This window comes from Equus caballus, chromosome 5 (genome assembly GCF_041296265.1).
Source record: "Equus caballus isolate H_3958 breed thoroughbred chromosome 5, TB-T2T, whole genome shotgun sequence".
Classification (NCBI taxonomy): Eukaryota; Metazoa; Chordata; class Mammalia; order Perissodactyla; family Equidae; genus Equus; species Equus caballus.
In genome coordinates, this window is record NC_091688.1 from 89,249,851 (window position 1) to 89,321,939 (window position 72,089).

Genomic DNA, 72,089 nt, shown 5'->3' on the forward strand with positions numbered 1-72,089 from the left:
CTGAAGGAAAAGGCAACAGAGGAATGTTAAGGAATGTGGAGGAATAGGACCATTGAGCAAATGGCCTTCCCATGTGAAGTCCATGAATAATCCTGACCTTTTCATGTCCAGAGATTTCTATCTGAAAACCCATTCTGGGCTTCCTTTCTAGTCAGGGCCCACAGTAAAAACAAGCCCTTGAATAAAGTGACACTTTCTTTTACTAGGTAATCCAATTTAGAGTAAGGGCAGCTTCTGATCCAATTTTAACAGAATTGTTCATACAATGCATCTTTTAGGTAATTGAATGATGTTTGTAAAGTAGTATGAAATGAGTCCCTTTTTCAAAGATTAAGCAATTTAATGAAGCAGATTTAACTAGATTGATGTTTGGTTCCCCATGACAACATCTTAGGAAAACACACTTGCTGAGATGTAATGTTATGTGTTACTACTTCCAAGAGGGTTTTTGTAAGATTCACTTCAGGGAATGTTTACTCTGGGAGAATGTATATATTACATTTCACTTTTCCAAGTCTTGAAATTTTTGTTGTTGTTTTGGTGAGGAAGATTGGCCCTAAGCTAATATCTGTTGCCAATCATCCTCTTTTTCCCCAGGAATTAACCCTGAGCTAACTTTGGTGCCCATCTTCCTCTATTTTGTATATGGGATGCCACCCTAGCATGGCTTGATGAGCAGTGTGTAGGTCTGCACCTCGGATCCAAACTGGTGAACCCCAGGCTGGTGAAGGGGAGCACTCGAGCCAAACCAGTCCCACTTGAATCTATTTTTTGAAAAAAAATTATTAACTACGTTCAGAAACTAGGAGATAGGGAAGTGTTCCACTCAAGTATTAATGCACATACAGAGAGTCAGCTCATGAAAAATGCCTATGTACACATTTCAACCAACTCTACAGATGCAAAGACATAGCTTTTAATGTGCATTTTGACAAAATTACATCTTGAAATACATAGATGTAAAACAATAAAATATCACTTTTTCTATTTCTCATTACCAAGGTTATGGGAGGGGAACAGGACATTGAAAGGATTGGGGAAGTTGTTAATTGTACATAAAAAGAATGGTGGGTGGAGCAGTTAAGGATCTGTGAAAGGTTTTGTTTTGTCTGTTAAATTTTAAAGAATAACTAAATTTATTTTTAAAACCATTGCTTTCTAAGGCTTTGCCACAGTAGGCTATCTTAGAAGTCAAAATATATATTGAATTTTCTGAGGAAAAATTGAGCTTTTCTCAGTACATTTGATGTGGCTTTTAATAGACAATAGAAAAATATTTAATTAGAGTTACTTGACGTATTCTTGTGTTTTAAAATGGGTTGTTACAGAAATTATACTCTAATATTTTTATGGAGATAAGCTGGAAGGAAGTTATTTTGGACTAGAGCCAACACAGAACACATGGACAAGGGTCTGCTTTTTTGATAAAGGTAAGAAATACACACTGCAAAGGTCAACATTTTTTCTTCCTTTTTTCCAAAGGTCAGATGGTGTTATATTTATATTGCTCCTTTAAAACTGTGATTAAACATTTTTATTTGTACTGTCTCTAGCTGTTAATCAACATCTGGGTAAAATGTCAGAATCACTTTTCATCTTTCATAAGTGCTTCTGTTACTACTCAGCAGCTGGGTAAGAGGGACTCAAAGGGGGCGGTGTAGACTCCCGCCTTCCATTGTGGGCGCCACGGCCAGAGAAGGGGGCGGGCGGGGCCTAGGGCCTAGACCCTCACGACGCATTTGACCTAAACAAGGTCAATCTCGCAGCATGTTCGGCAGATCCACTTAAAAATAGTCCCTCTAAATGGTTCACATAAAGCAAGAATACACTTAAGCCTTTGAAAAAGACAGGTGATTTTAATGGCTCAGACTTTAACTATGACTCAACAGCATATTTGTTGACTTTTTTTTTTTCAATGTCAGGAAACAAGACCAGGATATAAGACAGCAGTTTAGAGCCTGTAATCCTGGCAGGGAACAAAACCGCAGAGTCCTGTTTACGCTCTGGCCTCTGACTCACCAAGGGCCAGCGGACAACTGTCTTGCTTCTCTTTGCTTAATGTTTCTTCCAGGAAAATAATAGCCCTGGCATAAGAAACCATGTCTCTCAAGTGGGTTGCGAGAGTTCTTTAGTGAATGCTCAAAGGGTAGTCAAAAGGTAGAAACAAGCCTTTGTAAAAATGCAAGGTAATATGATAATAGGTTTTAATCGGGTAGGATGAATTACAGACTTCTGATTTCATTTTAGCAGTTTTCCCCACGCCCTTTGCTATCACTGACTGACAACCTCTGAGCTCTCCTCAGGGCTGATCCTGGAGGGGACACGGCACACGCTGTTCAGCCAGGGGAGGTGTTTCCCACCTCGCGGCCTCCAGAGCACTCTTCGCGGTACCAAAAGAAGTAATTCCTCTAAATTCTTCCTCAGTGGCCTAAAAAAGTGAAATCTTCACAGAGATAGGGTAGAACGTCTGAAAATTTAAGGTGAATAGTAGCAGATATCAGGTGGCAAAGTTGAAACTTGAAGTTGTAGTCAAATCAGGGGAGATGCTGAAGAAGCATTGACATTTCTGAAAATGCCTTAAAGCTTTCGATACTGTTTTCCACCAGGAATAGGACTGGGTAAGAGTTCAAGTCTTTGGAACAAAAGAGGTCTTAACAATCGTTTGCCCTTTAAGCTACAAAGGAATGCCTGAGGAGGGTCATGTTCTCAACCCTCTTGGAGAGGAACTTGGACATCAGTGCGGCCCTGAAGGTTAGAACGATAAAGCGCCTCTTGTGCACACGACCAAATGGCTTATCCTATGGTGATTTGAGGTGAACGTCTTAGAATCTAAGGAAATACTTTCCCTTTAAGAAACTACTTTACGAAAATGACAAGTGAGAACCTTTTCCTGCCATTTATCTTTTCAGCCTGAGTCATGATATATTTCTTCTCACAGGAGTTCAATTTTAGTCAAAATAGGATAAATTATACATCTTCAGGTGGTCCCCAAACACAATTCAACATCCCAAATTATTTGTCAGTTCACAAAATGCTTCCCACTCTTTCCTAGTATCAGAAGTAAGAAACATCAATAATCTCAAGAATTATGTTATCCACATAAGCATGCTAATTCTGTTCGGGTGTCAACTAATTCCTCTTGGTTGTAGTGGACATGTGCTAGTATAATTAACAAGTATAACTGCAATTCCATTATAGCAGTATTGTACTTAAAAACTACAAATATCCCAGGAGCTGTCTCTAACCAACTCTAGTAGTTACCCATTACCAGCTAAATTCATGCCAATTTATTTGTACACAGTCACTGTTGAATCAACACATCCACAACATCATGCGATTGGAAGCACCAACTTACCCTAGCTGTTTGGGCATCAACTAGAAGATTTAAAACTATTTCTAATGAACACAGCTTGTTCTATGTTACTTTCACATCCTAGCAGGCTTGCTGGAAACTGATATTGGATCTTTGGGGTAGAAAGAGTTGAAGAAAGCATGTCATTGTTATTTGTGACTTGAGGGGCAAGTTACAACACTAAGTCGAAACATCTAGAACTGTGCAGTCTGATCTGAACAAGGAAAGTTTTCTTTAAAGCCATAACAAATTGAAATGCATGATGCCAGGAAGAGCAGTATAGTGAAGAACAAGCTCGACAATGACTTTCCTTTCACAGCCAGATGGAGGACAATCTGCCACCATCATTACAAGACTGAGTGGACATTTACTTGTTTAAGAGAAGTAAATACATCCAGACACTTCCTTCGTTTCATGCGTCCTACCTCAGCGCCACAGATTTGACTCTTTTTCTGCCAGTCAGTTGACCATTATTTATAAAATGATCCTGTTGTTAAACCCCAGCAATTCTTTGCTTTAATCTTCTTTACTTGTTCAATCCAACATAATTAAGAAGAGTAATAGATTTGACTTTTGGTAGATGCCTCTAAAAGATTTGTCTTTTATACTAAACTTGCTACAGGATGAATAGAAAAGGATATGAGGATCTGCAAGGACCTTTTGATGTGACAATTAGAGGAAGAGGCTGTAAATGCACTGGCACAAAGGAAATGTGCTAGGATATATAGAGAGAATAACCAGGGCCCAGTAAGATTGCTTGATCCCTGGATCAAGCTTCACCTGAAGCAGAGATATGGCTATACTTGGGAGTTATGAAAATCAAAAAATAAATTTCCTTTTTCGTATGCTAATTAGAGTTTTTTGTCACTTCTTTGTCACTTTATAATTGATGTTTAATTTTATTTATCTTCACAGTGACCATGTAGTGTAAACATTATTATTTACATTTACAAAAGCAGGGAAACTTAATCTTAGTGAGGTGAAGCAAATTGCCTAAGGTCACAAGTTGGTAAATAGCACAGTTGAGTTTTGAAGTTGTCTGCCTAACCATAAATCTCAACTTCTTAAACATTGAGAAACAAAATGCTCTCCTAAAAGAAGGGGAAAATAATGTGATTTTAAGATCAGAACTGCTTACAGCTGAACTGTCACCTGCTTTTACTGGCTTCAAGTATGTGGGCAAATAATCCTGTAATACTGCAACAAGTATTATTCAATAATAAAGTCATGAAACTTAGCAATAGTATGTATAAAGACATGTCATATGATTCAGTTGTGCTTTATGTAATTTATACTTGTTGTAATTGTCATACCTTCCTCCCAATAGTAGAATGAATCCTAAACTGACATGTTCCTCTCCCTTCCCCCGGCTGGTTCTGGACTGGATATGACTCATTCTGTTGATCTTAGCTTCACCATAAGTCTTCCTAAGGAAAACCTGTTTTGATTAATATTTAAAGTACCATGGGGATTGTTTCCTGTTTTTCTTGAGCTGTCTACCCCCTTGCCATTATCTCACAGATGATTTGTTAGGCATGCAGGTTTGTATTGTTTCTGATACTACAAGGAAAACAAATAGAGCAGTGTTTTTCAAACTGTTATACCCAGGAAGCTGGGGAGAGGAGTGGTCGCTACATACCGAGTTTCTGAGTACTATTTCATATTTTTTTCAAAAAAATGATCAGTTTCTTTTTAGAACATTTGAAATTCTTTTCAAATTATGTTGCCTTTAAGCATACTATGATTTGGATTCTGTCTGTCCCTCAGATATTAGCATAATAAGAAGACCAGAAAACTAAGCAATACAATGTAATCTATACTTTGCTGTTTGACCTTGAGTAAACAGCTTAATTTATCTGATTCTTAGTTTTTATTCATCTGTAAATTGGAGATAATAGAGTACAGTATGATAAATTTTACATTATGGATGTGATGATGATGCTAAGGGAGAGCATTTAATCCCTATCTAGAAGAAGAAGAAAGATTTCTGAATTGATATGATAGCTAATATGAGTTTTATAAGTCAAGTATAAATATATCTGAAAGAGAGGTAGGGGGAAAGAGTAGGACTGCTCTTGTTGAGTGTACCAAGTGCAGAGAAACAATATATTTAGAAATCTTGTATGAGATAAAAATGTAGGGAAAATACATGCCTAAGCCTGTGGTGCATTAGTAAGTTGCAGGTACTTCAGGAAGTGAAAAGGCAGGAAGTGGATGATAAACCAGGATCAGCAGGAGACTAAAGATTTCTTAAAGCAGATTAAAGATCTCAGATCTCTATCTTCAAGGGAAGAAGGAGGCATAGAAATATTATAAACAGGTGAGAGAAATGATTAAATTTGCATTTCTAAACTATCACCAAGGTGGCAATGTGAAAATGGATTGGATGGACCTAGATTCTTCGCTACACCGCGACTTGATGAGGTGAGGGAGGTGATTTACAAAAATAATGGAGGCTCCTAACTTGGTCCTCAGGGCAAAATGATGATGCTAGTCATTCAGAAAGTTACATTCTGGAGAAGCATTAACAGCTGGTTGGTGAAGAGACTCCTTAAATTTTTATTCCTTTCATAGTCAGTCATTTTGTAGTCAGTAAATAATTTTTTATTTTGAAATTTCCCTATTCAAATAATGGATATTTTCTGGCCCTTGACTTCACCTTCACTGATATTATATGTTTAAATACACAATTATTGAAAATATGAACAAAGAAAGGATATAAAATTAGAAATAAGAAGAATAATAACAGCAAAAAGAAAAAAGTAGGAAAATCTCGTATTTTGGGAGAATTTTTTAAAAATTCTAAATGACTCATTAGTCAAAGAAGAAATCAAAATAGAAATTTTTAAAAAGAATTAAATGAAATAATTCTTCATGTAGAAACTTCTAGAACGCTAGAAAATACTTTCAATATTAATGAACTAAACTTATAACTTAAGTTAGAAAAAAACTACAAAATAAAAATAAGAACATGGAATAAGTAAAAGGATGCAGCAGAGATTAATAAAATGAGATACAACACACAATCAAGTAGAACAAAGTTAAAGGTTTATTCTGAACCAGTGGATAAAAATTAAAAATCTCTAGTTAGATGGGTAAGAAAAAAAGAGAAGAGGTCCACATACAAAAGTAGGAATAAAAATGAAATTATAATTGATCACTGGTGTTTGAAAATGAAACATAAACGTCTTTATTTTTCAAAACCTGAAAACTCATATGACATGGACAAATTTCTAGAAACATATAACTAAATAGGCAGTGCAATGTGGCAGTTTAGAGTTTGGATTTTGGAATCAGCTGCCTGGGTTCAAATCCTGCCTCCACAATTTTCCACGAGAGCACCTTGGGAAAGCGATGGACTCTAGAGCCTACTTTCCTCATGTGTTAAGTGGAGACAGTAATAGTTCCTAAGACCAATAATTTCAAAATAGATTAAGAAGAATTGGAATATTTAATAAGCCTTATATCCAACAAAGACAGGAAGTCAGTAATTTAAAAAACTCTCCAAAAAAAAAAAACTATCCATCCTAATACCTTTCTGATAAGGTCTACCAAATACAAAAGGAAGAAGTCAATCCAATTTTACCTTTTTTCTCTCTTTTTTTTCTTTTTTAGCTAGCAGAGAAACAGGAAAGATTCTCCAAATCAAATTATGAGGCTAGCATAAAGCTAATACCAAAATAAGACAAAGTTAGAATGAGAAAGGAAAATTATACCCATGAATATAGATGCAAAAATCCTAAATGAACAACAGCAAACAAATACACAGAGGCAGAGATTGGACTGGTGGTTACCAGAGGGGAAGGGGAGAGGGAGGAGGGCGAAAGGGGTGATTAGGCACGTGTGTGTGGTGATGGATTGTAATTTGTCTTTGGGTGGTGAACATGAAATTGAAATATAATGATGTACATCTGAAATTTATATAATGTTATAAACCACTGTTACTGAAATAAAAGAAAACAAAACGAAAAATAGCAAGATTAGGAAAAAGCTCTTATATACACAGCACAGAGATGAGGCAAACATTTCCAGAGCTGTGCTGTCCAATGCAGTAGCCACTAGTTAAATGCATCTATTGAGCATTTGAGATGTTGCTAATCTGAATTGAGATGTGGGTAAAAAACACACCAGATTTTGGAGACTTGGTACAAAAAAAAAATTTATTTCATTAGTAATTTTTAAAAAATTGATTACAATTTAAAAATATTGAGTATGTGTTATAATGATATATTAGGTTAAATAAAATATATTATTAAAATTTATAAAATCTTAAATGAAATATTAGCAATCTGATTCAGCAATATGTAAAAAGATAATTTGTTTTCACTTAAGATGTTCAGGATGAAAAATATTAGTTTAACACTACAGATCAATTAACTTGATCCACATATATATGTCAACATATATACTATAGTAAAACATATATATAATATATAGTTTTTTATATATGATAAACTAGAGCAAATGACTCATACAAAGGTTAAATATTTAAAAGCATTGTTTTCAGCATCAAGTACAAGTAAAGTCTTATATTCAACTTAATCTGAGGGGCTCTTTGTCTGGATAGTAAACTAAAACGTGAGTTTACCTAAGTTTACTAAGTAAGTACTTAGTAAGTACTTACTAAGTTTACTAAAACAAAGAAATAATAATTAGAAAGCAAAAAAAAATTTCATTATTTGTGATATTATTATCTACTTAGAAAAAAGTATGCAACAAATTTTATAGAAAATACAAGAAATACCACAAATTAATTATTAGATTAAATGAGAAGATTTAGCAATTGGTTACAAATCAATGCCCAAATACCAAAGTGTATTGCTAGGGCATATAATTTTTCAAAGCCAATAGATTGCAAAAGCAAAAACAAAAATAAGGTATCTAGATATATAAATATTATGACTCAGAAAATTCTGAGACATTATTCAAAGCCATTAAAGAAGGTTTACTTAAATGCTCATGGATTAAAAGTTTCAATATTACAATGACAATTCTCTCAAAATAATTTATAAATGTAATTCAAATTAAAATGCAAGCATGTTTATATAGTGGTTGACAGTTTAACTCTAAAATTTGAATGGAAATGCAAAATGTCCTGAGTAGCTAAGGCATTTTTGAGAAATAAAGAGCAAAGTAGAATAGATGTGTCCGGCCAACTATAAAGACATATTACGATGGTGATATTAGTATAAGGATAAAAAGATAACCCATGGAAAAAATAGGAATATGGAGATTCAGTTTATGATAGAGTTAATATTGCACACAAACGGGGAAAAGATAAACCATTAAATAAATTGTTTTAGGACAATTAATAATTCCTGTTGGAAAAAATGACACGGCCCCTATACCACACCATAATAAAATATCCATTTCACTCAGATTAAATAATTAAATATAAAAGATAAAAGTATAAAACCTTTAATAGAAAGCATTGAAGAGGCTGGTACAGCAGTTGCACGTTCAGCTTCTGCGGCCCGGGATTCGCCAGTTTGGATCCCAGGTGCCGACATGGTGCCTCAAGGCAAGCCATGCTGCGGTAGGCGTCCCACGTATAAAATAGAGGAAGATGGCACGGATGTTAGCTCAGGGCCAGTCTTCTTCAGCAAAAAGAGGAGGATTGGCAGTAGATGTTAGCTCAGGGCTAATATTCCTCAAAAAAAAAAAGAAAGCATAGAAGAATAAGTTATGATAACAGGATTTATTAAATATGTTTTTAAAAACAATTCATTAAGGAGAAGTTGGCAATTTTAACCATAGTAATATTTAAAACTCTTACTTATCAGAAGATATAACAAAACAAGATACAAAATGTAGAAGGTATTTACAACACATGATTAATACAGGTGATAACGTTTGCCTGTGCTTACAACAACCTAGATTATAATGTTGGCCTTTTCATGCTTATTGAAAATTATCGTTGACAGTTCCATGTAACTTTGATTTTTAAAAAAATGGAGCCAGTACTTAAAACACTAAGATGCTTCTGGACGGGGATGGTTATTAAAAAGGGCCATTGGCTAAAGTTAGGAAACCATAGCAAAAATCCAAACTAGAGAGAGACATTGTGAATCACAACAGTGAGAACTGTTCATGGACAAGGCATCAGTCAGAGTCTGGGCAGAAAAAACGGTTGGCTACTCAAAAAGGTTAATTGAAGAGTGTTTAATGAAGGACCATTATCAAAGGCGTGGGCTGCACAGGAAACCAACAAGCAAAAAGCCATTACCACCCCTAGTCCTGAAGGGGTGAGGGGAGGGAAGAATTACCTGAACCAGATAGAGTCTGATGGGATTTTGTGGTTTTTGTAGGAAAATAGAGCTATTCCAAAACTTGTGCATGGCAGGATGAGTCAGGAGGACTATCTTTCCTTCTACCCCTCACTGCCCTACTTATGTCTCCTGTTGGCTGAAATCAACTAAAAGAGGGCAAACTAATCCAGTTAATTTATTATAAAGATGCCAGCCCTGTTCCCTTCTTCCCCCAACAGGGAGAAGCAAGGAATGTCCAACAGAGGTAGTAAAGTCCAGAGATGGCTGGTATACCCCAGCACCCAAGAATAACAGTAATCGTAGTAAAAATTATCATAACCATGCCTTACTGAAGTGTTAACACTTGACAGCCTAGAAAAGCACCTGCACATATATAACATAGTTTATCTCTCAAAAATCCACTAAAAGAATTATTACCGTCTCCATTTCACAAATTGAAAACTAAGGCTCAAAAATGTTGGTACTTGGCCATGGCCACATAATTAAAAAATTAAGGAGCTTTCAATTCAAAAAGACTATGCAGGCTTCCTGAAATATAACCTGGTATGTATTTACATTGGGTTGGCAATTTTTATGTAATGGATTCCTTTGCTCACTTCCTCCTTTCCTCACCCAAAAACATGCACAGTGTTGAGTAACTTTAAAAAGATTGGGGTTTGTTGACTTTGTGATGACCTGTGAGAGGAAGTTTTTTAATCAGAGAGGTTTGAATGTGAATACTGGACCTACACAGAGAAGTTGAGTGACTTTTTCCAAGAAACTTGTCTTCATATGGTGTCTCACTTCACCAATGCTCTCTTTTTTCTCCCTCATTCTCTGTTTATAGAGAACTCGTTAAGAATGTATATTCTAGAGTCAAACATTTGGGGTTCAAATCACAACTCTGCATTTACTGTGTAGATAGCCTAAGAAAGTGGGTTATCTCTGTGTCTCAATTTTCTTCTCTGTAAAACAGAGTTCATTATAGAACCTTCTTTGGAGGAATATTGTGAGAATAAATTTAGATAAGTCAGGTAAATCCCTTAGAAAGATACCTGGCATACTTTAAGCCATTATTATGGTTTTATCAGCATTATCATTATCTGTATCATTACTACTCCAAGATTACCCCTATGGTTATATTCTAATCTCCCAACAGTAAAAAGTTACTTCTTGGGCACCAATTACTCTCCATCAGTTGTCCCACCCCCATTTTCTTTCATAGCAACACTAATAGAGTTTTCTATAAACTGTCTCCGCTTCCATGTCTTTATTCTCAACAATTTCAATTTCAAGCATGTTTTCCCAAAGTTACCCATGACCTTTATTTGAACTAAACCTGGTAATATGTTTCCTGTCTATGTCTTTTTGTAAACTCTCAGCAGACTCTGATACAACTGGGTTCTTCCTTCTTTTTTTGACCATATTACTCTAATCTCTTTTCATTCTTTAGCTCTATATTAAATGTAACTTTTGACCCTCCTATCAAAGTTTCCCCAGTCATTCTACAACATTACACTACTATTTCCCCATAAAACTTATAACATCAGAAACTATCTTAATTTGCTTTTTTCTTTTTAGCTTGAGCTCTTCTAGATTGTAAGCTCCACAAGAATAAAACCTCGTCTATTTCAGTCATTGCTGTATCTCCAATGCCTTGAACAGTGCCCAGCATATCATAGGCACATATTGGTTAAAAAAATCGATAGAGTGAATGATATAACACGTAAACAGACGTCTGATACACAGGAAATACTTAAGGAATGATCGTTTTTTATCTTTCTAGTTTATGTACATCTGAAGGAAAGTTATTGATGGTTTGTTTAGTTAAATGATCCTCTGCGTGGTATGATTAAATTCCCAAACATAACTCCAAAATAACCGTGGACCAGCATTCTCCCTACTCTAAACTGCCATCTTTTTATGTTTCTTTCTTTTCCCAGTCAGTCGGAAAATGCCGTCCTGTTTGAGTCACCAGCTTTTTCACACGAGAATTCTCTCACTAGAGTACTTGGTTCTTCCTTTCTTCTAGCCTTTCCCTCCTATAGTCGCTGTGCCTAAGAAACATCACTCCTTCACCCAGGTGGACCTGCTCCTAGCTTGGGTCTAGTCTGCCAGATGTTTCCCCACAGTCAATGACGCTTTTTTCAAAGGACCCATAGTCTCTCCCACCAGTCTCCTTTCTCTTAGCAATGTCCATTCCCTCACAGAGGTTCATACTTATTAAAACTGCAATAATGGACATGATTCAAATTCTCTTCCACGAAATTCCAAAGACCCATGTAAATTTAAGAGTATGGCCCGGCATATGTTCCAATGAACATTCTGTGACAGGTAAAAGAATTCTGAATCCATTCTGTAGCAGTTAGGTTTGTCTCCCACAGAACACCGAGGGGTGGTACTACTCAGCTCCGCCACACTCTGGGCTATGAGACTCTCAGCTCTGGGCCCCCAAAACATGCTACAGCAGGACTGTAACAATATCTTAAAAATTTGTCACGACAGTAACACACTCAATCATTTTTATGAGAAAGAAGTAAAACTGTTTTAAGAGATTGAATCGACCATTTGTTTGAATTAACTGATCAACAAGAAAGAACTGACTATCAGATGGCCAGATCTGGGCACTTATACAGAACACTATAATTTTCAAATCACTGTTACATACATTATTTCATTTAATTTAGTGTTATGATAAAGTTAGAACCACCAAAAGCTATTATCACTAGAAATGGCCTAAGTTGTCATCTACTCCAATTTCTTTATTCCTATAATAATGATGGTGATAATGACACCACATTACTGATTTGAGTTATCTCATCCTTTTGTAGGAAAATTAATATATTTTTAAAATTAACTTTAAAATTGACTTTGACTACCCAGTTTTCTTCCATCTCAGTAATATTGTAATCCATGTCAATCATTCTAGATACATGATATTCTAGCCTATTTGGGGGCAGATTTTTAAACTATATTCTCAGAATATTGTTTAAATTAAATATGGGAAGAAAAATGTAAATTAGAAAATTTAAAATACGAAGATGCAGTAACATATTGGCAGTTGTCATCCATGTATTATCTTCTATTTGAAGACATGGCAAATGCGCAGAACTTGTACCATATTCTGCAAACTCTGATACAAAGCTTGACATGTGCTAAAATGTCAAATCTACCAATGTCAGTTACTCGTACCTTCTTTGGAAGTGTATTCATTTCCTTTTTATGTCAATTTTCTTTCCAAATACTATTTTGGAAGCTTCATAAGGTATTCATGACCAAAAGAATTCTATTAATTTTTTTTCCAGTAATTTCTTATATGGCTTTATGGAATCTGTTCAGAAGAATACAAATAGTAAGAAATGTACAAAAAGTTTTGTCATTGTTTTTTATACCAACTGCCTATCCATAAGACAGAAAACTTTAGCTACAATTGGCAACTAATACCAGGGTAACCATGGAGTCATCCAGTAATACGAAATGCTATGGCCAATTAGTATTGTCACTCTAACTCCCACATCCCTACTGTGAATCTCCATATGCCAAAAAGACCTTTTCTGGGGAAATCTGAAAGGGAGCACAAGGTTGAATCTGTGTGTTTGATTGTTGCCTTGACTGAGGGGGTGGGGGTTTAGTCAGCGTATGTTTCATATTTTAAGCAACTTCTAGGAAATTATTATTGTTATTATTATTACTTTTTTGCAAGGAAAGATTCTTCCTGAGCTAACATCTGTTGCCAATCTTCCTCCTTTTTCTTTTCTCTCCAAAGCCCCAGTGCATATGGTTGTATATCCTGGTTGTAAGTGCTTCCAGTTCTTCTATGTGAGCCACCACCGCAGCATGGCAACTGACAGATGGGTGTTGTGTTTCCATGACTGGCAAACGCACCTAGGCTGCTGAAGCAGTGAGAGCCCTGAACTTTAACCACCAGACCCTCAAGGCTGGCCCAGGAAATTATTATTTTGTTGACTCTTAGATGCCAGGGTTGCAAAAGGCTGGAAGAAAGCATCTGCTACATTCAATTGTTCTCGCTCAGGTAATACATCACAACCCCACTGTATGGATGAAGTGGTTGGGCTTCTGAGGGCTCAAATGCTTTGAAAAAAATCACACAGTTAATAAAACTACAAACAAGCGCTTCTGTTACCGCATTTAGTATACTGTCATAATTGCCTGTTTAGTTCTTATTTATTGATCCCCTTCAAAATACTCTTAGCACAAAAGAAGTACAGATAAACAGATCACATGTATGTTTATTACTTTTGAATCACTGGCTCCTCGTACCCTGCTTGGCACATAGTAGAAGTTCAATAAACATTATTGGAAAAAAATAATAAAGAGTAGAATGTTAGTTCCCATACTTACCATGAAATATTCCTCATGTGTGGGCATGAAAAGGTATAATTTTAGTTCAAAATTGTGAATGACACATCCTATTTGCATTTACTAGAGTCATAATCAGATAATTTTTAGAACAGGAGGGGACCGTACCATATCGTATCCCAAAAAAAGAAAAAAAAACACTAAATTTGATTTTTTTAGTTCTTCAAAACACAATGGAGTATGAAAATTGAAACAAAAAATAGATATCAATACTTACTTCATCTCGTTCAATGGAGCCCAAATGAGGTTTTATTTCTCCAGGTTGTTGATACCCTTTACGAATAGAATCTAACAAAACATTTTATAACCTCTTCAGGAAATGTTTTATTTCCCTTTCTCTCGCCAGAGGAGTTTCTTTCTGAGCCAGAGCACTCAATAGAATTCACGTTGAAAATTAACTTCAAAAGTATCGCACTTTCCTACCATCATCATTATTAAAGGCCTCTAGGTGCTGAGTCCTCAACCTCTTTCAGGTAGGAAATGGTTCAGGTCTTTTTGACAGATTTAGAAACAGAGGACCAACAAATCCATCTATAACCTCAAAGACCTATCTGTCAGTTGCAGACTGACAGGTCTTTGTTTTGCTTTGTTTTGCTTTCCTTTATCCTGAGGGCACTAATGGCTGCTAATAATTGAGACATAAAGATAATCAAAGAAGAGACACAAACAGCATTATATATTAGCAGAATACCATCAGACTGCCCTAAGCATCGTTTTTTCTCATCTCCCACTAACATGCATGGGTTTACATAATATGTTCCTTTCAAATACAACTGTCAGAAAATATCAGACCAAACTGATATTCTTCAGTATTCAGGTGGTCACTCATTCTGCCAGAGAAGAATGGAAACAACATATTAAAAGAGGAACTTTCTTGTAGAAAAAACCTATTCTTTTAGCATACACTTATTTACCAGAGCTCTATTATTATATGAAATATCTCGGGTTTTGAATAATCATTTATCAGATCAACTTTGTAGTGATTTTATCTTTCACCAAGTGGAAATTCATTTGCATTCACAAACTCATTGTTCTGTCTGGTATGTTCATTCTAAAAAGCAGGGAAAGAGGGAGGAGGAGAAGGAAGGAAAGAAAGTAAGGGAGAAAGAGAGGTCACTTTCTGAAACATTTCATTCTGATGCACAGATGATCAGGTTATTTTTAGGCCTGTTTCTCTGCTGTATAATCCATAGTGAGCTTCCCATATTTTCTATTCTTATAATTTAAAAAGTCTCAATTTCAGTTGGAGCAAATGACCTGACACTTCTAGAGAAAATACTTGAGTAGCTTTTAGTTTTGAAGGCAATATAAAAAGTTTGCATAAATGTCTGTATAATTGATGAAAATTGCTCAGCAATTTAGCTTTCTCCTTGAAACATCTGAGGAAAATATAATTAAAAATAATAATAGAACCCTGATATTTGATTTTACACTGATTGCTAGTTTTTCCCCCTTTAATTTAAATAAACATGAAGCATCGTGGGTCATCTCATCTCCACGTCTCTACTCTGCTACTATAGATTCTAACACAGCTGATCTGAGGGTGCATTCTTATAATCAAAGGCAAAATAAAATTTAACTAAAGAGATTTCTCTTTTTCATTAAAGACTATTTTAATGGCCTCAATGGAGTAAGACCAATTTTTCTGTCCTACTTTGAGATTTCTTATTTGACGCTAACCTAGAGCAGACCAACTAAATGAGAACTTAATCTTTGGATTTCTTGGGTCCTCCTGTGAAGCATCTCTTTTGGACAGGCCATGATATCTCAGATCCAGTCTATTCTCAAACTCTCCCCTTTATTGTTTTCTTCCTCTTTAGTTACTGTCTTAGCTTGCTATTGCTTCTCTTCACTCAGTCATTGCTGCAAGGAAATCAATCATTATTCTACTATGATTCTCTCTCTTGTTGCTGGCCATTCACCAGTAGTTTTCCTGCCACTGCCACCATTGCCATGACCACCACAGGAGATCCTATAAAAGGAGAGGCTTCTCCTGTGACTACAATTCTTTTGGCCAACTCAATAAACGATGGGTCTTTTAGCAGTGCAGGCTTTAAAAAGCTGTATTAGTTTTCTATTGCTGTGTAATAAATTGTCAGAAACATAGTACATTAGAACAATACACATTTGTTATCTCAGAGTTTCTGTGAGTCAGAAGTATAGACATGGTTGGCTGGGTCATCTGGTCAAGTTCTCACAAGGCTGTAACTAAGATGTTGTCTTAGGGTGAGCTCTCATCTGAGGCTCAGTGTACTCTTACAAGCTCACATGATTATTAGTAGAATTAATTTCCTTGCACCTGTAGAACTCAATGGACGTTTCTTCTTCAATGAAGGTGGAAAATGTCTCTGACTTCAGGAAAGCCCAGTTCTTTTAAGAGTTCACATGATTAGGTAAGTCTCTTTCAGGATAATCTACTTTTTCATTAATTAAGATACAACTAATTTGGGACCTAATCATGGGAGTGATAATCCATCATATTGATGGTCTCATCCAGACTCAACAGGAGAGGGTTATAAAAGGCATGTACACTGGAGGGTGGGCATATTAGGGGGCAAATTAAAATTCTGCCTACCATAAAGGGCATCCTTCATTTTCACTTCATAGTCTTTATGTTAGGCAGTTTGGGACAAAAAGATGAATGACAATTAATCTCTACTCTTAGATAGTGTGTTCTAATTTGGAAGTCGCATGAAAAAAGATTAAATAAAGGCAGTGGGATAAGTATTATGATAAAAATAACCCGAATGTAACAATTCAACAAAGGAGGAATGCTAAGCTAGTTTGGAGGAGGAGAAAGAAATAAGGGTAAAGACCTAAAGAGGTGAAATTCTCTTTAAAATTTGAAGTTCTCAGAAATTGTAAAAGTTGGTTAGGTTAAAAAATAGGGGAAGGGGACCAGCCCGGTGGCATAGTGATTAAGTTTGCCTGCTCTCCTTAGGCAGCCTGGGGTTTGCAGGTTTGGATCACAGGCACGGACCTACTCACCGCTCATCAAGCCATGTTGTGGTGGCATCCTACACACAAAATAGAGAAAGATTGGCACAGATGCCTTGAGATTAAGAAATTGAAACCTAAGAATCAATCACAGCCAACTAGGCTTTCCCAAATAATGCAACTTCTTAAACTATAGCCAGTCAAATGATTTCCTTGCTTTGCTTCTGCCTCTTGACTGTAAAAGTCTTTTCCTTATTTCCTGTTTGTGGAGGGCTTCTAACCACTTCCTGTTTGGTGCTGCTTGATTTGACTCAATTTTTGCTCAAACTCTTAAAATTTTAAGCATACTTCAGTTTATCTTTTAACAGTATAAATATGTAGCATCTCACAAAATACTAGCAATTTCTCATTTTGGTAGAATGTAAGGTAGAAGGCAGGGAATGGAAACAGTTAAAACATACAGTGGCATTATGTTGAGAATAATGAATGCCATTGTATAGTATTACACATTATTCCATCATGAATGGGAAGCTAGTTAAGAGCTTTTGAGGGAAATTATTATTACATTTGTGTTATAAGAATGTTATATCATCTTGATGGCCATGTGAAAGAGGCTGGACGAAAGAAAACAGGAAGACATGTTAATAGGCTTTTGCAGCTTTTCAGGTCAAAGATAATAGGGAAATGAGGTAGTACAACCAGTATTAGAGACGGGAACGGGAGGAAGAATAGTGAAAGGTTGAGTAGGAAAACTTAGGTGAGACCTGGTGATTGCTAACAGTGAGAGAAAAGTCCAAGCAAACTCCTAGTTTCTCATCGTGGCCACTGGGTCCTTAGTAGTGTACTAAAAGTAATAAAAAGCATGGGAGAAAGATTTATTGGTCTGGGCTGGGGGAAGAAATGACTAGTGCAATTTAAGAAAGTTGATTTTGAGATTCTTGTGTGATAGCCAAATACAATATTCAAAAGACAGTTTTACATATAAACTGAAGCATATATATAAGACTGAAGCATAGAGAGTATTCAAAGATCTAGACTTTAGAGTCAGCAGCACATAAATTTTATGATAATCATATTAAGATAGATTAAGATTGGATAATCATATTAAAATGCCCAGGAAGAATATATGGAGTAATAAAAACTGTGAGCTAATCATTGACTCATGATTAAATGGAGGGAGAAGAAAGAAGTACCTTCAAAGCTATTAGAAAAACAAGAACCTAAGAACTAGAGGAAGTTGGACAGAGAAAGATCATAAGAGTCCAAGAAGGAATGTCGACAGTGCCATACAAGACTGGTGTAGAATAAGATAAAGACTTTGCCATTAGATATGATAATTAGAAGTTCACTCAGTAACTTCATTAAAGAAATTTAATGGAGTGATGAAGAGAGAAAACCTCTTGAAATTGTCTGAGTGATAACAGAAGGTGATGAAATGGAGACACAACTGGAGATTATTCTTCAAGAAGTCCACTTAAAAAGAAAAGAAATTGAAGGGAAAATCTAGATAAGGCAAAATTTTAGAAAATGTAAGCTTGGAATATTTTTAGGTTGCATGTAACAAATCAACAGAAAGAGAAATCAAAGTAAGAAAGAAAAATAATTCATGGAAAGAAATCATGAAAGAGAAAATGGGAATTAAGAATACTGATAAAGGGGATTGATCTTGAGAAGCAGAAGTGGCATCTCATACTGAGACTGATAGAAGCAGAGATGGTAAAAATATAAGGTTTCGTTAATGGAGTTTAGACCAGACTACTCCAACTTGTTTGTTTCACTAAAATAAAAGTGGGATCGGGCTTAAGGCTTTGTTTAGAAGACTTGATTTCGGTAAGTTTCTGAGAGGAATGAGAGAAGGGGTTTAAGAAAAACAGAAAAATCGTGGAAGGGCATTGAGGATCCAGTTGTAGATCACATTTAGTATCTTGTAATTCTGAACAGAACAAGACAACGAGGTGAGTTTTTAGATTAAGGAAGTAGATCAAGTGTAAAGGACCCTCTTAAGGTTATGAATTTAAAACTACTCCTGTCAGCATGTTTGCATGTTTTTATCCAGCTACATTTAGCCACATTGGTGCAGCAATTAAATAGGCAGAGACTTGGAATAAATCTGGGGCATTGGGTTCCATTGTCTTATTCCTATGTTTTCCCCTTAGTGCTTAAACAAAAGATTCAATTTGCCACCAACAAAGCTGCTAGTATTCAAGTGCATTCATCTTTAAAGGCTGGATGTGATATCATCCAACTGATTACTACCTCATTTCTACAACTTGTGCTATTGACTCTTTCCCCTAAGTGTGTCTGGAATCTATCAATATCTCTCCAATTCCAAAGCTGTCATATTGTTCATGGAACCACTCTCTCTCCCATAGTCGAATACAATATCTCCTAGTAACTCTCTTCATATTCACCCTTCTTTGTCTCACTTTAATTATGAAGTATTATAACATTCAGAAAACTATTGAGAATAATGGCGAGTATTTATATTGTCATATATATTACAGAGATTTTAAAGGAAAAAGAGATTAAACCATAGCTAAATTCTTTTCTACTTTTTTCGAATTTCATCACTATCCTCTCCTTTCAAGAGGTGAACACTATCCTGAATTTGCTGTTTATCATGTCCATATATGTTCTTTAAATAAATTTACCATATATTCATTAGAAATTAAAATAAATGAAAGCTGTTTTTCAGATTTTAAAATTATTTAAATGGTATCATACGTCACATGCCATACTAGGCTTTATTTTTAAAAATATGATTTAATTTACAATAAATTCAAACACATGAATTACTCAGGTATATTTAGGAAAATATGTAAAATATAGCTGACATTGAAAATGAATGAAGAAATATTTTATGTTCGTGAATTGGAAAACTCAATGTTGCTAAATGTCAATTCTCTCCAACTTGAGCTATAGATTCAACACAATCCTTTTCAAAATTGCAACATTATTTTTTCAAATACAAATTGACAAGATGAATCTAAAATATGTGCTAAAATGCAAATGATCCGAAACAGCCAAAACAATTTTTAAAAGAAAGACAAATGATAGGCCCATTATCATGTTTCAATATTTACTACGTATCTAGATACATTAGTCAAGACTCTGGTACTAGAAAATAGGATAGACAAAGAAATTAATTGAACAGAATAGAGTCCAAGAATAGATCCACATTTGTGTGGTCAATTATTAACTCAGAATATGTCATGGATCTAACAATAAAAACTGACGGCATAAAACTTCTAGAAGAAAATCTTTGCAATCTTGGGTAGGCCAATGTTTTTTAGGAGACAAGCACAAATAATAAAAGAAAAATTATAAAATGAATCTTCTCAAAATTAAAAACTGTTTTCTTTAAAAGATATTTTTAAAGAAATGAAAGGCAAGCCACAAAATGGAGGAAATATTTTTAATACCTATATCTTAGAAAGAATTTGTGTTGAGAATAAATAAATAATTCATAATGCAATAATTAGAAGACAAATAACTCAATAAAAATGGGTATATGTTAAACACTTTATAAGAGAAAATGTATGAAAGATCAAGAAGTATGTAAAAAGATGTTCAATATCATTAGTAATTAGGAAGATGAAATTAAAATGACGGTGAGATTACAAACTTGTTAGAATAGCTAAAATTAAAATAACTGACAATATCAAGCATTGGCAAAAAGGTGAAGGTACTAGAATTCTTATAGCTTTTTGGTGGAAGGAAAAATGGCACAACTTCCATAGACAACGATTTGGGATTTTCTAATTGCAACATACCTCTACTATACAACTCAGAAATTCTATTAGTAAGTATTTAGAACAACTTTATTACTAATAGCCAAACACTCAAAACAACTTAAGTGTCCATCAACGGGTGAATAGATAAACAAAATGTGGTATATCCACATGGAATACTACTTATCAGCAAAAAGGGAAGAACTAGTAAATCACTCAACATTATGAATGAATTTAAAAACCATTTTGCTGAATAAAAGAAGCCAGACACAGAGTACGTACTATATTATTCCAGTAATGTCAAATTCAAGACAATGAAATTAAAAGGAAAAGAAATCGAGATATAAGTATACAATTTTACTAAGTTAGCCAACAGAAGAATTTTAAAACAACAATAAAGCTTTAAAATTTGATTCAGGAAAAGAGGAAATAAGGACTAGTGTGAGTCAGTAAATCTTCATCTTGCATTGCACATGTGAAAATTAACAGATTAATAAATAAATATGTTTATTTTTTAAAGTTATAGAGAAAAACAGCCAAGGATTTAAAGACTGAAATAGTTATAAAAACGTTGCTCTGAAGAGCACACTTGGAATGAATGTTTTAAGGAAGCAGTATAGCATATTTATATTAGAACTTGCCTCTTTTTAATAGACTCTTCACTACTATTTAACTCTTTTCTCCATGGAAGTGTATTATATGATTTTTAAAGGCATTGCTCTCAACAAATGATTGGTGTTTTCTGGCCTAGTACATTCCTTCTCTTGCTTTCTTTCTTAAGAGTAAGCTCTGGACATTCGCCCACACCCATTGTGTCTTGTTTTTATTAAGGAGTATTAATCCTCGCTGTCCAGAGAACTGAACAACAACCCCCAAATAACCTTCACCATTTTTCCCAAGAGGGCTTATAAGGTATTTTTACGCAAATAGGATTCCATGTAGCCTTCTCTCTGTAACCTTGTGTTGACTCATAAGAGCTATATCCCTTTCCTCTCCCACGTTACAAAATTAGAGCCCCATTCAATATAGTAAGCCATGGAAATTCCCAGGTACCAAAGGCAAAAAAGCAGGGTGGGTGTTTTAGGTCTGAGGCAAAAGCAGTGGTTTAGTCTACACATGCAAGACTATAGCTGGAGAATAGAAATTTGATTTAAGCACTCATGCAATCATAGAATGTTAGAATTGGAAAGAAACTTGTTGAGCTCAATCTGATTAAACTGTGTTTCTCTGGTCCTAAGTACACGTCGTTTTCCAGTTTTACTTCAGCAAGTATTAGAAATTTGCTTTTAGATCTCAATATATATTCTCCTCTGAATTTCACAATAAGACACAAGTTCCAAATGTGCAGAAAAGAATGGGTTTAATTCTTTTATAGAGCTTCAGAAATAATTGTTTTACATACTATTTTTGACATGTATGAACCCCTGAGATTGTTCCAAAATCCCTAATAATATTGTCATTCATGGCAAATTGCAAACAGTCATTCCATCTGCAACTAAAAGTATGAGGGAAAAAATCTAAAGCTGTTAACCATAATAAAAATTTTAAACTCAAAAAACATTGATTAAACACAAAAGTCTTAAACAATTTATCCATTGAAAAGAAATTATTTCTGGGTTTATTACTATATTCTAATAGAAACAAAATAGATAAATTGGACAGATTGTAAATCCACATTAGAAAGAATAACTCTTATGTATAAATGTTAATATATGTGTATAAATTCCAACTGAATGATTAATTATTTCTAAGAATGAACAAGGAGACATTTAGTGTTCAGACTTGGTTATTGATATCCTTTAAAATGATGTTAATTAAAACTTAGAGGAAGATTCCTATGTGTTTGTTCTGAGTCCATGGTGGTACCTGAGAAGAGTACCATCAACTACTATTCAGACCTGCTTCTGAGAAAGATGAAAGGTTTTGGTGATGTCCCCTCTCTTTAATTAGAAATTCTAATTAATTAGTCACTTTTTAAACTTTGACCCCCAAGTCCTAGTCAAGTGCCTGACACAAAGGTCTAATGACACAATAAATGCCTGATGAATTACTGAATGAATAAAGAAAATCGAACACCTTTAATTTTTTAATTGGAAGTTCTTCACACCTAAATTATTCTCTGAAATAACTTAAGCACCATCAGTAGTCGTGTTAGCTGTTATAGAGCTTCGAACAACATGAAATAAAGAGAACTATAGGAAAAAAAATCTACTTGCCTGAAAAGTCAATGGAGCATAAATTTCCATCTTTAAAATCCAAGGATGGTGAATTAACCTATTAATCTACACAAATTAGCTTTTCATCCTTCCTGTGAAATGAATACAGTAATAATATTGATAACAAAAATACTGTTAAGCAGTTATAAACTATATTTTGTCTACATTCCCAAATAGCCAGATAATTTGAATGCAAGTAGATGACTATTTTACTTTGCATTTGCAATGATTAGGTTTTTATAAATAGCCACTGAAAGATTTAATATAGTGGGGGTTAGGAAAGGGGAAATTGTTAAATGTTCAGTTTATAAATCGCTAATCTCTTCTATGGACGAATCAGCACAATTTTATCAGAAGTTTTTAAAGAATTAAATTATGAGGGGCAAAGTTTTCGTTATCTCCTTTTCAATATTCAAAATGAAGAAATAATTTATAAATTTTATTGCAGAAACTTTGACCACATTTAAAAAAATCTTTCTGAAAGGTGAATCAGTTGACAGATAAGAACGTGAGCTTTTCTATAAGGAATATATTTTAAATTAGGGCTTAGATTTATCTACAGCATAGTTTTTATATAGAAATGCAAATCTGTAGATTTCATAAATCTTGTGGAATTAATAACACTGTGAGAATATTTTTCTCTCTGGGTGTATTTAAAAATGTCAATTTCATGTAAATGTCCATTTTGTTTTCATTTTCAATGGTAGAATAAAGACAGCATTTTACAAATCAACAAATCTCCAAAATAATCACTATTGAGAAGAAGTCTAGCGTAATATTAATAAAGTGAGATGTCTACATACTAGGTAAAATGACATTGGCTGTGGTTAAACATCACCTTTATTTTTGTAGTCACAGAGTGTAAAAATAGGAGGTAGAGATGTTCAAAAATTCACCCACTGAATATATAAATATCATTGAGAAAAACATGTTAGGTACATTTCACAAGAACTGTCTGAGCTTTAATCACATATGGATAGTAGAAACTCACAGTTCATTAAGTGAGATTCCATTTACTTTGAAAACATGTAATAAGAGGCTTGTGCCAGATGCACATTGATTCAGGTCCTAAAGGCTCATAACCAAAGACATTCTTCTGCAAGTTTGCCCAGCGGTATTTTTAGGTATATGCCGTATGCTAAATTCATTCTGTCCCTGGGCATTTTGCCTAAAGACAGGTATGGTTTTTCAGTTCCTCCTTCAATTATGTGAGCTATGCAATTTCTTTTCAGTAAATTACCCTTTTTGCTTGTTATCTTCAATTTTGTGTAAATTAGAATTTCTTTCTGATTGCTACCAAATAACCATAACAGATATCAAAATCAGTAGCAAGAGTAGCTTGTGGGCAACATAATCTTGGAAATGTAGAATATTTGGAATTCATTATTGGGTTGAGATGAACCAATAGATTGAAATTTTGGTTCATAGCCTTTTACTTCCTTTGTTGACCTGAAGCCATATACCTACCAAATGTTAAACTCCGGGTATCAATTTTTGTGTTAGAATTCTTTATTTGCTAATATTAGAGATAAATTGTCTTTATTAAATTGTAATTAATTGGAAAGAAATGTATAGAATTAAAGGAGGAAAAGTTGACCCACTAGACTGAAGAAGGGGCAGGAACTAGCATCCTGTCTTCACCAAATAATCATTCTTTTTTGATATGCACCTCTTGGCTGTGATTGGGAATGTTGGAGACTGAATATTTGCTAATAGTATGTAGGAGAGGAAAAAGTATTCCTTGACCCTCTCAGGGTCCCTGGCTGGGTCTGAAAATTAAACTGACAAAGACAGATTAACAGGAGAAAAGCATATGAATTTTTACATGTATATGAGAGACTTCACAAGAGAATGAAGACCAGAAGAAGTGACCAGAATAGGAAATTTTTATGCCTTTTAGACAAAGAAACAATAAATTTGTGAAGAATTGTCAAGACAAAGGTGTCTGGGCCAGGGGTAGTAAATGGTGTAGAAGTAAGATGATAAGGATTAGTTTAACAAAGTTTGTTTCTCTAGATTTCCTGGCCCCAAATTCCCTTTCTCTGGTGATAAGCAATGTTCTTCCTCCTCCTGGTACAGGGAGGGCCCTTTCATATGGGACTTTTATGGCCTGTTTCAGGGAAGAAGAGTGGGGGTTCAGGAGTGTGTGTCAGAGTGACTTTCCTGCTTCTGTTGTGTTCTAAATTCCTTCAGCTTAAGGAATTTTCCTTAAGCTGTTTCATATGCAGTATTTGGGGGCAGCATATCCTGATCCCCATCAAAGATACCAGGAAATGCCCATCAAAAACCAGGTACTATCAGATGAACTCAGTGGTACCACACCAATAGATGACTTAGACTCAAATAGCCCTAAAAGCACACATGTGAATGAGAAAGTTGTTCACTCTAAATATGTGTTACTATTTTCATATTGCCACCTGTCCCACAGCCCACAACCATGGCCCCATGAAGAGTTTCCTAAGACTGCATGACTGAGAGTGAAAAACGTCTAGCCTCATTTACAAAAGGCCCAATGAGCTGTGCCAACGCTAGTGGAAAGTAAACTGTTTAGATCTTATAATTTCACCAAGGAATGGCCTTTGAGGACTAGAGAAAGTGATATTCTTCCAGTGAACACAAAAATATGTGTTCATTTGTTCTCCACTTTGCCTTAAAAGTGAGATGACCATGCTCAATTAGATGTTAAGCATCTTGGTAGGAGCAAGAGAGGAGGATTAGACAAAAGGAGATTCGAGAATAGAAAACTGGATCCTTTAGAATAGATCCAGAGATGGAAAATGTCAGTGTTTGATCCTTTCCATCCCACTCTCCATTCCCATTAAAGAAGAAGGTCTTAGTAATCGGGTAACTAGTGAAAACCTTCTCTGCATATTATTATCCTTTTCACTCAACCACAAGGCCAACTGGTTATTTAATCGACGCATCACAAAGCAAACATGCACAGAAGGCAATGCATTAACTAAAAACAGGTATTTTCCTTCAACACTGACCTGGTTATTCTCATTGCCAAGCTTTTGATTTTCTAGGAATAGAAAGTGGTTTTAAGTATCTTATATGTCAACAAACTTTCAGAATATCTGGTGTTGGGTTGATTAATTGAAGGGGGCAGAAATTTGCCCTCACTGGAACAGTGCCTTAAAGTCATTTAGATTACTCTGAATTGGGATTTGTTTGTGTACTGAGTTGAATATTGTACTCCCAAAATCATGTCCACCCAGGACCTCAGAATGTGACCTAATTTCAAGTCGCATGTAACTAGTAATTACATGCGATTAGTTAAAACGAGATTTTAGGCCCTAAATCCAGTATGACTGGTATCTTTATGAGAAGAGGAAAATTTTGACACATAAACTATGACATTGTGGTTTATAACAAGGAATATATATTGGGTCTTCATCCGCTGTTACTGGCATGTAGCTCCCGAAGCCATTGTGATTTCCTATATAAGAGCCAGAAAAGCGTCTTTTGTTATAATACTTATGTTTGTTCCCAGTCCTGAAATGGTTCCAGAGAATGAAAGGTGAAATGTTTTGTTATTCATATAAAAAGCCCCTTTCAACCACATCTGAGTTTATGTTAATGAGGTGACTTTTGGAAAGCCCCTAAAGATGGGAGCTTGTTGCCAGGGCAACCAATAGTGTGAGAAGAGGGTAGGAAATTTCAGCCCCAAGCCTGGAGGTGGGGAGAGGAGCTGGAGGTTGACTTAATCCCATATGACCAATGATTTAATCAATCATCCCTGGGTAATGAACCCTCCATAAAAATCCCCAAAGGATAGGGGCTGGCCCCGTGGCCGAGTGGTTAAGTTCGTGCACTCCGCTGCAGGCAGCCCAGTGTTTTGTTGGTTCGAATCCTGGGCGCGGACATGGCACTGCTCATCAAACCACGCTGAGGCAGCGTCCCACATGCCACAACTAGATGGACCCACAACGAAGAATATACAACTATGTACCGGGGGGCTTTGGGATAAAAAGGAAAAAAATAAAATCTTTAAAAAAAAAATCCCCAAAGGATAGAGCTTGGGTTGGTGAACAAGTGGAGGCACTTCCTGCATACCTTGCCCTATCCATCTCTTCCATCTGGCTGTTATGGTTATATCCTTTTATGGTAAACTAGTAATCCAGTAAGTAAACTGTTTTCCTGAGTTCTGGGAGCCGCTCTAGAAAATTAATCGAACCCAAGGAGGGATTCATAGGAATCTCCGATTTATAGCCAGCTGGTCAGAAACACTGGACTTGCTTTTGGCATCTTAAGGGGAAGGGAGCGCAGTATTGTGGGACTGAGCCCTTAACCTGTGGGATATGACGCTATCTCTAAGTAGACAGTGTCAGAATTCAGTTAAATTGTAGGACAGCCAGCTGGTGTCCAGAGAGTCTGAGAATTAGTTGGTTTGGGAACAGAGAGAAAACGTAAAGATAGAGGCAGAGATTTTTGCATCTACAGCCAAAGAACACCAAGGATTGCTGGCAGCGCCAGAAGCTAAGAGAAAGGAATGAAACGTATTCTTCCCTAGACACTTCAGAGAGACCATGGCCCTGCCAACTCTTCAGATTTCTAGCCTCCCGAACTGTGAGAGAATGAATTTGTGTTGTTTTAAGATACCCAGTTTGTGGTACTTTGTAGGACAGCCCAAGGACACTAATGCAATTTCCCTTACATACCAGATCTCTGCTGCCATCCTCATCTGTGGATTAAACAAATCATAAAATTTTTTCTGGGCAAAGCGTTCACTTCATCTGGATAAAGAAGCACAAACATCGTTTAGTTCTTGGAGAAGTTGTTGTAGCGGCTGGGTTGTCTCTTACTGGAGGAAGATGGAAGGCATTTTTAGTTGTGGATGGGTTAGTGTGGTAAGGAAGACTAAAGAAGAGTGCATTGGGACGTGTTCTGTTTTGTGAAAATTGTAGAAATAAGCATAAAAAAAAGGGCCTTTGGTGTTTATTATATAATACTGGGTATAAAATGAGAAGAGAATTGGTTTATTTGCTTTCCAGAGATAATTTGATGATTGAGGATTTTAAATTATGTTGCCTTTTTCTGACAAGCACTGGATGCCCATGTTCTCAACCAAGTTCCATTGAAATTGCTAAGATTTGATGTAGAATGAAGGCTTAGCAGGGCAAATAAATGATAAAACAGATGACAAAGAAACTACAGGAGAGGAAGTTTTAGAAAAATAAAAACTAACCTTAGGGAAGTTGCTGGAAGAAATAGTCAAAGCAGAATAGAGACTGTTTTTCACACAGCACAATATAGGCATTTAATAAATGTGAATATGTTTTCATTATTACTTTTCTCTTGCTATCATTAATGTTACTAATTTATGAATCACTGCAAACTTAGAAAATAGATGGTAATTGTAATGCTTAATTAAACCAGGCGAAGTGCTGCTAGAGTAAATGAATAAGTAAAACTTCCGAGTTCATTTTATGAAAACCTCAGCAGTTTTATGTTATTAAAATCCAAAGCAGTAGAGGTTTTTCTTAATAGATAAATTTTCAATGTTTTCCTACATCAAATGTGGTGTTAGTCTCATAATTCACCTAACCATAACCTGGGGAACCAAAAATACGTATTTTGGCACACTGTTATACATTCATCCTAGGTTCTACAGAAATTAAAGCATATCAAAACTTGTGTGATTAAAATAGTTCAGAAGGAAAAAAAGAGAATTGCAATTTAAACAGTATTCAAGGTTTTCTGCATTTCATTATTAAACTGTATTTTTTTAGAAAACGTATTTCAAGGAAAACCAGATTACAGGTTTATTTATAATTTAAGATCTCATCCTCCCAAAGATATAATTATATTGTAGCAAATTACTTATTATAAAAATACTTCACATCTAATGAGTACTTCCTATGTGCAGGGCACCATTCTAAACTCTGTTCATACGTACAGGAGCTCACTTATGCTCACAGTTCAATGAAAGAATTACTGATTTTATCCTCATTTTGCCAGGGGAAATTGTGGCATAGGGAGGTTAAAATAACCTCTGCAAGGTCATAGGAAATTGAAGTAACATTCCTTAATATTAACTAGTTAAATCTATGTAGAAAATAAGATTTCCCACAAAATTCACAATCTAACAAGTATTTCTCCAACTATGTTCTACTTTCCCATTAGAAAGTACTAGGTAATGTAAGAGGAAAAACTCCATGAACACAAAACATCAAGAGATGTTGGTTTAAACAAAGTTAGTTGAGTGTGTATGTGTGTGTTGTATATGTATAGGGGTGTATGTGCTTATGTTTGTACACCCTATGAATATACATCTCTATATTTACATAGCTATATATAGTGTGTGTGCTTGTATGTGTGTGGTGTGTGTGTGTGTAGGTGTATAAAGACTTTAGTCTTTAATAGGCTAATAGATACTGGATTCTTCAAAATGAGGATACAGACAGTTATTTAGTCAAAATTTTGAATTCCCACTACATTGTAGGTACTGGGCTAGGAACTAACAATGCAAAAATAACAGAGGCATACATTGTATTGACTACTGCAGAAGTCATGTATGAGGGCCATGAAGAAATATAGGTGTAATTTAAACATATAAAAAGCAATCTCAGGAAAGGCTTGGAGGAAATGACATTTAAGGTTTGTGAAGTAAAATTAGCAGAAGAATGAGTTACTTAGCCAAAAAGAAGGGAAGATATTCCATGCAGAAATACATCATGTGTAAAGATGCTGAGGCAATTGAGAGAACGGGAGATTCAGATAATTATGAAAAGTCCAGAATACCTAGATTAGGAAGACTGAAAAGATACTGCTAGAAGGTGAGCCCAATAAACTTGACCGGTTCAGAGACTTAGTGAGATCTGATAAGGATTTTGGATTTTATTCTAAGTGTAATCAGCCAATAAAGAGTTTTTAGAAAATATATGCCAAAATCAATTACCCATTATGTAAAGATAAAGAGTACTTGCCACTTACCTCACAGTCTGCTTTAATACTACAGGTCATATTTATTCTGCCTCCAAAGCATATTTTGAATCTATTTGCTTCTCTCTAGCCTATTGCTACTACCCTGGTCTAAACCACCATCCGTCCTTTCTTAACTTTATTATATCAGTTGCTTGCCAACTGGTCTGCTACCACTTTTCCCCACCCTTCACTTTTAGCCTTAGCTCTAGACCCAAAGATAATTTCAACAAATATATCAGAGTATATCCTTCCCCTGCTTAAATGCCTCCAGTGACTGTCCTTTGCTAATAAAGTACCAATGCCTCCCCAGGGCCTTCAAGACCCTTCATGCTTTTGTTTCTATCTAATGCTCTGATCTTGCCTATCCTTTCTCTAGAGCCTTTGTACTTACTACTCCTTCTGTCTGTTTTCTCTTTGGATACCCTGTAGTATAAGCATTACAAGGGCATCCAGGCAAAGGGAGAAGCAGATCAGAATTCATTCTCCATCAGATAACAGAAGATTTGTAAAATTGTTGCTTTGTCTAGTTGTATCATCTATTATATATCTAGAACTCTGCCAAGAAGTACTTAGATAACTCAAAGTTCCAACTATTTCAGACAATTTGAATAGAAAACATAAAAACTGACACCTTATTTTTCTCAAGGGAAAAACAAAATTTGAAATTAGAGAATACATAAAATTTATAATTATCTCAAATTTCTATTTTCCTTTTCATATGTAAATATGTGTATTGGGGAAAACTGAGTGGTTTTTTTTGAGCGAGAATTAAGAACTTTAATTCCCTAGTGGATGAAATATTAATACTAAGACATACTTTCCACTGCCCCTGTTAATTATGATGTCTCACTCTTAGGACTTTAAAAAATGCTTCTTTAAAACAATAGATGGATTGCGAATGTCCTTGAATGTGTCTCTGTACAGTGGATGCTGTGATCTGGGTGTGGTTCCTGAGTTGATTACTCAGTCTAGTAAGTAGCATATTCTGTAAACAAAAAGCTAACACTGTCTGCACGGGCTGTATTTTTGACTGTTTATAAGCTACAGGAAACCAGCTTGGCCCTAATTTCATACACTATTCAATAGGGTGGAAGCCAAGGGAGTATGAGCTAATGTGACCTTTAAATTCACTCCTATGATATCAAGCATCAAATGAAAAGTTTTTGGAAGAGGTGAACTACCCTTTAATATCAGGAATATGCATCTTTTCTGGTATTAGTAAATATAGCTTAGCAATTTTGGAGTTGTTAGTCTTACCAACAGAAGTTGCCTCAAATTCATGGAATATGTTTATGCAAATCTTGTAAAGCTTAAAATTGTAAAGACTACTAAAAGTAATTACAACCTAGTCATCTAGATTGGTGCTCAAATTTAATATAATACGCTATGGTATGACTTTTCACAATATTATTTCTAATTATTCTTTGTTTTCACTTAGTTGCCAGATTCTTCTTAATACTTTTCTTAGAAACTTTTACATTATTAGATTCCACTATTGCATTCTAAATCTGTAAATTTGATACACCCATATATTAGTTACAATATACATGCCTATATTAATAGGCATGTAAAAATGTCTAAACCAGAGGATGAATTTTCTAAGGAAATATTGGTAATATTGATGGGTCAATGGCTATGGCAATAATGTTTTTGCCGCTTACTGGAAAAAATATAAATAAAGAAACAACAGCAAAAAATGCCCAAACCGTCAAATGGCAGCTGCAGACCTCTCAGGGAGAGCTGAACTTTCAAAGCAGAAAACACTAGAATATCACTTACATTCCAGGTAAACATATGTGAGTAACAACATGCAAAAAAGGCTGTATGTCTGAGAGGAAAAAGTGAGCCTTTCTTCTATCTATATAGAAAGAGATAATAACACATTTATTCCAATCCTAAAATGAACCCATGGCAACAATCAAATATTTTCCCTACATTGAAAAATATTATTTTTTTTTAACGTGGCTCCAGCAAATTATTAAACCCAGCAAAAATTGTTAAACAATTTCATCAAAATGCCCTCATTACACTGGCAAGCCAATTGCCCTTCTGGTGATGGCAAAAAAAAAAAAAGGTAAAATCAGAAAAATTCTAATTCAGGAATATAAGTATTAGTGAATGTAACAGAGAGATGATTTTTCTTTTAATACATTTATTCAAAAACATTTTGAAAGATATATCCCAAGATTGTGCCAGCTGGGTGTTCAGAGAGAAAAGATTGTCTTTAGACTGTAATAAAAAGATTCTGCCCAATTTTTATTCCTAGAGGTGGTCACTCAGCAGTCATGTTTACGTTTGACTCTGCTCCCTGACTTTAGCTGATTGAAGCACTGGTGAGTTCTCAGTCCAAGCTGGAATCAGCAAATTCTCTTCTCAGCAAACTTGAGACGGCAGTTGAGATATTCTCTATGTTGCTGGAACTATAACATGTGGACTCTTGAGCTCCAAGTTGGCCATATGTATTTTGTCATGAGGCTAGAATCATGCCCTGCTGGTCTAGCAAGACGGAAAATACTGAAGTAGTTGAATACAAAGAAACAGACAATGGAGAGGAAAACCTCCCTTGGCCTCTGTTAGATTTTTCAGATCCTTGTTCCTGTTTTCCCTGGTGACTTGCGTACCCAGCCCCTGGGTTCCATTAAACATTTCTAAATCTTAATATTAGAATCCTCACATTTCCTGAATCCAGGTTGTATTGTTTTCTGTTAGTTGCAATCAGAGTTAACTAACACAAGGACATTTTAGAGTAGTGTAAAGCCAGAATACTAAATCCATAATTACAATGCAGGTTCTAAGTGGTCAACAAAGCACATAGAGGGGATTTTACCCCAAACTAAGCCAGAAAGGATGAAAGGTGTAGGGGGCAGGGTAGAAGGTAGTGATAAAGAGAAAAAAAAAAAATGTTCCTGGAGTGAAGGTTGTCATGGATTTGATGCTTGGCCCATATGCTAAGAAATAGAAAAACAAAGCAGGCACAGGAAAACATATGCAAAGCCTGAGAGTGCCTATGGTTGATATAGACTTGATTTAGGATTCTTCCTGTCTTTCTAATGCCTGGGGAAAGACTTCCAGGTAACTATTCCTGTGAATCAGAGGGGCTCATTTTGTCTCAGGTAAAATGAGGAGGAGCACAGAGAAAACCACATGTACACACACACACAATCTTGTTTGCCAGGGCATCAAGCCAATTTCCAGAATGGTGGCTGCTAATTCAGTATCTTTATTTCTTTGAGATGCTACAGATACACAAAATTGTTAGGTCAGCATAGGTGTTATCAAAGGAAAATAAAATGCCTACCAACTTCATTAAGATAAACTTTGTCATTGGTGTTAAAGAAGTAAAATCTGTTTTTTTAAAATGCAATTAGCCAACCTCTGTAAGGAATGTGATTTCTGTAACAACTCTATACTTAGGAACTTACCTACTTCTACTGGTTGTGGATTTCCTTTGCCTTAGGCTTTCTAATTAGTAGGTCATTATGACCAAATGTCTTTCTGCAGGTTCTCTCCAGGATTCAAGGACTCAAGTTAGGTGCCATCAGGTCTGCTGTTAGTCAAAGGTAACCTGCCTGGATGTCACATCATCAAAATTTACCACTACTTCCCATTTTCATTCACAAAAATGTAACGCCACAGGAACATCAAAAGCAAAATGAGTCAGCTTTTATAATTTTGTCAAATTTCACCATGCTTTTGTCCCTCCTGATATGAATATACTGTTTGGAGGCCAGAAGTTTCGTTCCCAAAAGAAATGTGGAGAGTAAAACAAACAATCCAAAAACAAATAAAAAGACACCTAAAAAGGAAAATGAAAACAAAGAAAAGAGTGAGCCTACTAAAATGAATTGAGGGAGTCCACATCCTCCCCATGGTCCATGGAGGTACCAAGTTCTTTGACCCCAGGAATCCCAAAATACTGGAACGACCCCCAACATGCCTATGCTGTTTCCTCTTTATGTAAAAGTAACCTGATGTGGGGAAATATATGCAGATCCATTATTTGTAATATTACTGGCTCTTATATCATAAAATTTTAAACCTAAATAATTCTTAGAAATTATGTTTTAGTCTCCTTATTTTACCAAAAATGTACTGGCAGCCTAGAGAGGTTAAGAGATTCTTGCAATAGTCTATGTTTTCTGGTCTGCCAGAGGTCACAGCTTATGCTCCAACTATGTCATCTCTGGACTTCTGTAATAACCCCCTTAAAATTTGTATCCTTCAATGATCTCTCTCCACTAAAAAGCATGGGTAATTAGCATAAATTAAAACTCATCCTCTACCATCTGTAGAGCTTTTTACAAAGTTCTCCTCTGTCTTGTCCTACCCAGAAGAACACTAACCCTATCTCACATTTGCTTTAAAACTCCTTCTTTGGGAGTCTGCAGAAGAACACTAACCCTATCTCACATTTGCTTTAAAACTCCTTCTTTGGGAGTCTGCAGTATTCACAATCACCTCCAAAATAAAACAGAACTGCTTTTTAAGGCTGGAAGTAGATTGCTTTCTAAATAAGCACTCATCTGCACCTGTCTTCAACAGTACCTCAAGTCGTTAACCACCCCTCCATGACTTATTCCATCTCCAACATAACAACAGTCTTCTCAACCAATTAATTGAATATTTCCTTCAAATCTCTTCATCTAAGGCCCTGCTGAAATCCACCTTCTCTGTTCTTTCCCCTTTATATTTGATTTATTTATTCTGGGAAGACAACTCTTAAAAATCCTTTCTGGGCACCATTGCTCATTTGCCCCTTTCCCTGTTCAGCACATTGTATTTTTTAACAGTGACATTCACGTCATTGAATCACAGACGCCCCTTGACTTCGAATATTTTCCCCAGCAAGGCAGTGGATTAGACTACTCTAGCCATACATGATTGAAACTACTGGTAAAACAGCATAGCTTGTAAAGCATAGCTTTTCTCCATGCCAAGCAAAAAGGCTGGTACAATAATAGACATTATGACTTTAATGTTATTACCACCATTAACCAAACTCCAGTCAACTAAAGAATATATTAACCCACTGTGGCTGTCTTGTGTTTATATTTTTTTGGTTTTGCTGCTGTTTGGTTATGTTTGTTTACTCATTTAGGGTGTACGTGTGTGTATTTGTGTGTTTCAGGTGTAGATATACAGCGCACCTAAAAAAGAACTGCTGTCTGCTTTTACGTCACCTAAATTCTAAATCATCAGACACCCACGCCAAGCATTACTTCCTTAACTGCCTCAAGCTCCCTTGACAGTATGAAACCTGGCAGTTGTTCTTGCCACAAAATGAGTTAAAAAGCAATTAAGAATACCAATCCCGCTGCCAACCCTCTATCACACACAAACGTGTGTGTTTGTGTGTGCATGCCTGTGCGCATTTGTAATCTCATCAGCCTACAACTAGATCTAAAAATTCTGCCCATAGAATTAAAGGCTCCGAAAAAAGCAGACTTCATAGTCTTGCCTTGGGACAACCCATGGATCCGGATATAGCCCTCCTTGGGATTTGTAATGCTACAGTTCTACTTTGATTTTTTTAATTCTTTCCTTTGATAAGTCAGTTTTTTCCAAGTTACTTCCTGCTGTCACAAAGAGAACTATGACTGCAAAATGTCCTTCTCCTTTCCCTCCATAGATCATCTTTAAACTTTTATATTAATAAATGATCTCTTATACTCTTCTCTTTGAAACATTTTGAAATTTGATATATTTTAATCTCACTGAATTGTAGACAGTCCCAATTTCCTTCAGCATTCAGATTTTATTAGTTTTTCAAAAGATATTAAATTAACATACTGAACAGTAAAAGAGTCAATAAGATGGTTTTTATAATCTATGTGTACAAATTTAAGGGAAAGATTGTTGAAGAGCTGACAGTTTGAAGACAGTAATAGCTAATGGGCATATAGTGCAGGATAAATTACTTTCTTTATGGAAATTTGTAGCAAATAATCTTTGAAGACCATTTTCTTTCATCAGGGTAAACCATAAGAAAAGATTATTAAAACAAAAGGAACTTCTGTATAGTATTTAAACAAAGGGTCCAAACAAGATTTTTTTAAAGTAAATCTATAGTCAAAGTGTGATGCGTTAAAACATACTTTGTTAATCTGTGGTTTGAGAGAACCGCATGCACTTCACTTGCCCTTGAATTTCAGCACCTCGTTTTTAACTGTACTTAGTTTACATTTTACTTACAGAGATTAATCTTCTCTTTCACTAAGTGCATTAGAAATCATGAGCACTAACTATGTAAATGATGCTAGGAAATGTATCCCCCAAGTATGAAATAAAGCTCTAACTAGATAATGCTAATAAATATTAATACGTGGAGCTAGAAAAGGAATCTTAAATGATTAAGCTGCCCAAAATAACAATAATACATCTAAAGTTCTCAGGGCAACCATTCAGTATTTTAGGGCTCTACACATATTAACAAAAGCAGAGGCTGCAGAAAATCGCATGTCCTAAAGCTTTATGACTTAAATTGCCACAAGAAGAGGAATGGGCAGTGGCTACAACTGAACAGGTGAAGAATTGACTCAGTTGGTTAGAGCTGGTAATTAATTCTGATAGATATATAGTCTAACTTTTCATCATTCAATAATCAGGTTTTTTTGCTAAAGAAATGACCACACTCCAGTCTTTTTTTGTCCTTTTTTAAGTGTTTCGTAGGGTTTAGAGTCCCTGGAGAATTTGCTTCTACCCTAACCTCATTTTTGAGGTCTTCAGATAATTGGATAATGAATACTGGAGTCAAGGGAACGGACTGGTGTAGGGCAGAATGTAGAAGCCTTTGTCTCCCAAAGCAGAAGTGAAGTCCACCAGGAAACAGTCCGTGGGAGCCCTATATCCTTGAAGGTTCAAAGATGAAATGAGTGGCAAGTTTCCAAATACCCTGCTATAAGGCATCATGGTAGAACCAGCCTCATATTTATCTTTTATTGCTTCCAGGATTTGAAAAATATCATGCCCAAGCCATACAAATAGCTTCAATTCAAGAGGGCATTCTCTCTGCTGCCCTGCATTGGGGTTGTTTTCAATACTCTCTACTATTGCTATAAAGTGACCTGACTGATGACTGATGACCAGATCAGTGGGGTTTCCTAAGAAAGAATTTGTACCAGGCCATAAATGTTTTGTTTCCATATTGAAGAAGGTGAAGAGAATAGATGATGGTAACCTTGCTTGGATGGTAGATCAATGCTCAGGTTCTTCGTGATGCCACCCTTGCCAAAACCCTTCTCAGTTCTGTCAAGGAAACGATACAAAATTATACCGCTGAACATAGCAGTCCTATAATAACAAGCTCTGAGCACTGTTAAAAGATTATTCCTCATACCTGCAAGATTTGAGAGGGATGTCTGTCCTCCTGCCACGTTAACAGTTACCCTGTGGTCTGTCCTATAATAGGAAAACTGAGTTGGAGACATTAAAAGTCAGTATTCTGAATCACAGAACTCCTGTTGTTGAAGTTGCACTTCTTGCTTATGGGGATTACGTAAAACCAATAATAAGAAAATGACCTGGAAACAATTGAGTAGCCATTTCAAGATTGTTGCCCCGCTTGCAAAAATCAGAGGAACACAAAAAAGAGAAAAAGAAATTATTAGAAGAAGTACAAAGCAAAGAGTACCAAGCAAAGAATCTATAGATGTGATTTCAAGTAATTCAGTGAGTTTCCATACAGTGCACAGCTTTCAGCCTCAATAAAAAGCCAATTATTAATCCTGCAATTACCCAGCCTTATCGCCACTGCCCACACATGCTGACTATGGCTAGAGTTCTAGATGATATTCTTTTCATTAGTGTGGCCAAAGGGAAATTTAATTAGAGATACATCTCTTGAATGGACAAGGGAAAATATAAGGATTAACAAATTAATCCTAACACTTAATTACATTAAAGTGTTTACCATTCTGTATAGAAAATATTGACACTCTAGCTAACCTCATTTTTTAATCTGTTCTCTCTTATATAGCTGTGAGAACACTATTTTTGAAGAGGAAAAAAGGTGGGATTTCCTTCCTGCTGGCTTGTGTACTGAACAGGAAGAAATAATCAACCTAGTTTATTCTGGACCCTATCAGTTCCTGACCACATTCCGTAAATGCAGACATTTGGAAGAAAACAAACTGATATACAGGTAACAGAAACCAAACTATGCACTGATGGAGAGATAGGAAACTGTGACTAAATGAATCCAGGTAAGTCTAAAATAGAGTAATGCAAAGAAAACCTAGTGGAATATTTGAAGAGATAGTCATAATTGCATCGCAAACTTCTATTATCCAAGCCAACAAATAAATTCCGATTCCATAAATTGTAATCTCTGCCTGTCCCACTCCCTCTCAGTTTCTTTCTCTTGCCTTCTCCCTAAACTGCATGTGTGCACAGGTAAGATAATGTGTGTGCTTTCTGGGTGGATTTCTCAGCTGCCTAAAAATAAAGCCAGCTCTATGGTTTTAGAACGCCCACTCAAACCTTGGCGTGTGCGTGCTATAACTTTACTATTATTGTTTTGACATTTAAGAAGCAGATGCATGCTTCTCACTTTGGAAGGCAGACATCTGTTTTTCAGAATTCTTTTCAGAAGCTGGAATTTTCTAGTAGGAGCATATTAAATTAAAGAAGCTCTGCCATCTCGCCTCCGACTTGTGTCTCTCAATTCAAAATATTTTAAGAAACAGAAAAAGAGAAACTTATAAATAAGTATACAAGCATGAAGACTCTCTTGATGTTGATTAAATAAGTCTACACAGTGTTCACTCCAAAATAATCTATGCTAATGCAATTTACTGGGAAGAAGGAAGAAGGAAGTTGAGCTCAGAGCTGTGATGTATGGGGAGTTGCCTGAGGAGCCAGGTAGCCCAGAACTTCAGAAAAATTGCATAATTCCCATGAAAAATAAATTCTGTCTGTTTTTATTAAGAAAAATCTAACTTAAAATGCATATAATCATTTGTATCTGGTTCTGGCGTGTTGAATGTCATGGTTAAAGGGAAAAAATATCATGAAATGTGCCGAGGAGGAATTCTTTTGTGTGTTGCTTTGTTTGGGCTTTATTTTGGGAGGGAGCTCTGTTTTGATTTCACTCGGAAAAGTAGACCTCGCCAGCTCCATCAAAGTGTAGTTTGCAAAATATGAAATTGCAAAGCCCTCAGAACGTATCTAGTTCATCTGGAATTTGTAAATATATTAACTTGCTATTCTCCAGGGGAAAAATGGTATGTTTTAGATGAATTTTGGATGTAAATTCTAAACAGGTGGACAGATCAGCAGGAGGGCGGTATCAGGCTTCCCGCAGGGGGCCCACACCGTGTAGTTGCAGAAAATGAATCACAGGGATTGGTGGTAAAGGAAATCAGATTTGCCAAGCCGAATATTTATATATGAAAGGAGCTCAGTAAATTACAGATCAGGGATTCAAAGCCGTGCATCTACCACCACAATCATGCAGACTCACTGCAAGCCACTGACTGTCCTTCACAAAAACTATGCACATATTTTTAATTTAATTTTTCAAATCTTGGGCTACAACCTAAATGTTCACATGGTGAAAAGCATTGCTATATACACACCGCACGTGTGCCTGGGAGTCAAGTTGTTTTTTAATTACAAACATTTGTGAGTTTCCTGCTGATGACACCATTTATGACATCAGCAGGAATCGAGTTCAAATGGAGAGGTGGTGACCTTTCCATCCCTCCTAGCTAAATAACACACAAGAGAGCAAGGGAGACCCTGTGTCATTTTCTAGCAAGGTACAAATTGTCCTGAGAGTAAACAAAGGATGTTGTTTTTGGTGGCATACTCCCAGTGGAGACATAGATATTTTTGTGGAATTTCCATTTATTACTGGCATTCCAAGAAAGGGTAGGTTGTTTTTTTTTTCCTAGTTGGCAGTTTGCAGGAAGCTTGAGAGTTTTAATTTAAAAATGCATTTTAACATTTTCAAAACATTGGAAGTTCAATGTTTAAATGGCCTTGGTTACAAGGCTTCTTTAAGCATGGTGAGATCGTCTGTGTCTCTGGAACATAACTGTTCGGCTGCATTTACCCGGCCTCCTAGCAGACACATTGATTGTCCCGGTGTTCCGCTCTGCATGACCAGGAATATAATGATAACAATGTAATTAAGATTTACTGAGCATTTACTACTTACAAGACACTGGATTAAATGTTTTACATTCATTATCTCCCTTAATCCTCACTCTGACTCTGGGAGTTAGGTAGCATTATTAGCCCCTTCTCAAAATGAATGATGAAGCTGTAGTTTGAAGAGGTTAATTAATTCGAGATTCCTCATTCTAATCATTGGGACAGCCAGACTCCACGTTAGACTTCTCTGACAATAAAGCTCTATAAGAAGACCTCTCAGTGCCAAGTTTACTGCCTGGTCTCCTAATTGATCATTTTAATTTTCGCTAATTGTAGTAGTAGAGTATTAGCCTTCAAAAGTTACCTCAAAAAAAGTAGCAAGCCTGTGTTGCTTGACTTCATGTGAACTCGCTTTCATGGATCCTAGGAAAGAGGTCTGCCGACTTTTCTGTAAGCAGTTCCCCTCAGCAAGCCCAGGTAGACGATCAGGGCGAGCACTTCATACTCCTTCCTCAGCCCCTAGATGTTTAACTTCCAGATTCTTCTTACTGGAGCCTCTCTGGGCAGCCCAGTGAGACAAAGCCTAAGAGAACCATGCACATGTTCTACAGATGCCCTCCTCGGGTTGACAACCACTCATTCATCCTTGCTTCACCAAAGTCCAGGCTTGTAAGCTCTTCCCAACAGAACAGCACTTGATCAGATCAGCTACCAAGGCAGAGGGTCAGGCCACTTTTATCCTAGATGTTCGTAGGTGGGTGTTAGACCATAATTTGTCATGCCTTCTAATGGTAGAGGGTCACATATAAGCTCCCTGTGGACCTCACAGAAGACCTCCACCAATAGGTTTCTTGAAAGAGGACAAGAACTTCTCTCACCTCTAGGACGAAGGAGAGAGTGAGACTCAAAACACAGTGTTCACAAATATTGTGTCCTCATGAGCATTATCCCTCATTCACTCTCTTGAAGTCTCAACGTGGCTGAAAACAGTAAAAAATTCTTAAACCAGAATCTACAGATTTTTCGTTGTAAACATGCATATGATGATTTGGCAAACACCTTAGCATATTTTATATCAGTGACTGGTAGAACTATCTAATTTTTATACCCTGTTACATCTTAATCTAAATCATTATCTGTATTTATATGGTTAAACTTTGTTTTTTACTTAACTTTGTAGCAGTTTCCTCAGCCCAAGAATTGTTCTTTAAATTTACTCAGTATTACATTTGCTTGTACACTGTAATGAATGTCTCCTCTATTGTTCATATAACTTGTTTACAATTTTTTAAATAACATATGAACAATATTAATTGATAAATATTTAGCCAAATCTCTAATTAAAAACTAAGGATAGGTCCTAGGAAGTGTAATGATTGAGTCTACATGCATGAATTTTAGAGTTTTGAGTACGTATTGTCAAATTTGCCTTCTAGTAAGCGAAATATAATACATATTTTTTTTCTACCAATAGGAACATTGGGAATTATCATTTTTAAATATATTTGATATTTTACTAGATTAACATTTTAAAAGTGAGGGACTACCATGTTTATATTTAAGACTTTTATCTTCCTTTTTTATAATTTAAGATTTACAGTATTCAAATTTAACACATAACTTCAAAAGAAATAGACAGGTTTAATGGCATTAAAAATATCATTTGTTTGTATATCATTCTGATATTGGATCATTTTGAATAAATAAAGTAAAATAGTAAATACTTATTGTTAAGATAAAATATATTTACTTATTTCTTACTAAAACAAGAATAGAAACTGGAAATCTTCATGCAAAAGATAAAATATCTCCTATGTTTTCAAGAAGCTTCCTTTGCTTTAGATTATCATTGTCCATTTTATTTCTTTTCTGTATTTTTTTCTTGAAGTATGCAGAACTCATTCTGCTAGAGTTATTAATGTGTCAGCATTTCCATCCTTTTTGAGAGGTTTATAAATCAGCCATAAAAAATGTGATGCTGGCGTAAACTTGGCATATATTCTTAGCACAGAAGCATTTTTTTCCTATTTTTTAAATGAAATATTTTTGCTGTTATGAACCTACAAAGGGGCAAAATCTACATGTTTTCTGACTCTATATGTGCTACACCCCTTTCCTAAAAAATCCATTCAACAAAAAGGAAAGGAAAATTCAGAGACAGTTCAAGATAGCTTCAGGGAAGTCATTACAAGTTTGCTCTGTCAAAGAGTCCTGTGTTAATAGTTTCATGTATATACATCAATGCACACATAATAATAACTTTAGAACTTATCTGGCTTCCACTTAGGCAGCAATCTAAAGAAAGTATAGGAAAATATATTCAAGAGCAAATAGGCAGCATACAAACTGAGATATTTATTTAAAGGCTATAACTATTGAAATTTTTTCTCTTTATCACCTACATTCTGTATCCAAAGCTCACTGAATACAGCTAATACAGAAGATAACAAAGCGGAAGTGGCAACCCAGTACTGAAAAGGAACAGTATGCATAACTCCCTCGCGGATCTGCTCAACACCCTCGGAGAAGTCTCTACACAGCACCTTGTTCCTTGCCGGGCTGAGTGGGGGTACAAAAGGCATAAAAAGTTTCATTGTTGTTGTTTCACACCTTTTCAACATCAGGAAAAGTCTGAGGCATGTTTTATTTGATCATCCTAAAATGTAAAAACATTACTTAAATAAATACTAAGAAAAATGTCCTTATATCCAATTATTTCATAATTATTCATAAAGCTTTCATTGAACTATTAACCACATACACATTAAAAAATAATTATGATGAATTAAAATATATATTTGTCATTCCCTTTCACTTTCTACTTGTAAGACAGACATTGCCCAACTAGTAATAACTGAGAGAAATTTTATAGTCTTGCCACATAGCTGATGATCAAGAGTTAGTAATAATGAAGTAAATTTGCAATATTTGTTTAAAGAAATTCATGTGTGTATCGTCTATGCTTACATTTAAAAGGGGAACCCGGGTGAGTTTAATTAGTAATCAGTCCCTAAGGGAACTCACTTTTTCTATGAAATATTTAGTGTCTTACAAGAAAATCACCACAGGCCTTCTTGAAACAGTTCATTGACCTCACAGAGATTATATTTCACTTCCAAAGACTGCCAGTTTAGTTTACCAAGAGTATGTTCCAAGAAATGCCTAGTTTTATCTTCCTTCTCTAGAAAGTGGTCTCCCTATTAAAAGTATAGGAAATGAAAAGGAAATTTTTGATGGGAGGTAATATCATCTAAACGGAGAAGGAAAGGACTTTCCTTGTATAATAAAATATTGCCCAGTTCTTTGTATCTCAAAGGACAGATAAGATATTTCATATCCTTATCCAGATGGTTTTTGACTTGTTCTCATTTCATAATGAATCAACCTTTTCCAAATCATAGAATTCTATTCCCTGACCAAAAATTATTCATCACCAAAATCCCATAGTCAATCCTATAATATATAGTACGCTGCACATAAATGCTTTTTTGAGGGCCATATGAAAATGATTCTGATTTAAGATTTAATTCATTGTCATTGTGATCTATAAAATTTCTGACAAATAAAAGAACCTCAATAGCACGTTCGTCCTATCAGATTTGTTTTCCTCAATCTCCTTATTTCTTCATAACTGAAACACTCAGGTCTACAATACAAAAAAAAATATTTAACTTGTGTTTCATTCAACTTTAGATCTGATATCAAGACTCTTCTCAGTCTGCAGAGACCGCTTCAACTTTCTGGGCTTCAAATGAGAACATTATATTCAGTGATTTCCAAAGTCAGTTACATCAACTACATTTACTTCATGTGACTGGAACTGCTATCTCTATAAGTTTATGAGAGATAAGAGAGCTAATGCTTATGCCTGTAATATACAAAATCTCATACAGATAATGTCTAATTTAAAGGAGAAAGAAGGCAATGTAGCAGGAATGGGGACGATGGACTTTTGGGCCACTTCTTCATGTAACTTACCTGTGCCTTCGGGGCCTGCTCAGGCCCAGTCACGCACATGTCACTTCCACTTGATGATGGAGCACTGCTGTGTACACCCAACTTTACGGCTGGTGGGTCAGATAGTGCCCAGTTCATGGTGGGCAGCTCAGGTCTCATGGTAACTTGGTTCCCCCACAGCTAAATGTATGGTTTCTAGTGAGGTCCAATAGCAGGCCAAGAGCTGTTTCTCAAAGGGGAAGTAGTTATCTGCAGAAGAGGGCAGGGCTTTGTTCCAGAATCCTAAGGTCTTGTGCTATGATTTACCTACTGGGGCCTCCAAACAGCATCCCATCTGCCACTGACGCTTCCAGCACCGTTGGATGTGCTGGGTCACATGGCCGAAGTGGTGCAGCAGCCCACACAGCAGCCTGCAGCTGTTACAGAGCCTTCTCCTTGTTCTGGGCCTCACTCAAAACTAGCAGCTTTTTGGGTCTCTTGGTAAATGGACTGGAGTAACAAACTCAGATGAGGAATATGTTTCTTCCTAAATCCAAAAGGCCCACTAAGCATTGTACACTTTGCTCTCTCTCTCTTTCTTTTTTTTGTACCTATGCTCATACCTTTAGGAAACAGGATTATCCCTTTCTTTAAGAAGAAGAAACTGGATTTTACAGGGTTTAAGTAACTTGCCCTGGGTCACACAGATAGGAAAAGGCAGAACAAAAGTTTGAACACAAAATATATTTCATTTGTTTGAAAGATTGTGTTCTTTCAATTACATCATACTGTCTTCTCTCGTACACTCTCCCTTCTCTGGCTCTATGGAAATACTAGGTACTATACTTGTAGCAAATGATAAGTGCATTCATTCATTCATTTCACATATTTTATTGATAATTTACCATGTGTTAAGCCTATGCCTAGTATTGGGAATATAAATATTAAAAGGCATCATCTTTTTTATCCACAAGTACTGAATCTAGTGTGGAGACAAATATTCAAACTAAAATTACATAGTAGTTATATGGATTGGCATAAAAAGATATAAGGTCCCAGATTCAATGGTGGAAGGAGAGAGGAAGGAGGGTGGTGTGTATGTGCGTGTATGTGTTGACTGGGCGCAAGAGTAGTATTAAAAGACAAAAGGAAGTGTGTACAAGAATTTTAAGAGGCTCAGTATTGCTAGAGTGCAGGTACATGGAGGAAAGGGACAAAATGAACCAGACAGATAGACAAGGCCAGATCATAAAGGGCTCTCTATACAATATGGATTAAAAGGCTTGAAATGTGCTGTACAAGAGTATGGGGAGAGAATGTTAGAATTTGTATACCAAAAGTAATATTCCTACAGCAATGTGGAGGTTGGTTTTGAAGACATGTGATCTAATAGAGGTAGGCTGTGCCCCCCATAGCAGTTAAAAAGACATGACTGCAAAATTCTCAGACTCTCTTCTAGGCAAGAGGTGGGGTCTAGGTATCCTCCTTTGAATCTGAGAAGAGAAGAGGAAATAAAAGTTGGTAGGCTAACGTAATCATCCAATCAAGATCATTGTGTGAGCCTTATCTAGGACAGTAGCCTTAGAAATGGAAAGGAGGTGTTACAAATGAGAAATGTTTAAGATATAAAACTCCCAAGAAGCATACAATTTGGTGATGACAGACTTGTAGATAAGCATCTGTGATGAAAGCCAGAGTGTGATAGAGTTACAATACCTGTGCCTTAGAGCACATAGCAGACACTGTTGGTGCATTACCCATATCCCCTGGGTGCTCACCTTTCCAGACTTGCAAATGGCATCCACTCTGCCTGAGGACTTTCTCATAGCCAGATTACAAAGCAGACTGAAAATATCTAAGCATTAATGCCGCTAAGAGCAGCCCTTGGCCAATGATACATGAGAGTTCTAGGATAAATGCTGCAGCATCCTCATGGCTTGGGTGTGATAATACTGAGGAATTTTCTATTCTATCTTCCAAAATTCCCAGAGGAGCTGAGTCCCAATAGCCTACAGTAGTGACCAACTCATTAATATACCCTCTTCTCCCTTCCCCAGCCCCTACAAGTGATTTCTGGGATCACCTTCCTATAAACTCCTTTCACTCAGGTCCTTGCCTCAGAATAATCTTTTGAGAACTTAAATAAACCTGTAACAGGTAAAGAGAATGAATTAGTAATTTTAAGACTTCCTACAAAGAAAAATTCAAGCACAGATGACTTTGTTGGTAAATTCTATCACACATTTACACAAGAATTAGTACCAACTTTTATAATCTCCTCCAAAAAAGAGAAGAGGAGGGAACCCTTCTCAGCTCATTCTATAAGGTCAGTATTATGATACCAAAATCAGACACAGACATCACCAGGGAAGAAAACTACAATATCCTCTGTGAATATTGATACAAAAATCCTCAACAAAATATTGCAAACCAAATCCAGGAACATCTAAAAAAGATTATAAACCAAGAACAAGTGGGATTTATCCCAGGAATGCAAGAATGACCTAACATTTGAAAAACAATCAATGTAATCCACCATGTTGACAGAATGAAGGACAAAAACCACGTGATCATCTCAGTAGATGCAGAAAAAGCATTTGACAAAATCTAACACATTTCAGGATAAACATCATTAACAAACTTGCAATAGAAAGGACCTGTGTCAACCTGTTAAAGGACATCTACCAAAAACCCACACTAACATACATAATCGTGAAAAACTGAGTGCTTTCCCCTTGATATCAGGAACAAGACAATGATATCCAATCTCTTCTATTTACATTGTAGAGCAGGTCCTAGTGGAGGCAAAAAAACCATCTGGGGAGTAACTTCTAATGGGTATGGGATTTCTATTTGGGGTGATGAAATGTTCTAAAATTAGATAGTGATGGTGATTGCAGGACACTGCGAATATACTAAACACAGAATTGCATGATTTAAAAGGGTGGATTTTATTATATGTGGATTATATCCTCAACGAATCTGTTATTAAAAAGAAAGAAATGCACTTGACAAAACTCAACATCTCATTTTTTTTATTTTGAAAAGCTCTCAGCAAATTAGTAACTTCTTCGATTTGATAAAAACATTCTTTAATTAAAATCAGCTAATACTGGGGCCAGCCCGGTGGCGCAGTGGTTAAGTTTGCACTTTCCACTTCGGTGGCCCCGGGTTCAGTTTCGGATCCCGGGTGCAGACCTATGTACCACTTATCAAGCCATGCTGTGGCAAGTGTCCCACATATGAAATAGAGGAAGATGGGCACAGATGTTAGCTCAGGCCTAATCTTCCTCAAAAAAATCAGCTAAAACCATAACTATATATTTCATATTGCAATATTGAATGTTTTTCCTCTGAGATTAGAGACAAAAAATGATGCCCACTGCCAGACTTCTATTCAACAAGGCACTGGAAATAATCTCTCTTTATTCACAGATAACATGGTATTAATTTACATATAAAATCATAAGAAATCTACAATAAAGCTGCCAGAAATAAAAAGCAAATTTAGCAAGGCAGTATTCCAGCAACAATTGTCTTTCTATATACTTGAAGCATAAATTTAGAAAATGAAATTTAAGAATTTCAATAGAATTTACAACAGCATTAAAATCATAAAATATTTAGGAATAAATTTAACAAGATATAGAAAAGATGTCTTTACATAAAATTACAAAATTCCATTTAGATAAATTAAAGACCTAAATAAATGGAAAGATATGTCATACTCACAATTTGGAAAATGCAACATGATTAAGATATTAATTCTTTCTGATTTAGTCCATACTTTTAATGCAATCCCAATCAATATCCATTTCTTTGTAGAAATTGACAAGCTGATTCTAAAATTCATATGGATATGCAAATGACCAAGAATAACCAAAATATATTAAAAAGAAAAACAGTTGGAGGACTAACACTGCCTAATTTCAGACTCACTATAATTCAACAACAATGCACCAGTGTGGTACGGGCTTAAGGATAGACAGATAGATCAAAGAACAGTATAGGGAGTCTGGAAACAGATCATTACAATTGATTTTCAGCAAAGGTGCCCAAATAAGTTATTAGAGAAAGAAAAATATTTTCAACAAGTGTTACTGGAACAAGTAGATAAATATATAGGAAAAAATATACCAAGATAAGCCCTCATAAACAAAATTAATTTGAGATGGATCATAAACTTAAAGGTAAATGCTAAAAGTATACAACTTCTTTTAAAAGAAAATGTAGGAGAATATCTTTGCAACTTGTGGGTCAGTAAAAATTTCTTAAGAACACAAAAGTAATAATCATGAAAGAACTCAATGATAAAATGTTGTCATCAAAATTTTAAAAAAATCTCAACCAAAAATGCCAGTAAGGAAAAATGAATAAGCAAGCTACACACTGGGAGACAATATTCACAACATGTATGTCTGCAAAGGACATTTATACAGAATATCTAAGAGCTCTTACAAGTCAATACTAAAATACCAGCAATAGCAAAGACAAACAACCCAATAGAATATACAAACAAAAAATTTGAGCAGATATTTCACAAAATAATATAAAAAGATGATTAATAGCCACATGAGAAAGTTATTGACATTAAGGAAAGGCAAACTAAAATCACAAATACCACTTTACACCTTTAGATTCTCAACAACAAATGCCAATGACAATATAGTGAAATTTGGACTTTCCCATGTTGTGGGAATGTAAAACGATACAGCTACGTTTACAAATTGGTAATTCCTCATGAAGTTAACTATACACCTCCCCTGTGGTCTGGTCATTATACTCCTAAAAGAAATGAAAATATAAGTCCTTTAAAAAAAAACGCATGAACTAGAATGTTTAGAGCAGCTGTATTCATTACGGTCAAAACCCACAAACAGGGGCCGGCCCCATGGCCAAGTGGTTAAGTTCTGGTGCTCTGCTTTGGCGGCCCAGAGTTTCATCAGTTCAGGACCTGGGCATGGACCTAGCACCGCTCATCAGGCCATGCTGAGGCGGTGTCCCACATACCACAACTAGAAGGACCCACAACTAAAATATACAACTATGTACTGGGGGGATTTGGGGAGAAAAGGTAGGAAAACAAAAAACCACAAACAACTCCAAGTTCCAAGAGATGGATAAAGAAATTGTGATATATTCTTGCAATGAACACTAGTTATCAATAAAATAAAATGAACTATTAATACATCCATTATCATATGTTAGGTCTATTGGGAAGCAAAGACGGAGGAGACAAGACTGCAAAATAGTATTGGCGGGTAACAGCTGCAGAAAGAGAGGAGAGAAAGCTTGGTTGGACAGAACCTCTTTGGCTGTTGTAGTCCAAAGGGTCTCTGCCAGCCCAATGAGGAGCTCCTGAGCAAAGACTGCGCATTAGAGGGGCTCTGCATGGGGCGAACATGTCTTATACGAAGACTTTTTTCAGTCATTGGCTGGAGGTAGTCTGAATAACAGCATGACCTCATCTACTTCTGCCTTGATTTGCCAGTGGATGTGGGCTGCCCTCCAGGAAAGTGTAACTTAGTCTGAAACCTGAGGCGGATCCTGAAGGAGCTAACAGGGAGAGGCTACGAGCTAACCACAATTCTTACAGCTGGGCCGCAAATTCTTTCTTGAAGAGGAATCAGAGCAGAACATTCTGTATTTTCTACAGTCAACAACATGGATGAATCTGAACTTCATTATTCGAGTAAATGAAATTAGACACAACACAGGATATAGTATATGATTCCTTTCATATGACATTCAAAACAGGCATAACTATGTATATAGAAATCAGAATAGTGTTTGTCTTTGGGAGAGTGAGAAATGACTGGAACAGGGCATAAGAGAACATTCTGGAATGAAAAAAAATTTCATATCTTAATTAGGGTGCTGGATATGCCAATATAGTTGTCAAAAGTCATCCACTTGTACACTTAGAGCTGTAAATTTTACTACAATTTTAAAAATTACTATATTTAGCCACTGTCCCTTCTTACTATAAATACGAAAGATATAAGCACCTGAAACTTAAAACAGCCATCGAAATTACCTATAATTCTGTACTCACTTACACTTGTCAACTGATAATTAACAATTAGGATAACTGGATTTGAGTGCAGACAGTTGAATCTTGTCTACCATTTAACTGAGCATGATGTCTGTGTGTGTGTGTGTTTGCGTACATGTGTTTTCTAGGTGAGTACTCATATAATTGTGTGTATATAGACATGCCTAGGTCTGCATTACTAATCAACCACATTTTAAATATGTACAAGTATGTTTACAGAGAAAATATGAAAAATCTTATTTTGAGGTCTTCACAGTGAGGTGGTCACACATATGTGCATGCATTCAAATTAACTCCAAGTTATTTTTTTAAATAATACAAGCTTAGGGTTCAGTGTAAAAGAGAGCTCTGCTGCATTCTTCCTCACTCCCCTGTTCTTGTCCCCAAAGTATCCCCATCCGTTTGTTCTTGTAAGTGCCTTAAAATTTGTTTATAATGTGCTTATATTGCTGTCGATTGATTCTGTATTTTAAATATTATCTAATGACTTGCTATTATGGTAGATACAGATTTAGTCCTCTTACACCAGTATTTCCACCTTGGATTTTTTTCTAGCTTTCATTTTAAGGTAATCTTTAGATTACATAGTTAATGTTTATACTATTTTAAATATATAAAAACAATACACTGCTAAGTCAAGTAGCTTATATTTCTCCTATTATTAAAAGTCGCCTTCTTTTTTCTTTGCATACTTATTTCTGTGCTCATCAATTCATTTATAATTTCCAGTAACCATTAAGTACAATTTTTCACATATTAAGATACCTTATAGAATTTGTCACTTCAATTTAGTTGCAGAACTCTCATTCCTGAATCTTTGTGTCTTCCTGCTCCAAAATGAATTGGTTATTCTTTTGGTGTACCATGTAGCTCTTGTCCTGGAATTTCTCTTCCCAGTCATCTTTTGCTTATCTTTTGTGTTGGATTCCCAGTTTCTTTGATCTCATGTCATGTCCTTTCTTGTTTAACATTCTCAATTTGGTAAATTCCTGATCAAGTGTTCAAAGGTGGTAATTATTTTGAGAAATTGCATATCTGATAATGTCTTTTTGTGTCTTCACATTGGATGGATAATTTTTCCCAGTATTGAATTCTATGATGAAACTAGTTTCCTTCAGAATTTTGAAATTGTTACTCTTTTTGACTTCTGACTGCCAACATTTCGAGTCTCTTGACCTTGTATGAAAATTTTGTATGAGAAACGTCTTATTTTTTTCTCTCTGAAAGATTTGAACTCTTCCTTCAATCCCTTTGATTATGGAAATTTAATGATGATTATGCATTTTAATCACCATTGTTTTAACACATTTATTGTAACACTTATTTGATAATTTTCTTCTATCTCTTTTCTCTTTCTGGAATTCATTAGTCTGATGTTTGACCTCCTAAATCAAATCTCTTATCATTTAAAAAATATAGTCTTCTCCTATTGTCTATCTCTTGGTCTTTTTGTAGTACTTTCTGCAAGATTTCCTTTAACTTTTATCTCTTATTTTTTCCCCTCAAAGTCTATTCCGTATATTTTAGTTCAGTGATATGATAGAAGTAGTCTAATAAGAACATCCATATGTTATGATCAACAACTCCACTAACTTACATCCATCTACTCCTATATACTTTCCTTCCCTCCTGTTACAATGAAAGAATCATCTGTGCTCCCATCTAAGACAAGACTGCTACTTCATTTATTTAGTAATGTTTTCATTCATTTATTTATGTATACCTTTGTTTAACAATATTTATTCTATATCTATTATATGCCTATTACCTAGCTCTAGTGTAGGTGGGAAACAGCTATGAGAGATGTGTCTGCCTTCATAGATTCTTCCTCAAGGGACTAAGACAATAAACAAAAAAAATTACACTAGAGAGTAAATCAGAACATTATAACTCCAGTCTTCTTCATCCTTTGAAGGATTTTGTCTCCTGCAACCAATCCCTTCATCTCTTGCATCATCAACCTCAATATTTACTGAATAATTTCTCCTGGCAAATAAACACTCTATAATATATCCCTACTGAAAAAAAGTTCATATACTTTTCCATGTCCCCTTTATTTACTGGCACATTTCTCTGCTCCCTTTTAGAGCGAAACTCCTAGAATTTGTTGTCACTATCATAGCTTTCCCACTTCTGCACTTCTTTTTCACTTTATCACACTCTGACACTGCCATTATCAAGGCCACCCTGTTGCCAAGACTAATGGACAATTCTTAATCCTACCATCACCCAAAATTTGCATTAGGAAGAGTTGATTACTGTTCCCTTTTGGAAATACTTCCTTCCCTCGGCTTTCAGAATACTGTCCTTGTTTCCTCCAGGCTCATCAGCAGTTCCTTCTCAATGTCACTTACGGGTTAAACCTCTAAATACGGGCATGACCACTTATATATAGTCTTAGTTTTCTTAGACTACTTCTCTTCACTAGGTGAACTCATTTAGTTCCGTGTCTAAGTGTCATTTGTGTGATGATGAGCTCCAAACCCACATAACCCATACAACCTAGTGAAGTGATACCTTCACTAGGTTAGCAATTAATAAGGGCTAATAGTAATTGAGTACTTTTTTATGAGCCAGAAACTGTTTTAAAAACAGCCAGAATGTGATGTAATACATTTGATTTCCCAACAAATAATTTTACAAATTATGAAGTTGAAGCAGAGAATACTTAATCCAGTTCTTAATACTATATGGCTAGCAAGTGATTTAACCAAATTTAAACCTGAACAGTCCGGCTCTACCTGCCTGTACTGTATTTCTTCTGGCTGCTTAACAGCTGGCATTTCAAACTAAATACAGGAAGACATTTAATTTAAATCAGATTTGTTTCTGGTAGGAACCAGTGCAATGTGTACATATGTTTATATGTAAATATACAACCCATATTTAAAAATTATAGAAATATGTGCTCAGGACAAAAATGAACTAGCAGTTGATTTCCAAGACTGTCAGTAAATGTACAGTGTCTGAAAATAACATTTTGCCTGTTTTCTGCTTTCATTCATCTGAAAATGGGGTCGCAATAAGTATTAATGTTAACAAATTGGGAGGAAAGAAAACCTAGAGCCTGTGTGGAGGTGGAAGAAATGTTTATAAATATGAAGATAAAAGCCTATTATATACGTAAATGAATTGATAATCAAACATAGCTTAACTATTTCCATTGGCTTATTGCTGAATGAAATTGAAGACGACAAAAATAGGCTAGAAGTATTTCTACCGGATAAATGAACATGTTTCTTGCCTCATGTGACATTTACTATTGATTTCATATAATGTAGAATGATATCATAACCGAAATAGTCATAGACTCTATCAATAACTGAAAGCAGCACAAATTGAGTACAAACAACATGAAAAGAGAGAGTCGCCAGTTCACTTAGTCAATAAAGATCACAGCTTTCCAGATCACGCTTGAATTGCTGTTATTAATCACACTACCCACTTACAGCAGGCAATATCGTCCAGCTGATGACTGATAATCGTCCTGGACACAATGTCAGGTCTTCCAGGGACCAGCAAGTCTTGGGCCACGTATTTGAGATCTCACAGCTTGTCGGAATACTCAATTCAATACCTTCTCAAATCAGTTACATCTTTTTATTGTTATTACCGAATATATTGGGAGAAAACAACCGAAGAGCAATTCTTTAGATTTCTTAGGTCATTTCTGAAATTCAGGTGAATTTATGGCACATTGATCATGAACATAAAAGTTATTAGAAGCAATTGTTCTATAATAAAAATTGAGTGCACATAATGTGGTTATAGCACAAACATTTGCCACTCATGCAGACATCATTCTGTAAACCCATCTAACTAACTCTATTTTCCTTTCTGATTGTATCAGAGTAGCTTGTGGCGTGACAGTGATTTGAGTGACAGGCGTCCACCCTGGCGCATGGTGATGCATACTTATGTTTTGTTTATGGGAATCATTCCTCCTTGAAAAATGTAAATTTTTAAATCGATTTTTATTGAAAAGAGGTATATAAGGAAGCAGTGTTGTCTTCATTCCTTAAAAAGTCAAAGTTATTATAGTCCCCAGCTTTCATAAAAATTTTACTAACTTTTTAAATTGACTTTTTGGTTTTGTAATGAAAAAAGGCATGAATTATTTAAAAGCTCCAGACAGATTTTCTTTAAAAATATATGTATATATTGGAACTATACAGTACAATGGAAAAGGCGATGTTCAAGTAAAAGCATGGCACTCTACATTTAAAAGAGGTTGCCATCCTCACATCTACCTCCACAAAAACAGCCCAAACCATTTTTAAATTTTAAAGTTCTGTTGGCGTCAGGTTTATTACATGTCATACACAACTGTAGTAAATATCTTTTATAGAATCTTTACCGAGATTGTTAGCATGTTAGATTTGGAAATTTTGAGAATACCTAGTTTGACCCTGGAAGCAATGTAGAAATTTCCTCAACAGCACTTCCATCAGAGGGTCTTCTTGCATTTGCTCAATCGTTTACCTTGATAGGAAATTTATAACTTCATAAGGCAATATTCTATCTTAGAAAAATCTCCTGTTGTAGAAGGATTTGCTCATATTAAGCCAACCTCTGTCTTGCAGGGACTTCACAGAAAGGCCCTCCGAAGCTACACAGCACAACAAAATACCTACAACAGAGACCCTTAACATTTGTGTAATTGTGTGAAATGTTATTTTGATGTTGAAGTGTAACCAATTATTTCAGTTGTTCATATAAATGTCATAATGAAAACTGCAAACAAACCTGAATCTTAATAGAATTTTGATAAAATAATTGCAATGTCTTTACATACTGAAATTACTTTCATCAGAACAAATCAATTCTCAATTTTGACAAGATTGTGAAAAAAAATCAAACGCAAGTGGGGAAAACATGCACTAGGATTTGGATTTCTGCACTCTCCTTTGGTCCCGTTTGACCATATCTTTGTTCCCTCACAATGTGGCAGATGTAAGGGGTCTTATATCAAACATCGTGAACAGCTTTCCACCACCAGAGCTGCCATGTAGGCGAAATGTAGTCCCTTGCCGATAAACTCATACTCTCTCTTCAATTACATCAATCTGGAGGCTGGCTTTATACATTATGTGTTTACTTGCCAAGCAGTAGATTGATTTGTGAGGAGGAGAGAAAATTAAAAAAAGGAGAAAGCGGTGCATAAGACTCCAATAGGCTTGCATCACCGCGTCGCTGGCTCACTGTGCTGTGCTAGAGATGATGCAAAGCTCTCTTGCTTTTTTTGTTATTTATTTATTTTTTTCAAATCCAATGGCCTCAAAGACAACATGGCCCTCATGACTATATTTTTGTCTTCAAATACCTGGCATTCTCTGAGTGGAGTTATTAATCATGGAAATCTTTCCATGGATCACTTAAAAGAGAATATAGGAATGTAGAATTTAGCCAGACTCTGTCATTTTAATGTTGATTAAACTGAGAAGGCATGGGTAAACCTCATTTCTTCTGGCTCAGAATCCCAACTGTTTGTACAGTATGGGCCAAACAACCAAGGGGTTCACTAAAAATTCTGCTGGATCATGTATTTTTTAGCTTTTCATAGATAAATCCATGTTATCTTAAGAAAAAAAGTAAGTTCTGACACATTCTCGTAGAAACAGTTTTCTCCACTTTGAGTAAGGAGGAAGAGGATGGTAAGGAAGGAATCGGTTAAGACCTACCTATTCCAATGTCAAGCCTGAATAATGAAAAAGTAGGTGTATTATGTATTTTTAAGAGAACTTACATTTTCTGGCTGGTATTGGGAAGCAAAAAGAAGCAAATTCTTGCCATTTCCACTTACGATCTTAAAACATGTAATTGAATTAAGCGAATCTTGCAAGGAGAGTATAAGCAAAAAAAAAAAAAAATGGCTTAGTAGACATAAGAAAAATGGAGGTCTTCCTCTCTTACAGGAAAATGATGCAGTACAAAACGTGGAAACAATTTATTTTGACAGAGTTGTAGAAAAGAAAAATAGTAGGACAGACAGGTAAAAACTCTAATGTACAGGGTGCCAAGAACATGAGATATGCACACAAAAGCTGGTAGTCCACAGCCCTCAATAGACAATGAGTAAATTTGCCATGGACATAGTAGGCAAAAAGGATGAGGGTATTTTTTTTTTTAAATTTCTCATCATGTCACTGTTTTGCTTATAAAACTTCAAGACTACAAGCTATATAATATTTAGCTCTGTTTTCTTATACGCCCCCAACACTATAAAATATTGAGATATATAAATCACAATCCTAGGCCAGAACCAGAAATGTATTACACTCATCTTTATCTATCAGAATGAAAACATGAGAAAAAGATGTCATTAATTTTACTGTTTATAAAAGCAGTTTATTTTCCAGTAACCACATCCTCATAAATGGGAAACATATCAGCTCCATGCCTAATTGTTACTTTGAAGTCATTCCACTTATCTAAAAGCAAGTTCTACCTCTCTGCTTTTGATCTGTGTACTTTCAAATGATTCAGAAAGTCTGACATATCGTCCTGGTTTGCCAGGGACCAAGGGGTTCCACTGGGCACAGACCATGTAGTGTTAAAACTGGGAAAGTCCTGGGCAAACTAGGACAGCTGGTCACACTAGTGGATGCAAAATTACCAAGGAATCTCTGAATATAATCCAAATATAGTAGTGGCAGAAAAGAATTAAAGACACTATTCTGTTACCTGGAAGCCCAGGAATTGGAGACCCCTTTACATCTCATCTCATGGAAGATACAGAATGGGGATTATTAGCTATTAAAAAACGGGAGCTACTTTAGTGACATTTTTGGGGCAGGGGGATGGTGTTCCTGGTAGTACCCCATTTAAAAAATAATCATTATCCTTTCATAACAACGGACTTTTTTGAAGGAAAAGAAATAATGCTTCTCTCTCTGCAGAGAGTTATTTAAGGGAAATCTGGAGCCAACCTACCCATTACGATGTAGTTTGTTCAGAAAACAAACACTTAAGAGATAAAGCATTAAAATAGAAGGAAAAATAAAAAGTGCACAGATTGAATTCTGAGAGAGAAGGCAGCTACAGAAACGTGTGTCATGCAGAGCGCTGAAGATATTTGCCGACTGTGAGAAGAAAGTCTTTTAACAGTCACAGAGAAAGGGAGAGAAGGTGAAAAATATACAAGGAAGAGTGAGAAGGAATATAGTAACTCCCATGAAATTTGAGAGCTAAGGTAAGCAAGAGTGCAGGACGAAAGGCTGTTTATAGGGAAGGAAGCAAAGAATTAGTAAAAGTTGAAGTAATTTGGCACTTAGTCACTGTAAATAGAAGTCTGTAGTTCTCAATCCCTGAAATATAGGAAATAGAGTACAGAAGAGATTTTTTTTAGATGGCAATGGGCCAAGAAAACAGATGTGTCCGTTAGGAGCTTGCAGGTTTTTGGGAGTAGATTCATTCTCTTCTCATAGGCCGTCGAATTCAGTCTTAGCCTTAAATATCACCTACATGCTGCTAATGACCACATTTATACCTACAGAACAGACCTTTCTCCGGAGCTCCACACCTGGCTAAGAATGAATATTGACCTTAATAACATCACCTAGTGCCCATCCCCGAGAGCCTGGCTTCCTCCCACCATTCTCCATCTCCTTTAACCCTTTAAGACTGCGTACAAGAGCACAAAGAAGGAAACCAAAGAATCTCAAGTGCAACGTGCTCAAAAGTAAAACTTGACTTCCATCCTCCCTTTTGCCAGCACTCTACTGCCTCTTCTCCACTGTTCTCTAGCTCTTTTAACGGTACTGCTATTCACACAGTTGATGCCAACAAACTTACAAATCTTTCTTTCTCTTTTTTGCCCCCTCAGATGCAACACTTAATTCATCATCGAGTTACTTTGGTTGTATCTACGAAATATATACGGAAAATAACCTCTTCCCACCATCCCCACTTCTATCCCCCCTCTCCTGTTTTACTCACATGCTTTTCTTCAAAGCTCTTCCATTAATCAGGATCTCAACAGGAAAGAGGGGGCATCTTGAAGCTAGTTGAAGAGACTATTTGCAAAGGTGTGGGAAGGGTTTAGGAAAAGTGACAAGGAATGGTCCAGCACCTCAGGCATAGTGACAATGGGGAGATTTTACCACTGCAGGCCTGAAGGATAAGAGGAGAGTGAAAGCTGCATGGTTGGGCCAGTTTATGGGAACTTTGACTTTCCGTAGTAAGAGAAAACCAGCTTGTGTAGACCCGTCAGGGAAAAATAAGTCCCCAACACCTCAATCCCCTGCTCCTCTCTAATCTCCTACTAGTATTGCCCACTGGCTAAGCTCACCTAGAAGTCAGAAGGCAAGGGAGGCTTTTGATTCAGTCTATGCCAGTCAGTCTCCCAAAGCACACATCAGATGGAAAGGGTGGACACAGAGTGAAGAAGAGTGGCACACCTTCTGACTTGATTTCCTCATTCTGTCTTGCCTCACTGGAGTTCACTCATCATCCTTCAGGTCAGCCCCTCAGAGAAACCTTCCTTGAGTGCCCTATTGTTAGGAGCCAACTCTTAGTCCACTATTCTTACTCTTCATCTCCTTATCTAATGTGATTCTCTTCCTTCATGGTCACATGTAACTATCCAAAATCATTGTATATGTGAAAGGATTGAAGGATGGATGGATGCACAGATGGACAGGTGGACAGATGAATAAATAATGGATATGTTAATGTTCTGTCTCTCTCAGCAAGAATGACTCTAAACTCCAGGGGGACAGGGACCTTGTATAGCCTATTCACTGCTGTATCCCCAGTATCTGAAACAGTGACTCACTCAATAAATACCTTTTGAATTAATTAATGAAAGAACATTTGGATTATTTTGGATAATGGGATTTATTATAAGGAGACGGGATATTTGGAGAAGTAAACTAAAAGAGAATATTTATGATTAATCTTAGAAGAAATGCAACTCAGACCTACAGAGAGCTGTGTCCCACTGCTTAGGATGCACAGCAATTCTGAGTCTAATAACAAATTTCAAAAAGTCTTATAATCTAGCCATCTTTTTATTTGTTCAAAATCAAGCATCTTTTGCTCTGCCATTATGGCATTTCATCTATTTTTTTATGTTTTAACTGTTTAATATCCACAGTTGACTGATTTACTAGTGTAGAGTTAAAATTTTTCTTTTATGATTACTGACTATATCAATCATAGAGAAGGGTTTATTTCATATTACGGGTTATCATACATTTACATGCATTATTTAATTTTGTTTTCACATTGGTAAATATAATTATCCCCATTTTGCAAATGATTAACCTTGAAATTCAGGAAAGTAACTGACCCAAAGACAGAGAGCCTGCATGTGATAAAGCTAAGACCACCCCAGCAAATATTTTTTTTAATTTGTTGTAAAATATACCTTACATCCTGCAAAGGGTAAGAAAAATAATAATGTACAGAAAAAAATAAAAATCAAGCAAAGAAAACCAAACTAGCAAACACTTGTGAATGTGGATCCACCATGACTCAGGTTGCTAATTCTCTTGTTGTTTACAAGCTATATAATATTGTTTTATGACATTTCACGATATATTTATCCATTCTACCATTGAGGATCCTTTGGGTTTTTTCTAGTTTCTATTAAAAACAATTCTGCTAAAAACATTCTGTACAAGTCTTCCCATTAACAGGTAAAAGAGTTTCTCAGGGTGTACACCCTGGAGTGAAATGTCTGTGTCTTGGAATATGTGCCTTTTGAACTCTAGGTAATCCAAATTGTTTTTTCATCACTGTTCTGATTAACATTCCCCTTAGTGGTAGGCATAATAATGAGCCTCCTAAACATGTCCATGTCCTAATCACTGGAATTGTAAATATATTACCTTCTGTGACCAAAAGAACTTGCGAATGTAAGTAAATTAAGAACCTTGAGATTTGGAGATTATCCTGGGTTATTCCTTGGTGAACCCAATAAACAAGGGCCCTTAAAAGCAGAAAAGGGAAACAGAGGAGTCAGTCAAAGTGATTCACTGGGAGATGGATTTAGTCAACTTTTACCGGTTTTGAAGGATGGGGCCATGAGCCAAGGAATGCAGGCAGCCTCTAGAAGGTGGAAAAGGCAAGGAAGCAAATTCTGCCCAGAAAGGAAAGCAGCTCTGCTGACAACTAGATTTTTAGGCCAGTGAGACCTATGTTGGACTTCTAACCCGCATAATTGTAAAACAATAAATTTGTCATTTTAAATTTGTGATAACTTGTTATAGCAGCAATGGAAAACTAGTACAATAAGCAAGCCTCTCTTATACTTTATCTTCACTGACACTTTGGTTTGTCAGTCTCAGCCAGTTCACTGGATACGACATGGCATCCAGTTGTGGATTCACTCTGCGTTTATATAGATGTAGATGTCGATGTCGATGTAGATAGATACAGAGCTTGACTGAATTCCTTGGCTCCTGGCTCCATTCTTCATCTTCAAAACCAGCAATATGTATTCTCCTTATCATTTACTGCCATCTAACATATTTTATATTTTAATTATTTTGTTATGTTCTTTCTCTTGCCACTTGAATGTAAGCACCATAAAGTTTAGAATTTTCAACTATTTTCTTCACTGCTGAATGCCTGGTACACAGGGGATGTTAATAACTATTTATTGAATAAATTACTGAATAAATTGGGCTTCATTCTTATGTGTACTTTCTGAATCTTGACTACAGGTTGCACATTTTCCATGAAGCACAGGGTAAACATGAGTTTCCCTAGAGAGGATTTACATTTTCTCCTGCTCAGTGACTCGAAGTACTACCATTTTGAGATCCCTTTAGCATAATTGCCCAGTCTCTTCAGATATATTCTAGGTATTTCAGATACTCTAAATATAGGCTACAGGTCTAAGAGGTCCTACTTGCCATTACGATTTTTCAGAGACTTCTGCTGTTCAATACCAAGATTCAAATAGTTCATCATTTGGGTGAGATGGGGGTGAAGGGTTGGGTGTTTCTTGTTCACCAGTATACTGAGGACAGCAGTGTAGCTCTTTATGATAATCATTTAAAGTGAGGTTTCCCTAGTAGACACCCTATTGTGATAGGCCCTGAGCTTTGTCTCCTCTCCCCTGTGTCCCTCGAATCCGTTAAAATCAAAGTTTGAGTTCATCAAGTTTAGCAAATACCCTCAAGGCTAAAGCCTGCTTCAGTGTTCAACATGTCATGCTGTGTTCCAGTCCTCTCTTAATCCTAAATCTATGTCTTTTTCATTTTCTTGTTAGTTCATCAAACGCTTTTAAACAGATATTCTCCTCATTTTTGTGAGGTACCTGTTGACAGAAATGGAAGTTCCCAGCCCTCAAATGATTGCATCAGAACCACTACACACCTGAGAGAGGTGGGGCAATATTACGTGACTAGACCCTGGATGGAGGTAATCACACAGCTATCAATTAAAGTTGATTGCAAAACACTTCTAATTGGCTAAGCTTATTAAATCTTCTAGTAATATACAATTCTGCTATATTCCTATAGAATCTGCTAGAACCATTTTTAATGCTGTACTCTTACTTTCTTACATTTCCATGTCATTGGAAGGAGAAAAAGAATTCATGTTCTGCTCGATGTTACATCCCCAGTGCCTTGAATGGTGACTAGTACATTCTAGGGGCTCTAACAGTATTTGAAGTGATTCTGTGCATGAGTGAATAATCTACTTTGTTGTTTGAGTAAAAGTTGATTTTTTTTCCCCCAAATGTTGCTGGAGTACAGCTCAGGTTCTGAGAGCATCTAATTCTATGTGAACACTGACTTCAGACAAGTTCATTTTGTTAATAAGGATGATATAGCAGCAGCAGAAGCAATTTGCCTCCAAGAACAGAAAGCATGTTATCTGACATTTTACTGGAAGAGAGCTTTGAAACTTACAATTTTTGTCTTTCCATAATAACACTTTAGCCGTGAAGAGGTTACAAAGGGTTGTTGACAATCAGTACCACACTGTAGCCCCTCTACCACTTTGTAAACTATGAAAGAGAAGAAACTTTTGCTCAGAATTTTTGGCAAGAAAATCGAATGCCTTAGGGCTGGTTAGTGGCATTGCCAGATCATAAATTAGCTCTTCTATGTCCTGTCTCAGGTTCTTTCTTCCCTTGCTTCAATATTGCTCTACTACAAATACTGAATTCAGTAGCCTAGATCCCTGGTGATACATAGATACTCTTAAATGAATTGTTAATTATGTAGGTTATAGCTTAGGATTAATTAACAATTATCAGCTGACAATGACAATGTGTTATATTTGAAAAACATTACGAATGTCTCCTTTATTTTTATAAAAAGAAAATGGTCATCTCTAAAACCCAAAGATTATTTTTTTTCCCCTCAAAGAATGGCAATTTACATGTTGAAATCAATTGCAATGTGTTATTTCACAAAAGACTTTTAAGGATACATTAAAGTAACCATTTATCAGAATTTCTGATTATTGGTACTTAAATTCTGATAATAGGTTGGGCATCAAATATTTTACTTTAATCTAAGTTTTTGGGATGGCATTATGACTGAGAGCTTATGCAAAACCCTCTCTATGACAAAAGTAGTTTTGTCGTGTACGACAAGGTAACAAATTTACTGTCTACTTCTGTCCAAAAGTTTATGTTCTACAGGAAATAAAATGAGTAAAAAAGGATATGAAAGTCTTCTACCTCACTAATTTAAAATAATAAACACTTAAAATTTAGGCATCATTTTAAAATTATTACTTTATTTTTTATTAAAATTCAATAATACCTTTTTTGGGCAAGTTTACAAAAAAGTAGACTAATTTGAGTAATTCTAAGGGCAGCATAATTTAGAAAATCAACTTGGAAAGCCAATTTGGTGATATCTATCAGAAGTTTTACTAACTATTCACAGGCTTTGGACTCAGGTATCCATTTCTAGGAATTTATCCCAAAGGAAAGACCTACATAAAATAGTTGTATTGAAACATGTTCGCCTAGTAATAGGAAAATATTTCAAGAAAGCATGACACATTTACTCAGTGGGGTATTTTATAGCTAATATAAACTATAATAAACTATGTAGCAGTATGGAATGTATTTAAACAAAAACTAAAAAGTAAAAACACTATGGGTGCTAATCATGAGTATTATACACACAGAGTTTTATTTTCAATGATTTATATATAGATTATAGGAAAATGTAGTGTTTAATGGTCCCTTTGAAGTAAATTGATAAAATGGCCAAGCCGGAAAGTTCAAATCTATAACACTTTGAAAGAAGCTTGATTGAGTTCTATGTAAGAGGGTAAAAGAGAAGAGTAAACATCAATTCTTGGTGAATCATCCATGTATTCAAATATATATATTTTTATTTATTGGATCCCTTCTTTAAGCTAAGTCCTCTAGAAACACAAAAATTGGAATGTTACAAGGCCTCAAAGAGCTCACATTCCAGTGGGGAAGAGAGAACTAACTAGAAAATAATGCAAAAACAATATGACCTATACTAAACGTGATTGTAGGAAAATTTTTAATGTATTACTTAGTCATTAATGTATTCATTGGCTCAGCTCTATAGTAGCAAGTGTGACCTTCAGAGTCAGATCTTAGGTGGGCAAATTACTTATTTGCAGGCACTGTTGGGCAAATTACTTAAATTTTCTAAACTTTGGTCTCCTTCTCTGGTAAATGGGTTCAATAATATTATCATCAAGATTGAAGTGTGAAATAAATAAGTAAATAGATAGATAGGTAATAAATTAAAATGGTCAAATTGGCAGTGCCATGTCAGTCATGGCCATGTGACCTTTGTTAGGTTACTTAATCTTTTTGAGCCTCCTTTTCCTCTTCTCTTCAATGGGGATAATAGGACTTACCTATCACATAGATTACTGTGCATTCTCCTCTCTTCCTTAATGCAGAAAGAAGTTTTTCCTTGGCACTGCTCCACCATTTAACAATTCTTTCCAGGGCCATACGAAATATTTTGTTTCACAAATTTGGTATTTAATTCAGAAAAATAATTTGAAAAAATGAACAGTTCGAAAATTCTATACAACTATAGTTATTAAATGACTTGCAAACTGTGTTTCCTGTTCATATTTTGCTTTGTTTCTAGTTTTTTAGACTTCTCGGGGAGGTCTCAGACTGCAGTAACTAATGCCAAGGCAGCTAACTTTCTGACATCCTTGGGTCAAGCTAATATTTTAATAAAAAGAATTTGTCAAAGAACTGGGGTTGAAGCAGAAGTAAATTCCAATGAGCAAGTGTCTAACTGGGCTGTTTAATGAAATCTAATAATTTAAAACAATTCCTAGGTTTCGGTGTTTTGTTTTGTTTTTATCCAGTGACTGGTAAGATAGGTATTCTAGGTGGGCAGGAGAGGTAACAAACAAGCAATAGAACGAGTTGTTCCCAGGAAGGAGTTGGAGTTGAGACAGATGGGTTGTTAACTTTGATTGTTAGGCCTTTTATTGAAGACACTCAGCCAAAGGACAGTCCTCTTAGGCAAAATAAAAGACTATGCAAATCCAAAAAAAAAAAAAGATTGAAGTGCGAATTAAATAGGAAAATATAAATAAAGCACCTGGCACCAAGACGCATATAGCTACCCCCAAAATATTAATTTTCCTCCATCTTTTCCCCTTCATTCCAGGGCCATCTGGAAAAGGGATTGAACTTTCTGGAATGGAATGCACATCTTTATCTATGGATTTATCTTTTACTTTAAGAGCACTCTTAAATTTTAACAATTCTAACAAATATTTTCTTCAGTAAAATACAATGTCTTTTTTTCACTAAGAGAAATCTTTAAAAGATCTCTTCAGTTTTCTCAAATATCAAAACTTAACAGTTTTAAGAATTCAGTATAAGTAAATCAGAAGTGAGCATATTAAATTTTCTTTGACATATACCAAACGTTTAAAGCTAATATTAAATATTAAAGACAAAAGAGATTTTCAAAAGACATGCTAAACCTCCAACTTGATACCAAAAAAAGATGAAGAAAGTTAGCAAATAGCCACGCTTTTGAACATTATGCCAATGTAATCAATATATTCATCCTTCAAAGGGAAGGCTAATTTAAGACCTGCACTGACTTCTACCCTGAGTGTTATTAAGATGCCCTGTGTTAACTTCCAATTCTCAGAACTGATGAGCTTTAGTTGTCTCTCTCCTGCCCTGAAAGGAACAAATCCATACTTTCCTCATTGGGTGACTTCCAACTGAGTCAGAGAGAGGGAAAGGAAAAAAGATGACATTAGCTATATCCCACACTCTAGGGGATTTTAATATTCCTAAGGTATTATCTTTCTTCTGAATGAAAGCACCCAAAGAGCATGACATATTATTTCTTCAACGAAACTTTTCCTTTCCCCTTCAATTGCCATGACTGAGAAACTATCTTACAATTTCTCCTAAGTGGATATCTACCCTGACTTGAACATACATATAAATTAATATTTTCCCAAAATGTATATCTAATCTGTAATTTGTTGGTAATACTATATTTTTCATTGAAAATGCCCCTTGACGAGCACTGAATCGGTTGTCAGGTTAAATGTATAAGTAATCAATAACACCTTTCTAAGTTTTTCAACCCATATTTGCATTTTTATAACTAAAGGAAAAAATACTGGTAAGAGAAAAGGGCTCTTCTTGGTTTTCAGAGAAGTTAGGAGTCACCTGCTCTCATATACTTATAGTCTCAATTATTCCTGCCAATAGAAGAAGTAAATTCATGCATAATTCAAAAGCATGAATAATAACAAATTGAATTATATTTGGTTTTGCACTACATAATTTGGGGGCCAGAGACTCTACCTTCCTGACATGTATGCTATAATTGGAATGACGAGTAGGACCTGGACAGGTTAAAGTGGTGACATGTGGTATGACCTGCAAATGAAGTGGTTCAATAAATCTTATATAAAGCACAGCAGCAAAGCTTTCTATTATGTTGATAGCTAAATAAAAGACATCTTATTCCTGCTTTCATGGAAAAATAAGAATTGTGAGCTAGCTGACTTTTTCAGTGGGATGTAAATAACCCTGAATCAAGATTCAGAAAACTGACTTTGGTCCTGGCTCTCTCATTTACTCCTAAGCTTTATATTCGCATGCAACTAGTGTTACCTTCCTGAACCTTGAGTATTTCATGTGTAAAATGATGGAATTGCATTAAACCTTCTCTAGGGTGCTTTCCAGGTCTTAAAATCAGCATATCTGTAGTCACTTCTAACACTGAAGCGGACTCTCTCAGGGAAGGAATTGGGCCAGGGCACTAGTTTTGAAACTTGTTTCCACTAGACACATATTAAACAATGAGGTGGATCTATGGTTACCGTCCCCGTTTCTCTCCTTCCATTCTTTTTTGCACCTACCTCACTACTCCACTAAAACTCCCTATTCAAGGAGATCGATGACTTCCATGTTGACATCCAGTGATCAGTTCTTTGTCCTTATCTTACTATAATTTTCAGCAACGTTTGATGCAATGAATTATCTGCTTTTTCTTGAAACACTTTTTTCATCTGGTTCCTGGAAGACCATTCTGTTTTAAATCTCTTTCTACCTCAATATGCTACTACTTTATACACTTTTGCTTGATTCTCTTTTTCTCGATCTTTAATGGTTGAAGTGCTTCAACCATCAATTCTCAGATATTATCACTTCATCTACATTCACTTTCTAAGTGTCTTTATCGAGTTCTATGGCTTTAAATACATAGTAGCAACTTACATCATCTCTAGTCAAGACTGTCCCTTTAACTACAATCTCAAAATCCAACTGCCTACCTGATGTCTTTATTTGGGGATTGAATAGGCATTTCAGACTTAACCTGTCCAAAACCAATATCTTGATTACCATTATCAACCTGTTTCCATATTTTCTTTCCTTCTACTCTTCCTTATTTAAGTAAAAGACAATCACACTCTTCCAGTGGTTCAAGTCAAAATTTTAAGACCATCCCTAATTCATCTTTTGAACAGAAACTCTATTCTATACTTAGAAGATCTTATTTCTTTAATATTATAGGTGCAGAGAATTTTGTTAATCCTACTTGTTGATTCATGACACACTCATTTGCCCACACAGTTTTTTTCTTTATGTTTTATTCATTTGTTTGTTTTTAATAACATAATAAGCAGTCGTGACCCTATCATTAAACACAAAAACCAGTACTCAATGGATAATTTATATACATGTTGCTCACCCTTTACTTCATCCCCCTACCATGCTTAAACCCAAGTAACAATGATCACATCCATTGTTCTTCATTTCCTTTCTATAGGATTGTATATTTTAAAACTCATCTACGTGTATTCCTGTATAGTTTAGTTTTTTAATTAACTTTATAAAAAGGTTTTCATAGTATATGCAAACTTTTATTTTTTTAATTTTTTTGCTGAGGAAGATTAGCCCTGAGCTAACATCTGTGCCAATCCTCCCCTATTTTTTTGTATGTGGGACGCCTTCATAACATGGCTAGTGAGTGGAGTAGGTCTGCGCCCTGGATCCAAACCCACGAACCTGGGCCTCTGAAGCAGAGCATGCAGAACTCTAAACACTCAGCCATGGGGCTGGGCCCAGCAAACTTATTTTTTACTTAATATTATATTGCTGAGATTCATCCAGATTGTTGCGTGTGGCTGTGGTTAATTCTTTCTGACTGTTACATAGTATTTCATTATGTGAATACCCCACAGTTGATACATCCGTGCTCAATCAGTGAACCCACAGATTACTTCTAGGTTTTGGCCACTGTGAACCGTACATCTATCAACAATCTTGTACACATGGAAAGTTTCTCTCAGGTTGTAGGAGATACTGTCACTGCCTCACCCAGATTCTTGGGGATTCCTTTTACTGGGTGCTGCTGGGACAGCTGCTAAAAGCTTAGACCTGCAACCTTCCTTGAAGGAGTGCTCTGGGAAATAGGTTCAGCTTCACCTGAGTTGTCTGGATTGTATCCCTTCCTCCCCACCCTCCGCACTTGAGGCAGCTGGGAGTCAATGAAAGGGCACAAAAGTCCTGCTACCTTGCCTCAAGGCAGGGAAGACTCTGCAGAGGGAGCACCCGAAATCACATCCTTGCTTAGCTCCTCTGCTTACCCTCTCCTGCTTCCTAACTCCCTTGTGAGTTTCTCCTGAATGCACTGCCTTAACAAATCATTGCTCGAGAATCCCTGCCTTGGGTCTGGCTTGTGGTGTGGTGGTTAAGTTCAGCTCACTCCACTTCAGGCAACCCTGGTACATGGGTTCAGATCCCTGATGTGGACCTATACCAATCATAAGCCATGCAGTGGTGGCAACCCACATATAAAATAGAAGAAGATTGGCAGAGGTGTCAGCTCAGGGAGAATCTTCCTCAGCAAAGAAAAAAGAGAATCCTTGTCTCCCTTCTAGGAAAGCTGACTCAAAACAAACCTAAGGTTGTAGGGTATAAAGAAAGCACAATTCCACACAACAGTGTCTGTTTTTCAAAGGGGCTGTATTAATTTACATTCCCATCAGTAACACATAAGTGAGTCTGTGGATCCACATCTCGATCACTTAGTATTGTCAGATTTTTACAAAGTTTTCCAACAGAATAGATAAAACTAAATATCTCATTGTGATCTTGATATATTTTTCATAATCACTAATAAATATGAGTATTTCTTCATAATTATTAACCATATATGTTTTTTATAACCTGCTGGTTCATGTCTTTTTCACCCATTTTTTAATTAGTTCTTGAGCTTTTTAAATTAAATGATAATAGATTCTTTATATACTATTGATATTAATAATCTTTTGTTACTTATAGGCATTGTAATTATTTCTCAATTTTAACTTGTCAGCTTTACTTTACTTAGTATTTCTGACCAAAAAAAAAGAAAAAAGAACTTTAATATAGTAAAATGGAACATTTCTTCCACAGCTAGACATTTTTGTTCTGATTTTAAAAAACTTTGCCTACCTGAAGGTCTAAATTTTGATTTGTAGTGTGTCCTTTATTACTCGGTTCTGGGTAGTTTTAAATTCCCATCAATATAACTTCTTCATTTATGATTTATTTACCAGTATATGATTATTTAATTTCTAATTATTCAGGAATTTTTATATATCTTTTGCTATATACTTCTAACCTAATCATTTTGTGATCAGAGAATATCTATTCCTGTAACTACCCTATCTCAAAATTTTTTGGGTCTTGCTTTTTGGCCTTTTTACATTGTCAATATGTGTAAATGTTCTATGTAGGTTTGAGGAAAATTGTCTAGTTGTTGGATTGCAGAATTTTATTTACATTTATCAAATGTTTTTGGTCTTCTTTTTCTGTGATTGAATTTTTTGTGTGTTGAAATTTCCTATGATTATCATAATTTTTCTAATTTTCCTTGCGGTTTTCCTTCATATATTCCAAGGCCATTTTATTAATTGCATGTATGTTTAGAATTTCTTTATCTCCTTGGTGAATTGAACATTCTGTTCTTACATAGTGACTCTCTCTGATGCTTACGGTGCTCTCTCTCTAATAATATCTCCTTCAGCCCATTTACTATATGGCAGCTAGAGTGAGCCTTTAAAACATAAGTCAGAGCATGTGACTCTGCTTGCTGAAAATCCTAACGTTTCCCCTTGACTCAGAAGAAAATTCAAGACCTTAAAATAGATCCACCTGCTTATTCTGACAATGGCCACCCCATTTAGCTCACTCTTTGCCAATTGTTACAACTGCTATATTCCAAGAGTCACAGAATTAAGAGTGTATGATTGAATGTTGAGTTTGCTCTCTAGGAGAAAAGAGAATAAATAGAGCATACAACAGATACATATAGTCTTCAAGACATCAGGGAACAAAAAGGACATAAATTCAAGAAATTCAAGGGATCAAGAACCCTATACTGAGTAATTAAATATTTTGGAGTACACAGACTTTGGCAGTCATGGGAGTGTGTCACTTAGTCTCCCTTCAGTGGAGGACCAGTTGTGAGGAACATGATCAACTGACAGCTTCCGTTTGCCACACCTCTGGGACTGACACAGTGTTTGGGTTGAGGCACCTTCTTGCCAGTCTGCTCCCATAAATTGACCGACCATGACGAGGGTTCTAGAGCTGAGTCATTTCTGCCCAGTGCAGATAAACACCAATGAGAAACCATTGCTCTGGGATTCTCTGACAAGCTGCTCAAGATTTTCTGAGTTCATTGTAGTTTGGGGCTCCTACTACCCAATCCTTCTTTCTTCCCTCACTCCTTCACGGGTATCAGACCCACATCATAGCCTGAAGGCTTTCTCTGCCTACTCTTGTTTCACCTCCTCTATATCCTTTATAGCATCCTTCACCCCTGAAAATTCTCTTCCACTTATATTTCCATCTTAAGTGTCTGCTTCCTGGAGGACCCAAGATGATAACAAACAATAGTCCTTATTAGAGACTGTTAAAATATAAAGCACCAGGACTTTAATTGGAATAGGTTTGAAATCTCTGATTATTCATTTATTCAGCAAATATATGAGAACCACTATGCACCCATATGGTTGTCTTAAAAACAATCATGATGTTATAATTTTAACATTTAATTAAAGCATTTCTACTCTTGTTCACGAATAGTCTTCCTTGGGATTCAGAGAAAATATCTTCTCCTGTTCTTCAATTGTCTGGGCCATGATTTTAAGTTGTCAGAATGTTACCTTATCTCTTGTGAAATAAATAACATTCATTTTAAATTATTAGGCTTCATTGACTAGTCAGGTTTGCCAGATAATAACAGGCCATAAAGAAATAAAGAGAATCAAGTACCTAACAGCCCAATTAAGGAGGAAAATAGTAACAATGCCAAAGAAGAAGATTGTATTTCCGGAATGCTTAGATTCTCCAAATAATTGCAATCTGAATAAAAACACAAGTCACATATCAAATTATTATCAAGGGTTTAGAATAGATTCATTAATAAAAGAAATTTACTTTCCTTTTATGCAATATATGCATCCTGGAAAGTTTTGTGCAAATTGAATTTGTCTAATCAAATCATGTACTAATGCTTTTTTATTAAGGGAAATGATGAATCTCTTACCAAAGAATTGTCCAGAGTTTTATACTGGCTTCGCTTAAATCAAGGTGAATTCTCAAGATGGCATATTTCAATATACTAACTATGACAAATAATTGGAGAGGAAGTATCTAATGATTAAATTCAAAAGCTCTATCTTGGAGTCTGAACTTCAACAAATTGAACGGGGAAGTGTCCCTAGTTCAAGTCAATTTTAGTAAATTTGTAAAATAATCCGTTTTTTTTAAACAAATACTTCACTCCTCACTTCATATCTTGGCCCTTTTTTCAAGTTACTTTTCGTTTCAAGTACCCAGGAAACCAAATAAGGACAAATTTTCTTTCTATAATAGACAATAGTCCTCTCTTTCCCAAGAATATTTATTGCAAATATGTACCCATACATACAAAAATCAAGATGCTCTGTTACCTTAGGTACTATTAATAAGATTTTTTAACTTATAAAAATCCTAAATTCAAGTCCATCTAAAAGAGATCCCTAAAAACGTAAAAACTAGTGAAGGGAAAGATAGAGTTAGCTAGCTGCTATAGAGGAAACATGTTCTACTGAGCAATGACAACTGACAAATGTCAAAATCTGTTCTTAGGTAAAACCATCTTAAATGCTTTCACCACCAGAAGAAATAAGCAAGTTAAATGACCAAAATTGGTTGAATAACTCGTTTTCTATGGAATTCGTTCTTATTTTCCTAACAGAAACTGAACATATTCTTATGACAATTGACATATTCAGTCAATAAAAACATTGCTATGCTGATTTAATGAAAAGTTTTACATCCAGATGAAGACAAAGTTGAGGAAAAATTTGTCCCTGCTTAGAACTTCAGAGCTTCAAATGGTGGCCAACCGTGTCTAGAAAGTGGGTTTTGAAATTTCAGTTTTACAGAGGTTTCCCAAAAGGCTCTTTTTAATTTTGCAAGCAGATTGCTTCAAAGGGACAGCTATGTCTCCGGAGTTCACTTAAGCATCTGTGAGCCTGATCTTGATGGGTCATGTATTAGATGTCTACTGATTATTCAGTCAGCTTCCCCAGGACCCTGGAGTTAAGGGGTTATACTGGCTTTCCGTTCAAAGGCAGAGCTAATGTAGAACGCAGAGAGAGAACCTTTGGATTCACAGTCACTGTTAGCCGTTTTAGCATGAAATGTCACTTATTGTGGACTTTGAAGATATAGTAGCTGAATTCACATGCTTTCAGTTTTCA

At 35.8% G+C, this 72,089-nt stretch overlaps 1 long non-coding RNA gene across 1 annotated transcript; it reads left to right on the forward strand.

Moving 5' to 3' along the window:
• Positions 1–16,315: 16,315 nt before the first annotated feature.
• Positions 16,316–42,588, forward strand: LOC138924148 (uncharacterized). Its single transcript, XR_011438871.1, has 3 exons — positions 16,316–16,373; positions 37,767–37,931; positions 42,304–42,588. It is a non-coding gene; the product is annotated as an uncharacterized lncRNA (long non-coding RNA).
• The last annotated feature ends 29,501 nt before the right edge of the window (positions 42,589–72,089 follow it).